General features: G+C 38.6%; 2 protein-coding genes across 4 annotated transcripts in view; one reads left to right on the top strand and one right to left on the bottom strand.

The window, feature by feature from the left end:
* si:ch211-186j3.6 (neural-cadherin) overlaps positions 1-10,339 on the top strand; it is a 266,160-nt gene extending 255,821 nt beyond the window's left edge. The window contains exons 32-33 of the mRNA XM_059534392.1: positions 6,509-6,663; positions 7,688-10,339. Coding sequence (XP_059390375.1) covers positions 6,509-6,663; positions 7,688-8,233 — 701 coding nt within the window. The 3' untranslated portion in view covers positions 8,234-10,339. The remainder of the gene's footprint in view (positions 1-6,508; positions 6,664-7,687) is intronic.
* A 7,581-nt stretch (positions 10,340-17,920) lies between these two features.
* On the bottom strand, positions 17,921-67,371 carry dpy19l3 (dpy-19 like C-mannosyltransferase 3). 3 transcript variants are annotated; one of them, XM_059534384.1, is made up of 19 exons: positions 67,160-67,371; positions 65,963-66,093; positions 65,046-65,173; positions 61,980-62,070; positions 56,317-56,438; positions 56,058-56,203; positions 52,098-52,221; positions 49,638-49,772; positions 49,423-49,554; positions 46,281-46,382; positions 46,000-46,073; positions 45,542-45,700; positions 44,807-44,929; positions 44,258-44,369; positions 42,965-43,021; positions 42,559-42,641; positions 27,689-27,821; positions 21,981-22,139; positions 17,921-18,276 (listed from the first exon to the last, which is right to left on the bottom strand). In XM_059534384.1, the coding sequence occupies exons 2-19, from the start codon at positions 66,069-66,071 to the stop codon at positions 18,088-18,090; spliced, it is 2,178 nt and encodes a 725-aa protein (XP_059390367.1). In that variant the 5' UTR covers positions 66,072-66,093; positions 67,160-67,371; the 3' UTR covers positions 17,921-18,087. The 3 variants fall into 3 exon arrangements, with proteins under 3 accessions (XP_059390367.1, XP_059390359.1, XP_059390349.1); XM_059534376.1 differs by lacking the exon at positions 67,160-67,371 and adding an exon at positions 66,607-67,141; XM_059534366.1 differs by lacking the exons at positions 65,046-65,173; positions 65,963-66,093; positions 67,160-67,371 and adding an exon at positions 62,640-63,251.
* Positions 67,372-72,089: the final 4,718 nt, after the last annotated feature.

Genomic DNA, 72,089 nt, shown 5'->3' with positions numbered 1-72,089 from the left:
AACGATTCCAAATGGAGACAAGCCGCAAGTCAGAGAAATATGGTTCTCTCTGCCATATGAAGGGCTTCGGCACAGCATAAAGAAGATTTTTTTTCTTCCTGTAAGGCGGTTAATAGGTTTAGCATACCGTGCTAACATTACGCCTCCACCTAACCAATCAGGCCCCACTCTTCCCCACTGAAAAACAGCCCCTTGCTGACTAACATATCATAAACAGCAAAGAGGGAAAAAGTACATCTGTTAAACTCCAGGAGCAGATAATAGGGAAATGTGGTGTAATGGCTTTGAACAGGAATTGGATTGTTCTTGTATTTGCGAATTTTGATGGGTATATTTTGCCATCGTGGTGTCTAAGGGTACGTTTACACAACAATGATTTACTAAAAATGGAACCATTTTACCTTTGTGTTTATCACATACAGACAACAGTGTTGTCAAGCGATCCCTGTTCACATGGATCCATGAAAACAACTTAAAACACTGTATTATGCATGCCAGACCAGTAGTTGATGTCACTTTGTATAGAAACTCTTCTCAAATGTGTAATGTGCACTCGCTTGACATCACTGTAATCACAAAAATACCCGTTTTGTTTACACTAAGGCAATAATGGAATCTTTTTCACAAACTCTGAACCTATTTTCAAAAGTTTATTTTCTGGCCTCCAAAACGCCATTGTCATGTAAATGAACAGTCAAAATACATAAAAAGCTTTCAGTTTTGTCGTGTAAATAGCCCCTAAGAGATTATATGACTTCTATGCTCTGTACCTGTTAATTTACAAATCACAAGAGAATTCAACACTGGATGGACTCCGCAATGATCATAATTCAGTGCGGCAGGCTGTCCAGAGAACCCACTGTGGAGAGGCATCACTTGTCCTCTATTACACCTGGATTTTCAAGTATCTTTCTACAGCAGAGCTGATATGCAGATTTGACATTCACACAGTGTAGATGCTCACCTGCGGGAATAACCACCCATCATAACTTCAAAAGATGGACTTGAATGATTATGGTTTATAGTGCTCTTTGACAATCTCTCTCTCTCTGTGACTCTCATGGGATCCTTTTTTAATGTCTGTGTGAAAAGTTTCTTTCAGTTAAGAGACTCTCAGCAAAGTGTCAGTACCCCATCTCCATTTTCCATGCAAAATGCGGTGATATCTGCTCAGAGATTAAAAAATATGCCCCATAAGTCTTTTTATACCTACATTTAGATATTAGGACTCTTGGATTTTTCTCATTCAACTAAGCCAAGTCTGTCAGATTTTGTCCTCTTATTTTCTACATCCTCATTTTCCTAATCATTAACCATTGAACATTTAATGTCACAATGTGTTCTAAAGCTGCCACAAAGTTTCTAGAATTTGTATTGTAGTTGTCATTTTGGGACAAAACCAGTTTAAGGAGTGCATGGTAATGGTACTTTTAATAGCATGTGATTTCTTTGAAATGTTGCATTATGTCAGTTTTGAATAAATGCTTTCTGAGAAAATGCATATACTAGACAGTGTGCTGAAGTATTACATGCATGTCACATGCATTCAGATCAAGCATCGGAACGCAATACAGATATACAGTTAGACTATAAAGGGATAGTTGTAGTATTTTTTCAAAGTAAATGAGAATTATATCTCATTAGTTTTTTTTTTTAACCACAGTTTGAAGAAAAGTCATAATGTGAGCCATTTTTTTATTAGTCACCTAATGTATACAGTTATCATGTTTTAATGTAAGAAAAGTGGAATGTCTTAAAATACTCAAAAGACTTAAAATATGAATTACATCAGTTACTCACAGTAAATTGATTGTTCTGACTTAGAATCTTTTTTTTATTATTATTACCGTCCAGTATCCAAGTTTAACTAACAAATTTATCTTTGACTTGCTGTGCAGAGACTTGTGGTTCTGAGTTATAAATTAAACAAACTACAATTTACAAAGATGAACCACTGCTGTTGTGCTTTTCCAACCTATGAGAATGAAGAAAACATTGTTTTCTGTCAAAACTTTTCATCAGCTTCTATTGTTTTATGTTGAGCAAATTATGCTAATTTTCTCTTTACTATCAGAAGATTTCTACTAGTGCTGTCAATCAATTAAAAAATTACGAATTAATCGCATAGGTTTCTGAAATTAATTGTGATTAATTGTAATTAAACCCACCTAATGTTAAACGTTTTAAATATACTTTTATATTGCAATCATTTCACATTAAATCTTCAGATTAATGCAGAAACAACAAAGACAGAATATTTTTTTTATTATTATTTGTTAAATGGCATATTTGTTATGGCTGGAAGTGAATATCACTGATTCCAATACTGCTCCTGGCTCTTGGAAATTGTTCTTCCACCCCCACCCAATATTTAACCACTGACTGAAATTTAATAAAGTTATCAAACACTAAGTATTCATCTATATTTAATTTAGAATTTAAAGCTACGAAAGTTATTGATTTCCCTTTTTTTTCTTCTTTGATTAACAGACATCACAGAAGCTGGGTTTTTGTGTTATTCAGTTGCTATTACATAAAGAGCTACTGCTTCCAAATGTGACATGGATCTGACACGCATGCTCGTTGTTTTATTTGTTGTGCTTTTAATATCAAATGATACAGGCTACAGCAAACCCCACCATATTTGTGTGTGCAATTAAAAAGCACACCCTTTGAGAACAGTATAACAGCTGACAGGACCAGAAAACTCATTTTTACTGACATTCTGTATGGCCTGAAATATCTAATCTGGCCGCAGTTCACTATTGTTCTATTGAAGCTCCCATGTCACCTGTACCATTTCTGTGCTTGTTTGACTAGCGCTTGGGCGAAGTAGTGACTGCATCTTCTCCTGCCCCATCCCTGTGTCAACTGTATTAAATATGTTTTTACCTTTACCTAAATATATTTATTCCTGCATTAACATGCTAATTTTGACAGCACTAATTTTCATATGTTCATAAAGATAGTATTTATTACTTTTATTAAGATTTTTATCTTGTGACTCTTGGCTTGTCAATATGTTTAGTTGAGTTCAGGTTTTGCTGTCATTGTGAGGACAGCTGGTCCATAATCTAGGCAAATCTAGACCGACTCAAAGTCAAGTCAGTGCAAACATGCTGGATATTTTTATTTGATCTTCTGTTGAGGCTTCAGGGCATTTAAACCAAGTAGTGGTGAGCTTCAAAACTCTGTGCATGAGTGTGAGTGTGTGTGGATGTGGAAGAGGGAAATTGAATAGTATATGATAGTATGTAACCTTTATTATTATTATTATTATTATTATTATTTTTATCATTATTATTATCTTTCTCTGGTGTACTTGTGTAGATTAGTTCATGTGATGATAGCAATAAATGTCAGTATCATATCCTTATACTGATGTTAAGCATTTAAATTTGGAGATTGTTTCCAGAGAAGTTGAATGGAAGTGTGAAAAAGTTGCCTAATGGTTAGAGAGTCAGACTCGTAACCGAAAGGTTGCAGGTTTGAGTCTCATACTGACAGGGATTATTGGTGGGAGTGGAGTGAATGTACAGAATGTACTGTCTCCCACCTTCAATACCAAGACTGAGGTGCCCTTGAGCAACGCACTGAACCCAAGCTTCTCCCCAGGTGCCGCAGCAAAAAATGGCTACCCACTGCTCCATGTGTGTGTTCACAGCTGTGTGTGTTCACTTTGGATGGGATAAATGAAGAGTATTAATTCCGAGTATGGGTCACCATACTTGGCCACATGTCACATCACTTTCACATGGTTTCATACATTTCAGATCCCATTCTGGATATTGTTTAGCTGAATTGCATTTCCAACTGCATTCAGTATTGTCTCAGGTGTGTCTCCCAAACATTGATGGGATATTGTTTATTAAATGAGGAAACCAGATATTGAGACTGTTACTTTGTGTTACACTGCTTTTCTATTTTTACGGATGTATAAAAATAGAGCATGACGAACATTACCAACCCACTTTGTCAAAGTTGCGGATAGTTATTATATGTAGCACCATCTTTGTATTACAAATTACCTGTATGCAGATTATCTAATGCGGTTAGAATTTGTAATCTGAGAGAACAGAAACATAAGAAAGAGAGTAGGAGTAAAGTTTTCATATGTGGTCTGAGCGACTGGATGCAATTACACCTGGGCAAGACTCTTGAGGTTTGAGTGACTGGATAGTTATCTGATTAGTTAACAAATTGTGGTAAATATAGTATGTGGAAAAAATTGTTAAAATATAGGGGAAACCATGCAAATGAGAACAGAGAGATGAACAATGCAAAATCTTGTCTGTAGAGCATTGGGTAACTCATTTTCAGTTTCCTGATTTATCTTTTCTTCTAATTGTCTTTACTGCCTTCTCATCCTTTGTGATTTTCTGTATTGTAAAGGAAATTCAGTGCTGCTTGTGGAGAGTGTCAATGCTATTAAATTAATAATCATATATATATAAATGGATGAACAATGTGTTTCATTTAATAAAACCGAATGCTTTGCCCAGGCATTGATTTACTGTGTTTTCCTTGAGAAACACAATAAATTTAATGACCATGAGGAATCATCATTTACATGTTCTGTTCCAGTGTTTATCAGAAACCTTGATATATATATTTAAACAGCTCTTTTCAGACTTTGCTATCTGTGAAGCGCTTGAAGAGAAAAACATTTCTCCTCTGGCTAAAGGTCTGTTATCTTTAGAATTTCAGAGTTTCACATTGAGGCACGAGTTCATTCCATAGCAGAAACAGAAGAGGCGCCTGAATGTATTTCTATATTGCAGTGTTTATCATCTCTGCTGTGGAGATTAGGATGCTGGGCTGGTCTCGGGCGTCCTGAGAGAGGTCTGAAGGGTCAGATTGGAGGGTCATGTGATCGATGAAACGGGCAGAGAGGAGACAGAAGGCTTGTCTGGAATCAGATGAAGAAGCCTCTCACTCAATAGCAACCACATAAGATGCATTCAAAAAAATTACTGTGAAAAGTTAGACTGTTGGAGAGACAGAAATCGCGTGAGAGGGAGCAAACCAGATTTTAGGTCATTTTTAAGGCATATTAATGAAGATGACCATTTTTAGACAGAAATGGCATTTAAATGAAGTCACATTTGGCAATGAATAAGGAATAAAATTATATAAATTTCAGCCTTTTTTCTCATACAGTGCCTGGACAGTCTGACAATTTAATAATGGTCTTGCAAGACTCTTTAAATTGTAAGTGTGTAACATTTTTCAGTGTCGTTTTTTTTTCTTCACATTTTTACACAAGTTTTGTATATCACACATATGCCACAGTTGTCTGAAGCCATTTTTTTCACAAATGATCTCAGTTGGATAGACACACTCCGTATGGCTTGCTGCACATCTTGTCATCATCTTCTACAAAGCTTGACAAAACTATGCTACAACACATGCCATATGTCAGAACAGAAATGGTCTTCCTTCATCAAGACTTTTTTTTCTGTTTGCAAATAAGACATTTCACCAACAGCATGCATTTGATTACGGAGACTCTCCAACCTCACAATTGAAATCTTGAGCTCAGTTCATTGCATTGATTGGAGGACAAAACTGAACTTAAAACGGCTTTTCACTTCAAGCATCTGCCTTTCTTTGGTGGTGACACGGTGTGACAAATCTTTAAAAAGAGCACATATTTGATGAGCAGTTGTGTGTGGCGTAGTTACTGGCAAGGATTGAGATTGTGTTTTTTAGTGTGTTAAGAGTTATCGGTGTGGAATTGTGCTGCGAGGCTTTCAGTTAAGTGCAAGCACCTTTAGATTAATCCAAAAGCAGTTATCAAGTTCTCTGACAAGGCCATTATGAGACCTTCTCACATAAATAGTGCTTTTCTCAGCCTCTTCATGGTCCCTTCACCACATGTCAGGTTCACACGTCTTGCTGACTTGAAAGTCTAAAACTGGAATTATTCACGAGGTCAACCTTAAAAAAAGGTTGCAATAGACACATATTACCCCTGCTGAGGTAATGAAGTGGAAGCAATAGAAGGAAGGGAAAGAGAAAATCTCAAAAGATCTGAAGATAGAAAGAGATGAAACCACAAAAGGCAAGCACACAAAAGAAGAAGGTAAATGGAGAAGAGATCTGAATCGAAAAGAGAGAGACAGAGAGAATAGAGTGTTGGCAGATTGAAGTGTACTGGGCATTCGATAGCAAGATAATATACTCTAAAGGTCAGAGTGGTGCCAAGCAGGATTGATTCAGCGAGCTATACTTGACACAAGCCTCAGCGCTCACTGAAATAATCTGTCTGTGGCAAATCAAGGCCATGTCTACAAAGTCATCATGCTGATATCAAGCCACCTTAGTGCCAGGAAAGCACAACCTGCGGGACACTCCAGGCAATGTGCTTTCACAGGCCGGCTCGCCTAAAAGTAGTTCAACCTGATCTTGGAAAAGGGTCAGCGTTTCCTGCAGATTATAATAGGCTAAAGTGATCCTTGATCAGAACAATCAAGGTAATTCTCCACCACTTTCTGTTTCTTCGCAGTGCTGCTGTTGGGGATTTTCCTGTACACACGCTGGAGGAGCTATAAGGGGCTGAAGGAGGGTGTATATAATGTGTCTGCGCACCATGACGGATGGGAGGACATTCGAGAGAACGTGCTCAACTACGACGAGGAGGGCGGTGGGGAGGAGGATCAGGTGAGTGCATGACTTCTGTTTCAAAATTGATTTCAGATCACAGGTCAGAGAATCCAACCTCTGCTTCGCACACACGAGGACAAGCAAGTGTTCAAAGTTACTGTGACAACTTGTACAGGCTGTCATGCATCCCCATCGAAGCGAGGCACCCTTGTCAGTTTGTCTCTATGACAACCTCTAAAATGTAAAAATACACTCTGATACCGATGGCAAGTGGATTCGATGAGCGCAGAGAGAGTGCGACAACTCGATTTTTCAGAATGTGGCTTTTATTTAAAGAAGCCCAGCGAACAAGAGGTTTGGGGTGTTTGATGTAACCGCCCGCTTCTCTGATCTTTCTGAAGTATGTGGGTGTAGATAAGTTGCAGGATCTTTTATTCTCATATCTGCCATGTATAAAATCCTGTTACATGATTATCAGATGCATAGTGGTGCTCTGACACTCTCCATCTGATGAGGTTTCACACATCTTCCTCATCATGTAATCAATTACGCCCACACCCGTGTCACCCATACCTCCCTCTCAGTCTCTCTTTCTCCTCTTCCTCTTCGTACATTTTTGTCCTCAAGGAAAAGAGCTGCACCGCTAAATAAAATGAGGAATCATCGTCGGTGGAATGGGATTAATGTTGACTCTCAATGGGAGAAGGGGACTGGTATCTTGTTTTGTTGCGTTGACTGAGTGTGTAATGCCGGGCTATGCTCTTCACTGCGTCTGTCAGGATTCTTCCTTTCAGGTGCAGGAAGATGCACAAAAAGGTGTTAATCAGAATGCAGCATTAGCAGCTTGAATCCGGATTAATGCCATTAACAGTTTGGGGGATAATAAATTATATGATGAAGAAGTACAGACAAGCAGCTTATTTCAGTCAGTGAGGTCTTATTAGATGTAGCAGTTTTTGTGGCAGACGTTGTTGTTATTACACCAGTTCCTAAACATAATGGCATGTTATATAATGCTCATGATCTTGTTATTTGTCAGCGCTTTATGCATTTCATTTACCCCTCTCTCACTCCCCTTCAGAATGCCTATGATATGGCAGAGCTCCAGAAGTCCCTGCAGCCCAGCCCGGCCCAGTCGGTGCAGTACAACCGGTCGCGAGCCATCCATCACCACCCTCCCTCCCAGCAGCAACAACAACATTTTTACCAGCCTGACCCCACCTCCAGAGCAGGCACGGCCACCACCACCTCCTCCATCTCCTCGGGAACAGCCACCATCCGTAGGGACGTACCCCCCTGCCACTCTCCGGCTCAAGGCCAGACTGCAAATCCCAGCCGAGCAGCCCAGCTGGCCCGCAAGAGCTTGTCATTCTCCAGCCAGGACCTGGCCCGCTACCTGTGTGAAATTATCCGTGATGCCGACCAGCACCAGGAGACAGCACCCTTCGACTCGCTTCAGGTCTTCTCCACTGAGGGGGGTGGGTCGCTGGCCGGGTCACTGAGTTCCTTCAGTTCCGCTGGGCTGGAAGAGGGAACGACGGCGGGTCACGAGTGTTTGAAAGAGTGGGGACCGCGCTTCGAGAAGCTGAAAGCACTCTATGAGCGGGCCGAGGGCAGCGACCTCTAAGGAACTGCCAGGAAGGGTTCCTGCAGCATGAGGAGAGGAGGGAGACCACTAAAGACTTGTCTAAAAACCAGAGGGATTTTTCTTACGCCGAAAATTCCTACGCTTTGGCTTTCTCTGGATGCATTACTTCATGCAAGACACTCCCTCTGCCTATGGAGGTGGGTGGCATTTGAGACTCTCAGTGAACAGCAAATGGGATGTGCTAATCCAGGGCACAGCAAGTTGTGGTCATGGAAGATTTTAAGCCCTGAATGGGTATCTTTATTTAAGTGACTTGCAGATGACAATGATTTTAGTGGAACCATTTGTTGTCTTTGTGACCATCATTGGCAGAGCGCTTTGGACGTGTTCTATATGTCTGTTTGGTCTATATGTTCTTAAATAAAAGAAACACGGTAAGAAAAATAAACTGCCGTGCTCAGATGTGACTAGGAAGGGGTTTGTCCTTCACGGGCCGCATTCTGAAATCAGTTCGCCACTTGTTCTGTCAGGGTGGCCACTTGTGTTCATCAATCATAACTTCATACTTGGATACTGTTGATTTTTTTTTTCTATTTGCTCAGCCCTCCGCTTAGATTCTGTTCACTCAGATGTGAGGATGAAAGAGGCAGTCTGTGGGAAAAAAGACCAATAAAAACTGAAGATGTTTGCAAAACCATGAGTAAAATGAAACAGAAAGCAGCCTTATTGTTTGGCATTTTAGGAGACATTCCTTGGGAATACAAATTGTGCCCCTTTTTTTCTAGCCAAAAAGGAGCGAAGGAACGGCTGGAATACAAATGTGGTTGAGGGACAAGGTTGAGTGGCTGGCATGAGATGGAAATTTTCTGTAGCTGAAAACTATCAAAAACTCTCTTGGCTCTCACGCTTTGCTGAGCGGTAGCAATCAGAGTCTGCCAAACTAAAGGATAGCCATTAAGACAAATGAACGAATGAGAGAGTTGTTCCATGCGATCAACACAAACGCGATATCAAGCTCTGCTGGAAAAGCTTTCAGCACTGGAGTGAGCTTACAGTCTAGTCTGCTTCCTACCGAAAGTATTGTATTATTAACCAAACCAGCTTACCCGTCTGTATCGTCATTTCCTGTTCTACTATAAATAACCCCTTGTATCCCATCACATTATTCGGCACTGCAGTGAAAGAAATGGGCCTCGGTACAAGGTGCATTCAGGTAATGGGGGGCCAGTGGTTTCAGACCCTGAGTAACTCCCATGTAACATGTTTAATGGGCTTGTGAACGCATGTGGTGAAGCTGCATGGGTTGAAGGAAAAGTGTGTGCAAAAGAAATAACTAAAAGTCTCCCCCCGTGAGCCCTCAAATGCCAACCTTGTATTTTATGCATTTTAAGGCAATGTTTTTTGCCCTCCTTTTATCATTTCTGTTATTTATTTATTTATATATTTTTCCGGAGAATGCAGTATGTGGAGCATGACAGGCTTGCTGAGGAGAGTGGAGCGAGTAGGAGTGTGTTAAAAGACATCAGAGTGCTAATCCTAATGTGAACTGATCGCTCACTGTCATGCTGTGAACCAAAGGATCATGGGAGTTGGAAAACTCGATGGAGAAGTTGTCACTCTTATTACGGATCTCAAAAAGTGCCAATATTTCCAAAGGCAGCAACAAGAGGTTTTCAAGTCGAAGCTAAGAAATATAGTTGGAAGTGCAATGCTTACTATTTCATAGAGTTAAAAAGAGGCCAACGGGATTGCCGTTTGGAGTCATCCTTGTAAGGGGATTGGGGAGAATCCAGTGCGAGGTGAGAGTATTCATGAATGAAGCATGGGCTCTGTCTTTGAATTACAGAAATCCTTATCTTACAAAACCAATTCCTCTGCAATTTTGAACCAAGGCCACCTGTTTATTTGTGTGGTAAATATATACAGTACTCTATTTTGTGAAACAATGTTTTTACCTCATTTGTGCATATCAAAACAAAGTAATTGCTTTTTAAAAATATATATAAAGGGATCTAATTCTGTTTAAAGCTTGTTTTTTCATGTATTATTTAATCCTTCTTTAAATTGGTAAAAGTATCTTGACATTTTGTATTTGCATCCTTTAAAATCGTTTTTTCTTTCTCAATAAATGGAGTTCTTCTGTTACGCCTTCAATTATACTTAAATACCACTGTTAAATACTGCAACATTCAATTGAAAAAGCAGGGCTTTAAGTCTCTTGATGAATAAGTGGCCTATTTTATGTGGAAACGGAGCTGTAATTAATTTGAGATAATGCAGAACATGAAATGAGAGTGGCCTAAAATCCCTGACCTGTATTTATCAAAATGCCTTTGTGATTTGACTTCAAATGACAGAAGTCCTTTTGTAGTAACAGCTCTGCAGCATCCACCATAGAAATCTGCTTTAATACAAAAATGGTAATGAACACTGAACATCCAAAAACAAATCAACACTTGACACAAATGGGAACAATCCATCTGCGTGAAATACCACAGTAACAATCTAGTGCAATGAACCATACCAAAGAACTCTTAAAGTTAAACAATGTCAGCATATGAAATCAAAACACACAGCTCTATAAAGATCATCGCCTGAGGAACACTGTGTTGTGACAGATGATATGTAAAGCAAAGGTTTACATGAAAGTTGTCTGACAGGTACATTTACATTTACATTTAATCATTTAGCAGACGCTTTTATCCAAAGCGACTTACAAATGAGAACAATAGAAGCAGTCAGGTCAACAAGAGAACAACAATAGCATAGGTAGGTATTTTTTTTTTTTTTAATAAAAAGACAAGAAAAAGAAAAGTGCTAGTGTTAGTTGGTTAAGTGCAGGCGAAAAAGATGAGTCTTTAGCTGTTTTTTGAAAATGAATAAAGACTCAGCTGTACGAATTGAGATTGGGAGGTCATTCCACCAGCTGGGCACAGTCCAGGAAAAGGTCCTTGAGAGTGATTTTGAACTTCTTTGGGATGGTACCACAAGGCGTCGATCACTTGCAGAGCGCAAACTTCTGGAGGGCACATAAGATTTAATCAATGAGTTTAGGTAAGTTGGTGCCGTGCCAGTGCTCGTCTTGTAGGCTAGCATCAGTACCTTGAATTTGATGCGAGCAGCTACTGGTAGCCAGTGTAACCTGATGAGGAGCGGAGTAACGTGAGCTTTTTTTGGCTCATTGAAGACAACCCTCGCTGCTGCATTCTGGATCAATTGCAGAGGCTTGACAGTACATGCAGGAAGGCCCGCCAGGAGAGCATTACAATAGTCCAGTCTGGAGAGAATAAGAGCTTGGACAAGAAGTTGGGTTGCTTGCTCTGACAGGAAGGGTCTAATCTTCCTAATGTTGTATAAGGCAAACCTGCAGGACCAGGTAGTTGTAGCAATGTGGTCTGTGAAGCTTAACTGATGATCCATCACAACTCCTAGGTTTCTAGCTGTCCTCGAAGGAGTAATGGTTGATTAGCCCAGCTGTATAGAGAAGTTGTGATGAAGCAATGGGTTAACTGGAATCACCAGGAGTTCTGTCTTCGTAAGGTTAAGCTGAAGGTGATGGTCATTCATCCAGCTAGAGATGTCACTCAGACAGGCTGAAATGCGAGCAGCTACCGTCGGGTCATCTGGTTGGAATGAGAGGTAGAGTTGGGTGTCATCAGCGTAGCAGTGATAAGAAAAGCCATGCTTCTGAATGACAGATCCTAATGATGTCATGTAGATTGAGAAGAGAAGTGGTCCAAGTACTGAGCCTTGAGGAACCCCAGTAGCAAGGTGGTGTGACTTTGAAACATCACCCCTCCAAGACACACTGAAGGATCTGTCAGAGAGGTAGGACTTAACCCACAGGAGTGCTGTTCCAGAGATGCCCATCTTTCTGAGGGTGGACAGGAGAATCTGGTGATTAACAGTGTCAAAAGCAGCAGAAAGGTCCAGTAAGATGAGTACCGAGGATTTTGAAGCTGCTCTTGCTAGTCGCAGGGCTTCAGTAACCGAGAGCAGAGCAGTCTCAGTTGAGTGGCCACTTTTGAAGCCAGATTGGTTGCTGTCCAGGAGGTTGTTCTGTACAAGGAACATAGAAAACTGGTTGAACACCGCTCGCTCAAGTGTCTTTGCAATGAATGGAAGAAGGGATACCGGTCTGTAGTTTTCAAGAAGCGCTGGATTTAGAGATGGTTTCTTGAGCAGTGGGCTTACCCGAGCCTGCTTGAATGCTGAGGGAAATGTTCCAGAGTGAAGAGAGGAGTTGATAACGTGAGTAAGCGAAGGTATGACTGAAGAAGAGATCACTTGAAGGAGGTGAGTGGGGATCGGATCAAGTGGACAAGTAGTAGGATGATTGGACAGGAGAAGTTCGGAGACATCATCTCTGAGAGTGGGGAGAAGGAGGAGAAAGAGTGTGCATCGGTCATTGTGAAGTTGTCCTCAGTCTGCGGTGTGTAGAATTGGCCGCTGATGGATCTCGTCTTATTTGTGAAGAAAACTGCAAAGTCATCCGCTGTAAGAGTCGATGGAGGAGGTGGTGGCGATGGATTATGAAGAGAAGAGAAAGTCTTGAAGAGTGTCAGAGCGTCACAACAGCTGTTAATTTTGTTGTGGTAGTAGGATGTTTTAGCCGTGAAGACATTTGAAGAGAAGGAAGAGAGGAGAGACTGATACATACTGAGGTCTGTAGAGTTTCTTGATTTCTGCCATTTCCTCTCTGCAGCCCTGAGTTTAGAGCGATGTTCACGGAGAACCTCAGACAGCCAGGGGGCAGATGGGGCAGTGCGTGCTGGTCTAGACAACAGTGGGCAAAAGTTGTCCAAGCAAGATGTTAAAGTGGAGCAAAGAGTGTCCGTAGCGCTGTTTGTGTTTAGAGCAGAGAACTGAGAGAGTGCAGGAAGCGAGGATGAAACCACAGAAGATAGGAGAGATGGAGAGAGTGAGCGTAGGTTCCGTCGAAAGGTGACCTGCGTTGGAGTGTGAGGCACTTCAGGAGTAAGTGCTAGGTTAGCAGTAATGAGGAAGTGGTCTGAGTTGTGCAGTGGAGCAACTGAAGAGTTGTCCACAGAGCAACAGCGCGTGTAGATGAGGTCCAGTTGGTTGCCTGATTTGTGAGTCGCTGTAGTAGACACTAGCTTGAGATCAAATGAGGCGAGCAGAGTTTTGAAGTCAGCAGCCTGGGGTTTATCTAGGTTCTGACAAGTGCTTTCTAAACAGCTAATTAAGTACTTTCACTGGCTTTGGCCACGCCTCACTATTTAGCAGATCGAAACCAGGCAGTCCCGCGATAGGCAAACGCAAAACCAAGCGCCACTTTCAGCACGTATTAACCAGGGTAAGACACACACAATTTAAACCAAAAACTTTCCTAGCAATGACGATCACACACTAGTCTGATGAGAAAACAAGGCAAAACACTCACAAGCTGCTGTCCTTCTCTGTAGCTCGACTGTTTCTTCTGACAAGTGCTTTCTAAACAGCTAATTAAGTACTTTCACTGGCTTTGGCCACGCCTTACTATTTAGCAGATCAAAACCAGGCAGGCCCGCGATAGGCAAACGCAAAACCAAGCGCCACTTTCAGCACGTATTAACCAGGGTAAGACACACAATTTAAACCAAAAACTTTCCTAGCAATGACGATCACACACTAGTCTGATGAGAAAACAAGGCAAAACACTCACAAGCTGCTGTCCTTCTCTGTAGCTCGACTGTTTCTTCTGACAAGTGCTTTCTAAACAGCTAATTAAGTACTTTCACTGGCTTTGGCCACGCCTCACTATTTAGCAGATCGAAACCAGGCAGTCCCGCGATAGGCAAACACAAAACCAAGCGCCACTTTCAGCACGTATTAACCAGGGTAAGACACACACAATTTAAACCAAAAACGTTCCTAGCAATGACGATCACACACTAGTCTGATGAGAAAACAAGGCAAAACACTCACAAGCTGCTGTCCTTCTCTGTAGCTCGACTGTTTCTTCTGACAAGTGCTTTCTAAACAGCTAATTAAGTACTTTCACTGGCTTTGGCCACGCCTCACTATTTAGCAGATCGAAACCAGGCAGTCCCGCGATAGGCAAACGCAAAACCAAGCGCCACTTTCAGCACGTATTAACCAGGGTAAGACACACACAATTTAAACCAAAAACTTTCCTAGCAATGATGATCACACACTAGTCTGATGAGAAAACAAGGCAAAACACTCACAAGCTGCTGTCCTTCTCTGTAGCTCGACTGTTTCTTCTGTGTAAGATAACAACAACTGATTCACCATATTCTAATACAATCACAGAATGTCACAGAGGAGCCCTCATGCAACAAACCAAATTTGCAGAAAAGAAACACCATTTTTATCTTTAAACACTTTAAAGTTATTCAAAACGGTTTTGTACCAATATCCTGGGGAGGAAAAAACAGCAGCAAAGATTGTAGGTAGGTAAATTTTGGTATCACTTGAGACCACTAATTTGAAGGTCTTTTGAATGCACGAGTCGTTATCTACAAGTTATCATTTAGCTTATCCCAAAATGGAAAGGCACTTTCATACACTAAGTTTCTTCCTTTAGAGCTTAAAGCGTTAGTTCACCCAAAAATGAAAATTATGTCATTAATAACTCACCCTCATGTCATTCCAAACCAGTAAGACCTCCATTTATCTTCGGAACACAGTGTAAGATATTTTAGATTTAGTCCAAGAGCTCTCAGTCCCTCCATTGAAACTGTGGGTACGGTATACTGTCCATGTCCAGAAAGGTAAGAAAAACATAATCAAAGTAGTCCATGTGACATCAGAGGGTCAGTTAGAATATTTTGAAGCATCGAAAATACATTTTGGTCTAAAAATAGCAAAAACTAAGATTTTATTCAGCATTGTCTTCTCTTCCGTGTCTGTTGTGAGAGAGTTCAAAACAAAGCAGTTTGTCATATACGGTTTGTGAACGAATCATACGATGTGACCGGATCTTTTTGAACCAGTTCACCAAATCGAACTGAATCGTTTTAAACGGTTCGCGTATCCAATACGCATTAATCTACAAATGACTTAAGCTGTTAACTTTTTTAATGTGGCTTACACTCCCTCTGAGTTCAAACAAACCAATATCCCGGAGTAATTCATGTACTCAAACAGTACACTGACTGAACTGCTGTGAAGAGAGAACTGGAGATGAACACCGAGCCGAGCCAGATAATGACTCTTTCACGAGTCAAGAACCGTTTCTGTCAGACGCGTCCGATTCGAGAACCATAGACAGTAAAAGAAATGGACACAGCGACCCCATTGGAATTCAATTGAGACAAGTGAAGCCCATTTTTAGCGATTTTTAGCACTTCGGTTTCTGACGCGCAGACTCAAACTAAGCTTGATGACGTCAGCAACCTGTCTGACAGATGTAAATCTTCTAGTAGCTGTGCGTGCAAACTGCCATCGTTAATCTTGCAGAGACGGCGAGCTTGAGCGGGGAGTTCTTTGGCGTGAGTGAGCAGAAGTAAGTATTCTGATTAATTCTTTTGTATAGTATTTTAAAATGTAACGCCAGGGCTTGTATCTATGGGCTTCTCTCTTGACGTCTCCCCGATTGCCTGCGAGATTCTCCTCCTGATACTCGACAATGTATAAAGGGCTCCATTACCTTCTATGTTACATTATGGCCCCGTAGAAACAGTTTTTGTAAAAATAGACTAACGATTGCGTCATAACCACTCGACTCTCTGTCGCACAGTAGAGAAATTACCGTGCGACAGAGAGTCGAGTGGTTATGACACAATCGTTAGTCTATTTTTACAAAAATTGTTTCTACGGGGCCATAATGTAACATAGAAGGTAATGGAGCCCTTTATACATTGTCGAGTATCTTTAGAAATAAATAATGGACAAATGGAGTCTTTAAACGCCTCAGATGTAAAGTTTTTCGCTGTCAAAGTGACACCAAAATGAATGGGAGTCAATGGGATGCTAACGCAAGTGAAGTTCTGCTACAAGATGGCGGTACGCGGCCGACTTCAACTTCCGGTCGACTTCCTTCCCGCCTGTCGAGAACCGAGGAGCTGATGATACTGCGCATGTGTGATTCAGCGTGAAGCAGACCGACACAGAGCGTCTGAACCGAACTGATTCTTTTGGTGATTGATTCTGAACTGATTCTGTGCTAATGTTATGAGCCCAGGTGAACCGAAGTCTTGCAATCATCGCCAATGACGCCATTACGTCGAGCGCAAAAGAACAGGTGAACCGTTTTCTTCAACCGATTTATTGAATCGAACTGTCCGTAAGAACTACTGGTTAACCAGAAAACTGATGCAACCAGTTCTTGACTCATGAACGAGTCATTATCTGGCTCGGCTCGGTGTTTATCTTCAGTTCTCTCTTCACATCAGTTCAGTCAGTGTACTGTTTGAGTACATGAATTACTCCGGGATATTGGTTTGTTTTAACTCAGAGGGACTGTCAGCCAAATTAAAAAGTTAACAGCTCAAATCATTTGTGGATGAATGCGTGTTGGAGATGCGAACCGTTTAAAACGATTCAGTTCGATTTGGTGAACTGGTTCAAAAAGATCCGGTTACATCGAATGATTTGTTTGCGAACCGGATATGACAAACTGCTTTGTTTTGAACTCTCTCACAACAGACACAGAAGCGAAGACAATGCTGAATAAAGTCGTAGTTTTTGCTATTTTTAGACCAAAATGTATTTTTTTTGATGCTTCAAAATATTCTGACCCTCTGATGTCACATGGACTACTTTGATGATGTTTTTCTTACCTTTCTGGACATGGACAGTATACCGTACACACAGTTTCAATGGAGGGACTGAGAGCTCTCGGACTAAATCTAAAATATCTTAAACTCTGTTCCGAAGATAAATGGAGGTCTAACTGGTTTGGAACGACATGAGGGTGAGTTATTAATGACAATTTTCATTTTTGGGTGAATTTACGCTTTAAGATGGAAAGTAAGCATCATAACATTGTTGACCATTAAATATTTTTTAACTATGTTTTAAAAAGACTCAAACTGAATATTTCAACCGAACTACAAATTCACAATTCAGGATTAAGGAAATGTGATGGGATATGTCTAACCTTTAAGAACACTTCAGCTTTTCATCCTAAAATATACTAAATGTAATGTCCTGTTTACAATGTCAAATGTCTAAAGCCTTTTAAACCATCTGTTGTGTCAGTGATGGCCTCCTACTTACACAACTAATGCACAAAACGTATAGAGTGGAGTCCAAAAGAACAACAAAAGTTTTATTTGAAACGTAATTCATTTCTAGATCAAAGTAATTTTGTGACATTTATTCTTAGGAGCATTTATGCCCAATTCCAGCAATTTCTTTATGCCCATGAGCAAGACTGTTCTTCAGAATATATATACATATATATTTATTTTTACACAGCCAAACAGCATGATGTAGTTCAAATTGACACAGTTTGGCAGATTAAAGACAACACTACCACAGTCACTAATTACCCCAAACTGCTCTTGTGAGATCCAATTTCAAAGCATTGATATCCATTGCTATTTCCTCACTTGATTTTGTTGGAAGTATGACAGTAATGTGGCTGTGAAAGCAATTGTTGCATCTTTAGTTCACATTGTGTGTGCAAGAGCCTAAATGTGTGTTTGGTGGAAGGGCACGTGTCAAAAGAGATGTGATGATCAGAGAGAGAGAGAGAGAGAGAGTGAGGGGATGCGACAGACTGAGAAAAAAGCTTTTCTTCCCGTCTCTCCAAATCATCTAGTGCGTGCTGGCTCAATCAGGCATCTCTCCAATCTCTCTCTTGCACACAGCCGAACACACACACACACACACACCTGCTACTATCACACACTCATTGAACATTCCAGATGGGGAGTTCATTCATCCAGTGAAGGTGGGCGACTGCTGTTGAGGAATAAGCATTATGGAACGTTCCCAGCTTTGTTTTTCTTCTTGAGTTTCTTGAGTTTGTACACGTGAAATGTCTTGTTTTTGAACACTCGTGTGAAGAGGGTTAAATACGGAGGCATGTCGCTCTTAATGGCCTCACAAAAACGTGGGTGAGTCGCAGGGATGAGGTCCAGCTCGTTTTCACCTGGGCCATCCATGATCTGTAATAAAAACACAAACAAATTATTATTGAAATGGTGCTACTTTTCTATAAGCTGATATTTCTTAACAGTGAAAAATAAAGGGCATATTCTCAGATGAAGAAGAGTCTCAGAAGCCTTCTTTTAAAGAGCATTCTTTATCTTTCAAATCTTAGAGAAAGTGTGCCCTGAGGTTTTTTAAACATTTACTTTGAGATATATTCCCAAATTAACAGAAAGGCCTTGAAATGCTGCTGTGAGATTAAGCACCCAGAGATAGAAAGAACTGCCACCCATGGGGGAGATCAGAGCGAAATTGAAAAAAAAAGAAAAAATAAATAAATAAATACAAATATCCCACACAACACATGGCTGTTTTGGGGGCCATTGATAATACATATACACTCCTTCATTGGTAGTTCTGTCTGCAATTAGCAAGCTTTAATTAAACCAGATATGTTTAATCAAGGTTCGAATAATGTATGCACACAGAACATGTTACAAGAGTGAATCTTATACAAGCTGCTGGAGGCAGACTGAGGAAAGAAATCAGGTTTCATCAAACGAGAAAGCGAGCGAGGCTCTTTTACTGGCAGCTCGAAGTCGGATAAGAGGAGCAAGTGAGGCAAACTTCTGTGAGATCTTTCAAAGGCATGGCATTCATCTCAGACACATGAATGACAACTGCTGACAAGCTATTTTCAGCTGGAGCTTTTTGCCAGGATGTGGGGGATATTTTTTTTATTTTCTTCTTTTTTTAAAAAAAGCTGACATGTGCACATACATTACACAAAGTGCTGCAACTTAGAAGTTGGAAATTTTGCTTTTGTCAGATATTATGCACAACTGTAATCAACTACAAAAGAACAATCAAGCTACCCAAGCAAAAAGACTAACTTAAGCTAAATTGCGCACAGGGTGAAACAGTATTTAATAACTATGAGCTGTGGGTGAGTGAGAATATCTCAGTTACGTATGGTAACCCTCGTTCCCTGAAGGAGGTAACTGAGACGTCAAGTCGGTGACTGACAATATGGGATATCGCTTCGATAGACCAATCTACTTCGAGTGTAAACTAAACGAGCCAATTCACATTGCCATGCAATTATTGCATCCAGTTGCTGCTGATCACAGCATGAGTATAATAAGGCAGCAGGTGCAATGCATACCAGGATTTCACTGAGGAGCCGAGCCGGTGACCCGGCGGCTCAGCGGTGGTACAACAACTGTTGCGACGGGACCTGACTTCTCAGTTCCCTCCTTCAGGGAATGAGTGTTACCATACATAACCAAGACATTCCCTTTCAGTCAGTCACTCTCGAAATGACCGTGACCGACGTATTGGGATCCCTACCAAAACACCATGGGTGCTGCCCCTTCCAGTGCCCTGTGCGAGCCGCCTGCACCCCTATTTGGTGTAGGCCAGGGCTCGGAAGTAGTTCCATTCACCTTTGTCAAAGCACTACCACACTGAGTGAGATTGGATAACACTGGGAAAATGTAACCGTTTTACTAGGAACAGGGACACTGCAGAAGCCCCATCCTTCCTGAAGGAGTTTTCGGAAGCAAATACACATATAGCATCCGTTTAGGTGTATATGGAGAAAATGGAGGTGATTGTAACCCTCTTGGAAGACAGAAGTCTGCCAGGGAAACACAGGCTCTAAGGCTATACCGTGGACTGTACACATATGAGTACCGCTTAGGTCTCAATATTGGACCCAGCCTTCAACAGTTCTCATGGATTCATCGTGAAGGCCTGGCACCGGATGTTCCACAACGTCTGGCTGCCGAAGGTGATGAGGATCTCAACAGGGTCTACAGTATGGAGACTCTGGATCAGTTTTAGCAAGATGACACTATCTGATGGCCTTTCGTTGCCACTACTGATTTGAGGTGAGAACACCATTCCCCTTCTGCCGGCCTCCGTAACAGACAAAGAGCTGATCTGAGGTCCTGAAGCTTTGTGTCTGGTCTACATAGCATCTTAATGCTTGGACGGGACAGAGCAAAGCCAGGGCTGGGTCTGCCTCCTCCGGGGGCAGTGCTTGCAGCTTCACCATATGGTCTTTGAAGGGAGTAGTGGGAACCTTGGGCACGCAGCCAGGCTGGGGCCTCAGGATTACCTGGGAGTCAGCCGTCCCAAACTCTAGGTACAAATCGTCGACCGAAAATGCGTGTAGTTCCCATACCCTCTTGATGGGGGCCAGTGCAAACAGGAGCAGTTTTTTCAATTAAAGAAACTTTAGGTCAGCTGAATGCAAGGGCTCGATTGGGCCCAAGATGGTACAGAGGGGGGCCGGGAAGGATTTAACCTCCCAGCCCCTCTAAGGAACCTGATGATGAGGTTATGCTTACCTAGACTTCCCATTCACAGGGTCATGATATGCAGCAATAGCAGCAACCTGGACTTTGAGGGTGAAGGGAGACAGCCTTCGCTCCAGCCTTTGCTGCAGAAAGGAAGCACAACCGTAATCGGGCATCTCCGGAGGTCTTCTCAGTGAGAAGAACACCACTCAATGAACAGGTTCCACTTCAAGGCGTAAGTGTGTCTCGTAGATGGTGCTCTCGACAAAGTGATGGTGATAGCTACCTCCTGGGGTAGGTCACCTAGAACCTCTGCGTGTGCCAAACGATGACCCGTCTCTGAGCCAGCAGATCCTTCCTCAGAGGAATCGGCCAAGGAGGGGCTGTCATGAGGAGCACTAGTTTGGGGAACCAGGTCAGAGTGGGCCAATATGGCACCACCAGCAAGACTTGCTACTCATCCTCCTGGACTTTGCACAGTGTCTGTGTGAGAAGACTCACTGGGGGAAACGCATATTAGCATAGGCTCTGCGGCCAGTTGAGTGACAATGCGTCCGAGCCGAGTGTTCCCTCGGTCAGGGAGTAGAACAAGTGACAGTGAGAGGTCTCTGGAGAAGCAAACAGGTCTACCTGAGCGGCTCCGAAACATCTCCAAATCAGCTGGACTGTCAGGGGATGGAGTCGCCAAGGCACCAAGATATGGCATTGAGAACCAGCGCGAGCCACCCCGAGATCATGGGTGATTTAGGGAAATTATCTTTTATGTGATGAGGTGCAGAGGAGAATTGGGGGTAATGCACAACAGGGGGTAATGCAACCTGAAGTGCGCAACCCACTTGACACAGGAATGACCACCGCTGAAGCGCCATACTGCCAACACCAAAAGCTTCCAAGAGTGCACTGAACTTGTAGCTCACTGAGAACACTTGGATTGGATGGCTCCGCATCGAAAAGCTGGTATGCATTGCACCTGCTGCCTTATTATACTCACACTGTGATCAGCGACAGCTGGGTGCAATAATTGCATGCCATTGTGCATTGGCTTGTTTAGTTTACACTTGTAGTAGAATTCGTCGGTCAACGACATGACGTAGAGAGAGACTGACTGAAAGGGAACAAGATGATGTGACAAAATTAAAAATGTAAGCATCAACTTTACAGTTAAAGAAATTTTACATGAGAAATGAAAACACCTCAGAGAGCTGAAAAGATTTCCAATATAAAAATAATCAACCAAGAGCTTAGCATCTAACCCAAATGATATTTGTTTATTGCCACTTGAGGATTCAGTAAAGAGCAAAGTTGTTAGTTTTAGCTGCTGAAAAAAAGTCTCTGGTTCTTGCAAAGAAACTTTAATTTAAATGGAACGAGTGTGGTGTGTGTGTGGGCATGAACTGGAGAAGATGTGTGTGACCTACATGTCCGTTTGCCAGGTCGAGCAGGTCCCTCAGCCTACAACCACGGCTGTGCCTGCGCTCATAGCAGATGCTGTCCTCCAGTACGATATAGTCCGCTCCAACCGAACAGAGAACTTTATGAACCTCCTCAGCAGACTGACGTGCATAGATCTGATATACCTGCAGGGAATGAAAAGGGCAAAGATGGGAGAAAGATATATATTAGGTGCTGTAGTTTAGAAGTTAAAGACTGCAGATTCATTGTTTGTGTGGTAAAAATGTACTGCAAGGTGCTCCAGGAAAAGGTCTCTAAATGAAGGACAACAGAAAATCAAAGTAGTTTGGAGTTTTGAATGACAAACTGTGATGAAAATCTATTGACCTTTTCTTCAATGGCTAAAAACAAGAGAAAAAAATGTTGTGGTTTGGGGGTGAAATGTTCGGCTTTATGAAGAGATTCAATCAAAACGAATACTTCTATATGGTAGGGATGTTCGAAGCTGCATATTGAACTGTAAAGTACTAATCTAATCGGCGGGAAAAAGTCAGCAGACAGTTGCAGATTGTCTCAAAATGAACAAAACTTTCAACATCTCAGAGAAAGAGCAGACATGGATAAATTAGAAAAAAGATTGTGTGACAACTCGAAAGAAAATTTAACTGTCTAAAATGAACAAACAGTTAGGAGAAAATCAGATGGGTATCAGTATATTGGACCTGTGCATTATGTCCTAAAGTGACAGCAGTCTAAAATACCTGCTACTGTCTGTGTCCTTAATTTTACAGAAAGAAGACCATGTTCCTCTTCTTGTTTTTTTTTTTTTTTTTGGAAAAGTAATTTTATTTAATTTAAGATGTCGTGGAAATAAAAACTGGATATGTATTGCATGTTCAACAGATTTATTCCTAGAACCTATAATGAGTTTATCTCTTTTAATTTTAGAGAAATGCTTAATGCATGAACTAAACTAACACATTTATTTAATTAATATAACTAAACCATTTGATCTTATGATATTTAGCTGGACTAAAACTAGATTAAAACTAAAACAAACCACTAAAAAGTGGTTTTAATCTAAAGACTATGACTAAAAATAAATTTACTGTCAGAATTAACACTAATTAGCATGTTTAGCAAATGCTAATTATGTCACTGTTGAAAAGGCCAAGCTGCCGAAAATCACTGATGCATTGTAAGGCACTTATTAATAGACATGTTATTAAACATTTGTGCATGAAAAGAAGGCAATTAAACATTTTAACGTCAGTCATTTTTTGCATTTGTCGTAATAGATCAAGCAGAAATACAGCATGCAGAAAAAATGCTAGAGTACTGCATACACAGTTTCACATACCATTAAATATATATTTACAGTATTTAAATTAATGGAGCAATATGGCAGCATAATTGAGGACGGTATGTTAAGATTTGACATTTCCGTATATCACAAGGAGATGCAGTTCAACGTGGCAGAAAGGCTGTGGTAAATTCAGTGGTACGGTTTTTATGCCCTTTTTATTAGCAGATGTCGACAGACTATCACAACTAAAACTCATTTTCTCATGAGCCACAGATGCATACTATACAGAAAAGAGAACAGAACACTCTGATGAAATCCATGGCAAACGACCAAACAACATTACTGTTGCAAGAATCGCCAACCTAATAAGCCTCACAATAACACTGGAAAATGAATTATGGATTCATAATATATTCGCTAATATGACGTATGGTTATTTATGGACAATTTTCCCTCACAAAATGTAAATAAATATAAAATATTATTTTGTATGGATGTAAAAAATAATGGCATTGCATTTATGTTGCATTTTCTCAAATGAGGCAATAAGCACCTCATCACCTCAGTCTGATGAAAAAATAATCAACATTGCAAACATCAAATATTATGCGATATGAACTACAATAATGTTCAAACAAATATGCACTTTGCCTCCTTGAGCTCACTGTTTCAGGAAAGCTGCCACCTCTTGCTGTGACTGGCTGATCACATTGTCTTTCTGTCGACACGTTCATGCCCACCACTCATGCTTGTGATAGGTCCACAAATCATCATAAATCGGTATAATTGGTACAAATCATTGAACTAATTACAAAGTACACATCTCACCAACTTGGATATTATCACTTTATCATCACACCATATGTGAATTGAAAACAATGAAACAAGTTTATGACAGAGGCAGCTACTAACTAGAATTCAGCTTAGTTCAATTAAAGCAGCATGCTACTCTCAACTATTTATTTTAAAACTCCACAGTAAGAAATAAAAAAATACACAGTATACTTATTGTGGTATTAGCAAAGCCAGTATTTCTTTATATGTTGCACAGGCAAAATTATTTGCATTTATTTTCAGAAAAAGCAAATGTGGGTGATTACATTGTAAGTTTGTCCAAACTATATGAAAACCAATTTGATGTAATCCCGTGCCTTTCAAATGTAAAATATACCAAATACGCCATCTTATGAATCATAAAATTATTTTTATTACAAAACAGCTGTAAAACAAATTACAAATAATAAAAACTAAATAAAAAACTAAATATTATTTATTTTATTTTTTATTTTTTGGTGAAGGACATTGATGTAATTTGTATGTGGGATGGGTACAACATTTTCCCACCATGTCACAAACATTATTTTTGAAAGCCATTAAAAAAAAAATAAGAAAAATAATAGAAAAAATAATAGAATAATAGAAAAAAATAGCTTATGGAGCCTATGCAGAACACACAGAAAAAGCATTTCGAGTTAAGTGGTGGGAAGACACATAGTTTTTAGTCTTTTTTTCCCATAAGTATTTTTTCTTCATTCATTTTACCCATTAGGATTTTATTCCTAATGGGTTCATTCATTAAAGAGTTATAAGCCATGAACCAAACAAACCAGCTATGAGGAGAATCACATTACAAACTTCAATCTGAAGTAAAAAGTCTCTGAAAATCAGACAAAAAGACAAAGGAACAACAACTACAATCCCATGAAGCAATGAGAATGCCAATTTGAATCAAATTATACAATGGAGAAATATAAAACTCTATTTAAAATACTTATTTAAAGAGACTTTACACACTCATCATTGTTGTTTTCAATATTGTCATTTTAGTTATCTAAAATCCCTACCGTTATCCAAGAAGAATACAGAATAACTGCATCCAATAAGTTCAATAAATTGTTGAACTCCTATAGTTGTTATTTTTTAAGCAATATAACAGTTTAAAAATGCATAAAAATTAATTCAAGTATTTACTTGACTTGAATATAAACATGCACATGTATAATAGTTTTGGTTACTTTATAGTTCTTTATAGTTTAAAGTGTAAGGTACATTTTTGAAGGAGCATCTAATTGGGAACCTGCATAAACATCAAACTGAACTGGTACATGAATTAATATTTTGCTATGATAAAACTCAAATGCAGAAGGGACTTCTTCAAGCCTCCTCATTTTAAAGTCCTCACACACCCTTGCAACCTCTTGGCATGTCTCCATATGGAGAAACTCTGCTTTAATGTACTGATTTGATGGGTAATTTGGGTCTTTCTGGTTAGATCAATTCTCATCAATTCTGAATGAAGGAGGAACAGTACAGCAGAAGTCTGGTCTTCCACCAACTGTTCAGATCCATATTTTCTTCATCTGATTATCAGAAACCCTCTGACTTTGACCACCTCAACATTCTGCCTAGCAAACTCAAGCACTGAACCTCTGCTACAGACAAATGTCCCATAGTGAAGTCAAAAGGAAACATGACATTTTTTTTTTCAGACAGAAATAGAAAAGAAAGACAGCCAACACAATCAGAATTACAGCTCAGACAAGTCAGTGTACATTACACATTTTAATGAGGATGTTTTTATAGACAAGTGCCATATATCAGAGCAGTGCTGTGGAGTTTATTTCACTTCATAAAGACACCCACTGATGCGTCAACTTCCAACCACCTCAGTGAAAATCATAATTAAATTAATTATGCTAAAAGTCACACTTCTGCTGATGAGGCCACATATATAACACTGCATATGCCATTAAGAAAACCTTTATCATGATCTTCTTGATACGGCCCATTTGTAAGCTCATCAAGATTATCAGCTGATTTAAGGTACACACTTTTAGACTCCAATGCATTTATTTCTTCCAACAGTATCTAAAGAGTTTTTAGTGTTGTCTTCTGATTGATTGATTTATTGCTGCTTCATTTATTTCAATTAACATAATAGGGCATGATTGCAAAAGAGAAGATTTCATTCTTTCTTCATACGCTTCTGGGATGTTTTGCATTTTATATAATGCAGAGCTGGGTCTAATTGACCATATGTTCAGCTCTGAAACAAAATATTATTGTGTATATTTTAGGGCTGTAGCTATCGAATATTTTAGTAATCGAGTATTCTACCAAAAAATTCCATCGATAAATCGAGTAATCGGATAAAATGTGTTTTTGCTTAATTAAAGTGCAATATTATTTATGCAAGAGAAAATAAGACTCCTGGGTTTCTTAAAATGAACAACTAAGTTTCCTTTTTTAGAAAAAAAATATTTTTATTTTTTAAATGCATAGAATTGCAATGCATACATCAAAAATAAACATTTAATTATTACCCATTGTTTCTCTGTCTATACTTGTACTGTGAACAATGACAATAAAGTTGAAAGATGAACGAAGTGCATTTAAGTGCCATTCAGTTGGGGTTTTAAATAAAGCATTTTCTGAGATGCACATTAAACACATAAAACATTAATTTAATTTATCTTTTAATTATTGAAAATTAAGCAAACTTAACTTTTTGGTAAACAAAGGGGATTTACTATTAAAAATAAAACATGGAAGAAATGTTGTGATTAAACCTTAATTTGACTGATTTTTTTTAGTAGTAGGCTATGTAGATTCTGCTGAATAATAGTAATACATCTCTGGCAAATACTTGTCTAAAACAGGACTTTTATTTTGACGGGTTGACGTAGCTTTACAGTTCTGTGTATGTGATGTGACGCTAGTTTTACTCAAATCAAACGGTCAAATGCTCATGAAGTGACTGACAGAACAGTTCTGGAGATGTTGTTCATGTGTTCATGTGTTTTTATGACTGGATTTCACGATTCCCTCCGCGTTTTCTCCATCGCTGAAATCATAGGGCCCTAGTTGTGGTATGCCAGCTCTATCTTGCACTGGACACACGCCACGATATTCTCTTTACGTTTTGCCCGCGCCCTCAAATCAAAACACTGCTGACTCCTTGCAGTATGCGATTTCGGAAGCAGCACTTGTGTCTCCTTCCGCTTTGTGGGTGACGTAAACGCGTTGTGTCACATAAAAAAAAATCATTGCGAAAGAACCTGACGTGAGATTTTAAATAAATTAAAAGAGGCTTCGAGGCAGAGGAATTATCCTCGATCATTTTTTGTAATCGAGTTACTCGAGGAATCGTTTCAGCCCTAGTATATTTTATGTAAATTATATTCATTAAATAAAATGTGTATACTTTTTTTACTACTGCACAATTGTAATCCAGTACACAATGATTGCTGATTGTGTCTTTAAAAAAAATTGTCCAGAATGGTGTTGTTTGCTGCATTTTAGTATTGACACCAAATAAACAAAAACACATCCCGGAAGTTGAGTCAATTTTTGTCCCAGGAGAAATGGAGTTCCTAGATATAATAGAACTTGGATTGGATTCATGTAAATCAATCCTGAGACTCTTACCTGTCTGGTCCTCTCTCTCAGTGCCTGGTCCTCATAGTGCGGATGGTTTGTCAATACTCTCCCCGTACACAGCTTAATTCCTGCCAACAGCTGCATGCTGCCTGCAAACACCGCCCGTTTGGGTGTCTTCAATCTGTCAAGAAAAACAAAAAAAGGAAAAAAACATGAGAAAGCTCCGTTACATACACTTCTCAAGTTTCACTAATATTTCAGGACAGGCACAAGGGGACTGGGTGTGTAGTGGTGGCATTTATGAGAAAAGCTAAACCTGCAGACATTTATTTCAGGTGAAGGTAGAAATGTGAAATGGTTCAGTGAGGAGGGACACAGTCGTTTGTACACTCCCATCACCCATGGCTGAAATGCAGAAGGTTTGAAGTCTACTGCAGGCTTAAAAAGCACTCTGTCTGTCTGGATGAGATCTGTGTCCTGTTATTTTATATATGTGCCTGGCATGGAAGAAAGTGCTGAAGCTGTATGGTATTTGAATAGCCTGACGGATGTTTCAGAGACCATCTGTTTATCAAAACATAAAGTTTCAAAATCAGCTTCAACATTTTACACAACATCCTATTCCTCAGTATTAGTATCTACACCAGACAGAAGCCTCTGGGAGAAGAAAAGATGTTTCATAACTTTTGTTGTTAATGGTATTTTGGGGCAAATTTTGTATTTTTGAATGCAGCCAAATTTGCCAGATTTCAGCATGAGCAGATAGTGTAACATCCCCTTATCCTCAAAAACCATCAAAAAAAAAAAAAAAAAAACTGCACAAGCTAAAAGAAAAAATATATATATCCAAAATACTAAAATAGATTTGCAACTAGAATGATCATTTGTGCTCCCCACAATGTCTATTATGGAAATAAAGAGACATTTAGAAACCAAACAAACATTATGACTGTTATGGATCTGTACACTTTACATCATAATTAGAATGAATTAGTGTCATTTCACAAATAAATATTTAGTAATAATTACCAAGAAAAAAAAAATCGAATTAATCCTAAATCAAAACATAGTTCACATTATCATTAATACGTTTACATTTTTTATTGTAGGGGCTTTTTTCCCCACAAAAAGCAATTTTGGAACAGTGTTGGGTCGTCACTTGATGTCTGACCCAATGTAATCTGGGTCCCGAAGCAAAACAATTTAAAACAACCACTGATTAAAAAAGCAGCCTCAGGCACTCAAAACTCCCACCTCATGTCGGTTCAATTTGTTTAGGCAATAAAACGATATATTGTCACAGACGTCTTTCTTCAAGGTCGGCTTTAGCTCAAGTCGGTAAAGACAAAGTGTCTGTGCTTGTGAAGGTTACAGAGGATATGATGGTTTCATCTCGGTCCAGTCTGGAATGAGTTGGATTAAATATTGGATGCATTGAAGAAATGTTTCATTACAGAGGTCAGGATCAAGTGTGGTCAGTATGGGTCAACTATGAACGTGGACCTTCACAGGACAACCTTGCTCCAAGTTCAATAACTGCTATAAACCCAGACAAAATGCAAAATTAACTCCACAAAGCCCCACATTGGATACACACCCTGGGTGACAGGCTCACAAACACACACTCACATAGGGTGACTAACAGCTATTTTCAATCTAAAGTTTACTAAAGCAATAAAGCTGCAAAAACAGGAAGAAAAATGGCTCCAATTTCAGTGGGTCAAAGAATTCGGCATGACCTTCACCTCAAAGACAAACTTAATGTCTGGTCACATACAGTACGTATGAATGCATCTATGCAAAAGATTGCAAGAGACAGAGGTTCTTCCAATAACAGGGTTCAGGAGCAGCCCTTCTGATGCTACAATGAAAAGTGGACTGAAAAATAAGGAAATATCAGACTACTGTGTAAAAACTTTGAAGAGAGGGCAGCCCTAAGAGTATAGTACACACTATACTGCTAGATAGACAGACAGATACCAACAAAAATCCAATTGAATTAATTGAAAACATTCTAGTTTTTATCAGCATTTTGTCTTGTCTTCCAGCATAAATGTCTACAGAGATATTCCCAGATCTTGTTTTGTTCTAATGTGCTGTTGTGTTGTCTAAACCTGTGGTTTTGCTTCAAACAAGTTAACTACACTAAAGGCATAGCACTGAAACTGGATACATACTGTACATAACAAAATTTGTATGCACTCATTTTAGGTTGAGGTCTGGATCTGAGAAAATGTCCCCTTGTGCGGGCTGAATTACCTTTTGTTAAACCCTAGTTTGCTCACAATTACATTAATATTAACCATACAAATGACAATAATTTAAAAAACAAACCTAGAAAAACTTTTTTTTTTTTCAAAGATGATGCTAGTTTATTTTAGGGGTGTGCAAAATTGACACAAAATGTTTTGGGTTTTTTTGGCGGCAAGTCCCCATCTTAATGAGTGATCCATTGACTCATGTTTGGATTTTTGGCAATAACCGATTGTTCCAGTAATCTGCTATTGGTGTCAGGGCTCTGAACCTGTTCAAGGAACGAAAACGAAAACCGGAAACAAACGATATTTTGACAGGAACAGAACCAGAAACAAAATAAATGTTTATAGTTCCAAACAGAACCAAAAATTTGAAATGGCCTTTAACAGGTTATTAACGTTATTTTATCGTTCCATTTAATATTTGAAATTTGCTGTCAACCAATCACGAATTCCAGCAGTACGGCATATGCAAATGTGACGCTGAAGCCAGCAAGTGAAATGTCCGCTCAGCTGTGAACTCATCATAGGAGAGTCTCGTATGGCGTCATAGTCTCAATGGCAATGCATCGTCTTCAGGGTCGGATTAAGACCAAATTAGGCCTGATGCTGCAGTGCAAAAATTGCCTTTTTTCTCGCTGTTGGTGCATGTGCATTTGACACTCAAGCGCCAGCATGCTTAGCCTTTCCTGCCCAACTGAGGACCGCAGCTCTCCTTTGATTATTCCCAACTTTGAGAGGCTCGGCTCGCTGGGGGCACTGGACATCATCAAGCACAGATAGATGCGCTAACCAATTTCGACATTTGGAAACGTCTGCGAAAGATTTAACAATGACAAAAGCTCGTACAAGCTCTGCTGATTTGTTCACAGTCACCAGTTTCTGAGTGCATGAATGCAGCAAACTGTATCAGCAAATTTTGACCGATTAATAATCAGTTAAACGGTTTAAAAAGTCATTTATTTATTTTCAGTAAATTATACAAATATTTATAAAGGTTTGCTGCATGGTTAAAATACGCTATGCGTGTATATATACAGGTCCTTCTCAAAAAATGTGCATATTGTGATAAAGTTCATTATTTTCCATAATGTAATGATAAAAATTAAACTTTCATACATTTTAGATTCATTGCACACCAACTGAAATATTTCAGGTCTTTTATTGTTTTAATACTGATGATTTTGGCATACAGCTCATGAAAACCCCAAATTCCTATCTAAAAAAATTAGCATATCATGAAAAGAGTTTTTTTAAAACTCCCAGCCTGGTTCATTACTCAAAACCGCAATCATGGGTAAGACTGCTGACCTGAAGGCCATCATTGACACCCTCAAGCAAGAGGGTAAGACACAGAAAGAAATTTCTGAAAGAATAGGCTGTTCCCAGAGTGCTGTATTAAGGCACCTCAGTGGGAAGTCTGTGGGAAGGAAAAAGTGTGGCAAAAAACGCTGCACAACGAGAAGAGGTGACCGGACCCTGAGGAAGATTGTGGAGAAGGACCGATTCCAGACCTTGGGGGACCTGCGGAAGCAGTGGACTGAGTCTGGAGTAGAAACATCCAGAGCCACCGTGCACAGGCGTGTGCAGGAAATGGCCTACAGGTGCCGCATTCCCCAGGTCAAGCCACTTTTGAACCAGAAACAGCGGCAGAAGCGCCTGACCTGAGCTACAGAAAAGCAGCACTGGACCTTTGGACAAATTTTGCATGTCATTCGGAAATCAAGGTGCCAGAGTCTGGAGGAAGACTGGGGAGAAGGAAATGCCAAAATGCCTGAAGTCCAGTGTCAAGTACCCACAGTCAGTGATGGTCTGGGGTGCCATGTCAGCTGCTGGTGTTGGTCCACTGTGTTTTATCAAGGGCAGGGTCAATGCAGCTAGTTATCAGGAGATTTTGGAGCACTTCATGCTTCCATCTGCTGAAAAGCTTTATGGAGATGAAGATTTCATTTTTCAGCACGACCTGGCACCTGCTCACAGTGCCAAAACCACTGGTAAATGGTTTACTGACCATGGTATTACTGTGCTCAATTGGCCTGCCAACTCTCCTGACCTGAACCCCATAGAGAATCTGTGGGATATTGTGAAGAGAAAGTTGAGAGACGCAAGACCCAACACTTTGGATGAGCTTAAGGCCGCTATCGAAGCATCCTGGGCCTCCATAACACCTCAGCAGTGCCACAGGCTGATTGCCTCCATGCCACGCCGCATTGAAGCAGTCATTTCTGCAAAAGGATTCCCGACCAAGTATTGAGTGCATAACTGAACATAATTATTTGAAGGTTGACTTTTGTATTAAAAACACTTTTCTTTTATTGGTCGGATGAAAAATGCAAATTTTTTGAGACAGGCATTTTGGGTTTTCATGAGCTGTATGCCAAAATCATCAGTATTAAAACAATAAAAGACCTGAAATATTTCAGTTGGTGTGCAATGAATCTAAAATATATGAAAGTTTAATTTGTATCATTACATTATGGAAAATAATTAACTTTATCACAATATGCTAATTTTTTGAGAAGGACCTGTATATATATATATATATATAGAGAGAGAGAGAGAGAGAGAGAGTGAGAGAGAAAATTGTATATAAGTTTTTTTTAGAGAAAAAAATTAAATAATAAAAATAAAATATTTAATTCAGAAATACACAATGCTGACACAAAATGTTTACAAACATTAGGCTATAATAAACACTAGGCTATTTTTATAATCATTTGTCATTCAAATACATCGCGAATACGGAAACTTTGATTTTGTGTCGAATGAGACCAAACGTTGGTTTCAGTTATGTTTTAGCCTAAATTAATTAGTTTTAGTTTGTCATTAATATTGCTATAGCTTCTTATATTTTAAATTCTTGTTCTTTTCTAAATACTGTTATTGAAATGATTTTGTTGTGGAGTGAGGGGAACTAAAATAGCCCAGCGGAGCTTCTCAAATTGTTTTCATTTGCTATTAACCTCAAAATAATTATTAGAATGAAATTTGGAGTCCGACTTTCGTAATGCATATACAGCGCTACTTATTATACATTTACTGTTATTCTATATTCTTTATATTAAATAACATTTAGCATCCAGATACGTCAGGGACATGGAAACATTTGGATTCGTGCAGAATGAGAGAGGTACATCAGCTTCACCTTTGATTAATTTGTTTTTGGATTGATGTTTTTATAGCCTAAACTTTTGGATTTGTTTTGGAGAGAAACTAATAACTGTTTTTATAATGTTTTTAAACATTTTGCTTTAGACTACAGGCATTTTAGCTTTCATTATTTCTGAAGTAATAGGGCTAATAAAATGCGACATGAGCCGCAACCTTTTTTTTTTGCTCTCAAAACGCAGTCAATTTTTTAACAACGCAAATTTTTTTTTTTTAAATATCTATTTTAAATACTTTGTCTTTAAACTGTTTATACATTTTTTTTAGTTTTTAAGCAGCTTACATTTGGCAAAAATCTACAGCTGTTTGGCTGTGACTAAGCGTTAGATCTCTATTTTTTTCCTTTTCTTTTTGAGTAAAGAAAACACTATACTTTATTATTATTATATTATTATTATTAGGCAAATTATAGGCAAATAATATTGTTTTTTAAAAATAACATTATTAACCGGTATTTACCCAAACTGGTTTCGGAACGGTAATAAAATCAGAGGAACGCAGAACGGAAACGTTAAAATACAGATTCTGCTCGGAAATGAACCGATTGAATTTTGTTTTGTTTTCAAGCCCTGATTGGTGCTGATTAACTGGCAAAACCGAAGAATCAGTCAAACTCTATATGGTACAATATTGCCCTCATTTTGAGGCAGTCTTTTGACAATACTGATAGGAAAAATCTTAAAATAGCATAAACGTATGACTTTACAATTCCCCAGTAGACAAGACATGTGTCATCAAATAAAGCTCAATGTTCACCAACTATAAAAAATAATGGATATTCAGAAACTGTTCAAAATGTGAGAGTACATTTTTACCTAAATAAGTTCATGTTAAATGTAGTTAATGTAATGTGGATGCAATTGAATCTTAATTCTGTAATAAATAAATGCATACATTTCATTGTATAAGAGAAAAAAAAAGTTTATAAGAATGTGCCTAATAAACTTCTGGCAAGACTCGGAAGTAATGCTCTCACAAGCCACTTCTATTACCAGATGACAGATTTTCCACCCAGTTTAACTTCTATCAAATAACATCCACAGAGAAGCACATGGTCAACTACAGTAGCACAGATCTCATCAGAGACAAATCATCTCCTTCACCTACCTCACCCTAATAGATCCTTTTCACACTTCCGTGTTCACACAGCAAAAATCTTCAATAATGAAGTAAATTTATGTATTATCCTTCGTCGATAACAGCAACAGTGGAGCAGAATTATTATTGATTTCAAATGCATTCATTACCAGTAATGCTTTCAAACAGCCTTAACCTACTTCTATATTATTTCCCATGAATGGCAATAAAAAGACAAATAGCTTCCTGCTATTCGACAGCATGTATTTCATGGTTTTGAATGGTGAGTTCACAAAGTCTGATTACGTAAAGAAGGTAAAGAGTGCATGAAGTTTGCATTGCTTCCTTGTTCTTCCTAGTGAATAGAATATCCATTTAGGATTTAAGAATGGTTTTACATATAATCTTGATAGCCCATAGTCTGTCTACCCTACTGAACACTGATTTAAAAATAATTGTCAACTTCTTACTGTTTCAATGGTATACTTGCTCTTGACATCATTAAATCCTTTAAGTGTGAACTGAACGTTGTGCAACAGTGACTAGTAATTTTGCATATGCACATTAGGTTGGTGTTCGTTAATTTTGTGTAACTATTTTTGCATTTAAAAGTTTAGTAATAAAAGGTTTATCAGATTTCCAATACTCTTAGTTCAAGGATATTTATTTATTTAATTTTTTTCATTGATATAACAAAGGGATTTTCTGAGTTATTATCTTATTTGGTCATACATCTACAATACACTGGCATATTGTCTATTAACCGAGGGATTTCTGAATAGCCTGACCTTTGACCTTGCCAACAGTGCATCATTTTCTATTTTTGTGGGTCTCTATTTAATTACTCCATATTGACATGGGACTGCACTGGCCTTTCCCAGATTTACATTTAATTTCAGATTTATATTCTCTTATGTAAATGTCAGCTTATGTTAGCCTGCACCCTGCTGACATTATAAAAATTGATTAACATCATTAATATTCCAAAGAGAGGGACACAGAGGGTGGCCTGAGCAACCATATCTTCATTGACATATGCCTATATGCAGTACATCTCCTTAGACAGAAATGCGTTTTGAATTTAGCAAGCAAAATGAATGACCTCACATTAGATTGATGTTGATCAACTTTTATAAATACAAATAAATCAGTGAGTGTTGGGCCGTCGTTGTTTGTTAAGCACTTAATCATTTCAAAGGCTGATATTGATAACATGGCTGGACATGTCAGTCATGTGCCTTAAGATATCTCAATGTCATTGGCTTGAATCACTGCCTGTGTACCAGTACTACTGAACAAACTCTCAAGGCCACATAATGATATACTTAAACATAGCTGTCTAAAGTATCACTCATTAAAAATGTCTGGTATCTGCTGTTGCTCGGGTCAGACTGAGGAGTCCTCTGGATGATACGTTCTTCACAGTGATCATTTGCCAAATGGTCTGATAGTCTAAAAAAAATCAATTAGGTGCTGAATGACATAAAAACAGTCTGTCAACACTTCAAGAGTGAACAGAGAGGCAGGCGATGGATAAAAAGGCAGATGAAAGGGTCAACGATGACAAATAAAAGTGTGAGAACTAAAAGCAAGGGGGTAAAAAAATTTAATTACTTATCATTACTGATTAATTACTTATCATTGGAAAATAACCAGAAGAATATCACAGTGCAGTAAACAGTAAAACTATTTGTGCTTCAAACCAGTGTGTTCATAATTACGACAATACATTAAAATAATATGATAAGATATTCCGGTTTGCAATATCCAACAGCATAACAAGATATTATGTACAGCTAAAAATAACTGAAAGCAGATGACTCCGGAAGCCTCGCACATTCAAGTTACAAATGGCCACACCTGCTCTTACGTTAAAAATAAGGTGGATAGCCTTACATAAATGTGCTTCAGATGGAAGAGGAGCAGACAATGAGATGCAATGCATCACACACACAAACTGACTGGCCAGTGTGGAGATAAAACTAAATCAGGATGGGATCTGTGAGTGCTCTCAAGTTGTGTGGACCTTAATCCTGTGTATCAAAGGGAGAGAGAGAGAGAGAGAGAGAGAGAGAGAGAGAGAGAGAGAGAGAGAGAGGAGAGAGAGAGAGAGAGGAAGGCAGGCCTCAGGGAGTGTCTGACTTAGGTTGGGTTCACAGAGTGATGATAGGCTGACTTAAAATGTCAATGCTTGATCTGTACGCTAAGGGAATGAACTCAAGTAAAATTAAATTCCACTCTGTAGGTTTCAGAAGTCTCTTATAGAAGTAATTTGGGTCTAGTAAACCCATTTGTAACTAAGTCACAGAAACGTTTGTAAAAGAACAGTATTTCAAATGATTATGTGTCCGAGACTTTTCGTTAGATTCCACAACAACAGGCAAAAGCGGCAATTTATGCGAATTACAAAATGTAATTTTCTGTGGTAAAACAAGAAAAACGAAAAGTGTGAAATGGTGTCAGCTAACCATTCATTTGTGTACGCGTGTGTATAGAGGGGTGTTTTTTGAATTAGTGAAATTCTGCTGGAGTTCGAACAAGGCTAGCATCTGTGAGCTCGGCTATTAGCCATGCGTTAGTGAAATATCTCCACTGAGACATCTCCAACAACATCTCCATTGAGACGTCTACAGCAGCAGCAGAAAAAGCCACTAATTTGATCAAATTAAACTGGAAAGAAGAGGAAAGAGGCTAGAGTGACAATTAGAGTGGAAGTGAGAGTGAAGATGTCGAAAACATGAAGGAAAGAAAGAAATAAAAACAGAGAAAACAGCAGGAGGAAAATGCGTCTTTGTTCAGATGGGGAACACAAATTACTTGTGCTCAGAGGGGCTGAGAAAGTTTTTCCTTCAGAGAAAACAAAAGTCTAATTTATCTTCATTATTTCAAAACAAGGCAACATTCCGAAATAACTCCTTTATGGGGGCTATAACAAAAGAGTGCACAGTAGAAAACTACTAAACAAAAGATGGAAAATTAATTACATGGCAGGGAGACGTTCACAATGATAAGGCTGACTGTGATGACAGAGTCTCAGAATGGTGACAAAGGATTCGCTTCCATCTATGGGACAGATGCGGTTCTACTGAAAGGCCACTGATCCGTCATGAAGAAAAGACACAAACACATGACACCCTCCCCAAAGGCCTTCTCAGCGGATTTCCAGAGATTGTAGGTTCTAATCTGTTAGTTAGAGATTATGATGGCATTCACATGGGTGGTTTATGAACTAGCCCAGAGATTCCCAACCCCTTTCTCATGGGACCGGTTTTGTGAAGTCACATTCTCGCACAATGCTTTACAACAGAATGTACTGTGTTGGACTATTTTTCATTTGACAAATCATCTGAAAAACAGCATGACAAGACATAACCAGACAACAGTCAGCAAAGTTTGTGCATTTTGTTAGGTACGTGTTTTGTACGTTCAGTTCACACAGGACCTTGCATTTTTTCACTAATTAGTTGGCCCACTAGACAGCAACTCGGACCATGGACGTTGATTCACAGTAGAAAAATAAATAAAAAGATGCAACAACAAAATACTGGAGATGGCCACAATAATAGAACCCCTTGAGTGAGGTGATTTATCAATTATAAATTCTGTAAAAAAAAAGAGCCAGACACTGATCAAAATCCTCAGTTTGTCAATGTTGATGTATATTACAATGAATTGGTAAAAGGGCAACATGCAATATGGCAGAATAAATCATGCCTACCACGTAAAAAACCCAGTCATCGATTGCTAAAGTCATCGCTTCACTGCAGCTGCCAACAGAAGTTCAGGTTCCGGAAAGAACACTTACAAGATGGTTGTTCATGTCAGATTTTGTTACGGTTTAAATTGTATTTGGCAAATAGTTTTTGTGAATTCAGTATTTCCCCATTCAAGTAGATGCAAGCTGGTCTTGATGTATGTCCAAAACAGCTGCCAGGTGAACTGATTTTCCTTGAACATCGATTCATGCATGCTATCACATAGAACATATTTTGAAAGGTTATACATTCAGTACGCATAAACTAGCATTCACATCAAAACTGAAGTATACTTTGGGCTACAGTATGTACAGTACAAAGATGGTACAGCCCCCATTTTTGGTTAATGGAAGTTATTTTTTTTCCAGATTTGTCTGTATTCGGTGGCAATTATTTGATTCAAACTGTGAGTGAAATCATAATTACATCCCTGGGCCATAAAGCCTCCCCGCCAGCAATGTCACTCACATGAGATCACAGCAATTAGCAGAACACAATGATCCAATCAATTCCAGAAGGACAAATTAAGTCCCACCCTACAATTTTTTTCAAGAAGCCATTTCACTCATATATAAACAGTATATATATACAGTACCACAATAGAGAAGAAAATAAGATCACAAATTTCATTTCATAGAGCCTGAAAGGGGTAAAATCCATCTAAGATGTACAAAAAATTCAGCTTCAAACAAGAATAAAAAAAATATTAAATTAATTAAAATGGACTATTTAAATGAGTGTTATGAATTGTATATAATTTTATATGTCAAAATTTTGCAACATGCTAAAGCCAGGGTAGAGCACAAAAGTTGGTTCTAGATTGGGTAATTATGTCCCATTCGTTTTCTCCATAGTGAAATAGATTTTCCTCAACTCACATGAGCTCTGAGGCTGTTAAGTGATGTTATACAGGGTCGTCCTTAGGGGATGCAGCTGGTGCAGTCGCACCAGGCCCCGCGGTGAACGGATCCCCCACAACACCAGAACGGGACCGCAAACGGTACCTCGCACCAGGCCCCGCGTCAGCTAAGGACGGCCCGATGTTATATATATGCTTCTTCATTTTGCATACAATACTCATAATCCTTAAGACTATGCCAAGAGCAAAAATAGCAGATTTTAAATTGCATACTTACGGCCATTGAGATGAATGAGAATGCTAACGAATCACTTTCTTCAGCTATTACAGACCTCCTTGGAGTCAAGTCTTCTGTGTGCTTCATGTAAGGAGCATTATAATAAGAGTCGCTGCCTGTGTACAACATTCCAAATCAAATCACTCATGAGGATGCTGCCTATATGGGTAGTAAACAGCAAGGCAGCTCACTAGGTTTCGAAGCAGTACCTTGTCACTCTACACCATACAGCTGTCTAACAAAACCAGTGGAAAGATTTACTTTCACGCATTCACTAAAAAATCATACACACTGTGTTGCTTTTAGCTCAAGATAAATCAAAAGATTGCTTGACGGGGATACTTTCACAGTTGTAGTTGTTCACCCTCCCGTTTCACATTGTGCCACAGTATGTGGTTTATTATGCAGTAAGTTCCAATCTTAGTTAGTGGAGGCTGATACCGACACTCTCCTCAATACGCTTTTCATGCTCACCCTCCCTTCTAGGCTGGTAATCTTCATATAAAACAGTGCAGGCTTTGGCAAGCCAAGCACAGGAAGAAGTGTGAAGTTATCCCAGCTTAACTCTTTCATCTCATGGTTAATTAGCGTGTGGAAGCGGCTTAATGCCGCAGCGTCAGCCAAGGGAACTCACCCACTAATCCCTGACACAAATCACATTTTCTTCAGGGAGAGATCACCTGTGTCACTGTGCAGCCCCAACATCTCACTCTTTCTCACACAATCACAAGTATAAACATGACTATGAGCAAGCCTTTTTTTCCCCCGCGTGCAGTGAGAATGGTGTCATTGATGAAACCCTCTGTTGCCAACCGCTGGAGTCTCTCCAGCACCTAATATCTAATTCATGACGTCCACCTTAAACCGGCCCAGTTCCAAACACAAGTACCTTCTGCTTTAACGGCTGCAAATCTCCTCCAATGAATAGAGTATTCACTACAGCTTTTATTTATATCTTTCACAGTATGTAATGGAGTAAAAGAAAGAGCAAGAGGAAAGACATTTCATATTAGCTTGATCAAGAATTTGGCAATTTTATGGACGTTAAGTGCAGGTTTTACTCCCACGGAATGAAGTATATTGTGATTTCTATGGTGCCGAATGCTAGATTTTGTTTCCCAGCATGCACGGCATCATGAATAAATCATGCAAAACAACGCCTCAGTGTTTTTGTTTTTACAGTTTTCCACATTATGTGCATGATGTTGTTGTGTTTGTACTTTTCTTTGAGTGGTGTTTTAAGGTGTTAAAGACATCATTTCTTTAAGTCATGTTTTGTGTGAGAAATGTTAAAGGAATAGTTAAAAATGAGTCTAAAAGAAAATGTGCTTAAAATGTACTCACTCTCAGACCATCCAAGATGTAGATGAGCTTGTTTCTTCATCAGAACAGATTTGTAAGAATTTAGCATTACATCACTTGCACACCAGTGGATCCTTTTACTGAATGGGTGCCATCAGAATGAGTGTTCAAACAGCTGCTAAAAACATCATAAAACTCCATAAACTCCACGTCACCAATTAATTACTTTGAAGGGAAAATCTGTGTGTTTGTAAATAATAAAACCATTAATGAAGGTCAATTCATTTTAACTATAAACCGCCACATCTGGACAAAATACGAGTCTGTAATCAATAATAACATTTACTCCAACGAAAAAGTCCATTCCCTGTTCTACTCTCATATCAAAAATCACGATATGTGTCTAGAACTCTTTTCACTTTTAAACAGTCCTTAATCTGTGTGTGTGCGTGTGTGCGTGTGTGTGTACAGATTTTCACTTGTAAAGCTTTGCAAGTCCTGAAAGTAGACAAAGATAACCCAATCAAACAAATGAGAGAAAAAATATATTCTTTGCCCTTTATTATTCTGGAAAATGATTAAATATTACATGTGAGTGGCTAAATATTGTGAATATCTTGGATTAGCAGTCAATTTGAAGGTGAAACTGGAGTCCATCTGTTCAGAGGTGTTTTCAATCAATGGGTGTCAGTGCGTTCCCTGTTTTATTTAAAGAACAGGGATCTATCAAAGTTTGATGATGTTTGTGGAAGAGTATCATGGCACAAACAATGGGGATCTCTGAGAACCTCAGAAAAAGAGTTGCTGTTGCTCATCAGGCTAGAAAAGTTTACAAAACCACCTCTAAAGTGTTTGGACCTCACCTATCCACACTCAGACACACTGTGTACAAAAAGGGGAAATTCAGGACCAATGTTACACTCCCCAGGAGTTTGTTGACCAATAAATATCACTCTAAAAGCAAGGTGTGCAATAGTCCGCAAGGTAGCAAAGCAACTTAGGGTAACCCAGTGTAGTCCATCATCATGAGAACACCATGATGTACATAGCAGAATTGCAAGGAGAAAGCCACTGCTCTCCAAAAAGACAATTTCTGCCCATTTGAAGTTTACTAAAGATCATTTGGACAAACCAGAGGACTGTTCAAGAAATGTGTTGTGGATGGATGAGACCGAAATAGAACTTTTTGGTTTAAATGAGAAGCTTTATGCTAGGAGGAAGGAAAAGACTGAGATGTGTGGTGGTAGTATCATGGTTTGGGCCTGTTTTGAAAAATGTCAGGACATCCATCTATGAGTCTCAAAAGAAATTGGGTCATGCAGCAAGACAACAACCCCAAGCACATAAGTTGTTTTTATCAAAGAACAGCTACAGAAGAACAAAGTTAATGTTTTGGAAAAGACCTGAAGAAAGCAGTTTATAGAAGGAAACCCACCAACATCACAGAGTTGAATTAATTCATCTGTAATGAGAAATGGGCTAAAATTCCTACAAGATGTTGTGCAGGACGAATCAGCAGTTACAATAAATGTTACCTGCAGTTATTGCTGCAAAATGGGTCACACCAGATACTGAAAGCAAAGACTCACATACTTTTTTTATGTTTTGATAAATGATTAGGTTTTGAGTCATATTTACGCAGAAATATAGAACATCCTTTAATGGCACCCATTCACTGAAGAGGATCAATTGGTGAGTGATGTAATGCAAAATTTCTCTAAATCTGTTCTGATAAAGAAACAAACTCATCTTCATCTTGGATGGCCTGAGGGTGAGTACATTTTTAGCTATTTTTCATTTTTGGGTGAACTATCCCGTTAAAGACCATGTATGCCAGACTGATTCATTATTATGTGTTTGTAGCACTTATTATAAAATGCTGCTAGCGGGAGCATCTTCTCAGTTCTACTAATTATTCTATGAGCGGCAAAAAAACAACAAAAAAAGACTCAACCCAACTCCACCACAGATTGTGTGATGATAAGGATGGATTACTGCAAAATAAGTTTGGCATGAATATGTGAGGGACTTCAACACTTCTAAAATAAACAACTAAGTAAATAAAAAAATCATATAATATTAATCTCAAGCTCTTATCAATGCCAATGAGTACCCTTCATTGTGCAATCGGTGGCTTGTGTGCCTAAGGTTGCAGACCTCTGGTCTGATTGTTGTCTGCGAGAGTTTGCTTGTAGCATGTAAAAGGAAGAATACAGCTTCTTTACCTGATCCACTCCATTAGCTCCACAGTGTCTGGATCATAAAACTCTCTCAGCTCAGAAATCTCCTCCATCAGTCTGGGCCAGAACTGTCAACAGAAAGACAGCGATTGAGATGGAGGGAGAGCGTGAGACTGCTGTAATGGGAGTGACTGACAATAATCAATGACCAACAAAGCAGCCCAACAAACATCCAAATACACAAACATACACTATTCATATCTGATTGCTCATTCCCACTGCTGTGTTAACAGACAGAAAAAAATAAATAAATAAAAATTGCATTGTGGAATCAGAACTAACACACACAGTGTGATACAAATTCCATTTGCGTGCACTAGGATTCCTGCGCCACCCAGGCAGCTTAGCAATATATGCAAATAGATACATGACAGCATTGAAAATGTCTTACCTTGTAATAAAGGAACACCAGTACTACAATAGGAACAGAGTACCTGATCAGTCTCATCTGTGGAAACAGATTAATAACATAAATGAATAAATAAATGTATAAATGGGAAGAAACAGGACGTGATGGTTTAGGATCGAGGGCTGTAACTACATTGCCACCTAGTGGGGAAATTAAATGTTCAGCTGTGTGCACACTTACACATTTATTCCTTACTGAAACTCAATATTAGCTGATAACATTGAGCATTATAGCTTCAAAATTACACTTGTATATAGATATATTTGATAACCATCTGTTGTGGGCTTCTATACATGCTGAATTTTATTATTAGTCCCTGTTTTTTGCTATTGCTTGATTGAGTTTAGAGGAGAGCAAGGCAAACTTATGTTGGTGAATCGGCAACATAGTCATGTAATAGGAAGCAAAATGTGTCAGATGCGTTGGGGTAAGATACTGTGAGAAAGTTGTCAGCTTTGCAGCCAATGCAAGAAATATTATTAGAAAATGTTGAAAATTGCTGTACTAACTACATAAACTTACAAAAAGTGAAAAGTTTGAAAACATGTTTTGATTCATGTGAAAATGTGAATAATATGCAAGGAAATAAGACTTGGATTTGGACTGTGCATTATTAAGCGACTTTTTTATGTAAATTATTCATGTGTTCCTCTCACATTACACAACATACCCCAAACATGAGAAAAGTTTCACTGGAAAACATCGTTTTTTCATTAGAGAGTCATATTTATACAGAATACTGTATATATCCCGAAATATGTTACTTCGTATTACCTCGGTCTCATTTCTCATTTTTTACAGCTCTCTACAGTGTGTTTATGTGTGCATTCAAAAGTTTGGGGTATTTATTATTATTTTTAGTTTGAAAAAAAAAAAAACTTTTATTCAGCAAGAACACATTAAAGTGACCAAAAGTGACAGTACAGATATTTCTATTACACAATATGTATAATTTAAATAAATGATTTAGAACGTTCTACTCAAATAAGTATTATTGATAATAATGAGAAATGTTACTTGAGCATCAAATAAGCATTTTAGAACGAATTCTGAAGTATCGTGTGACACTGTTGTAATGGCTGCTATCACTGAACACATTTTGTAAGATATATTGAAATAGAAAATTTATTATGATATGTAATAACATTTCGTTGTTTTCACTGAAATTCCCAAAACTTTTGAATGCTATTGCCGATATCTCAAATTTACAACGTATGTGTCTGTTAAATGACTAAATGTAAATGTGCGTTTGTGTGACAGATCTCAGTGGCTCACCATGGTTTTGGTGTTGCAGTGAAGGACCCTCAGATACAATGACCACACCTCCTTACCACACACCCCAAAGGCAGCGAAAGGACACATGTGGCCAGTCCACAAATATTTCATCCTGCCAGCGGCAAAGATAGAAATCTATTGATGCTTTCTATTTTATCATAAAGCTCAGACAACACACTGCAACCATGAAAGACTCACACAGCATTCATTTTCAACTCTATTACTACTCTAACACCAAACTAAACTTTATGAAGCGATATCGCAATGTTCTACCATAATTCATTCATCATTAAAATCTAGAATGAACTGTCAACTTGGGATACAGACTAATAAGATGAAGAAGATCACAAATCAGAAGCGGTGTGGAGGACAGGAAATGAAAGTGGAAGCAGTAAAGAGGTTGAAATTGAGATGCACCATAGCAGCAGCAGCAGGGAATGAAATTACAGATGATAGAGTGAGGAAAATACAGAAGGAAAATATTTGCATGGAGGGAAAGAGATATGTGATATGAAAGCAACAAAACTTTCTAATTTACAACTTGCTTACCTCATAGTGGAAAAGGCAAGTAGGCCGAAGAAGACAGTGTGCAAGAGATTATAAGCGACGTCCGGACGCATCATAAAGGTCCTCTCCTCTTCCTCCCTGCTAGCTTGGCCCGACCCATTCGTGCTTGAATGAAGAATAAGGAATCAAACAAGAACACTACCACACATTAAAACATAATACCAGCTGTATTATTCAGTGTTCAAGTGTATGTGTCTGTTTGTTTGTTTTTTCTTAAAGTATGGAAGGGTTAACAACCTATCTGATTAGTTTATGTGTGTGTGTGTGTGTGTGTGTGTGTGTGTGTGTGTGTGTGTGTGTGTGGTGCAAAGCCTCTGGGTGTTTATGAGCTCCTGTGATTCTGATAAGGAAAGAGAACAAAAAGAGGGTCACAGCAGCCCTTAAAGCAACAGCAAATCTGCTTTGAGTTTGAACTGAACATAATAACACATTTAAAAGCCCTAATGGAAAAAAATACATCTAGTGTCCAGTTATTGTGTAGCACATCTAATAAAGACTCATAACTCTAATTGTAAATTTGCATTATAACCTGTGGTAGACAAGGTGGTTATGAAGCTATAATCACTGCTCTGTTGGTCATTTTTTAGCCATTTTTTGTGCCCTAATTAGAAAAACGAACATTATGAGGTTATTTAAATTCCCAGATACGTGTCTTGTTAATGTGTAGCATACGGCTTGAGCATTTCCCACAGAGAGGAAGTGATGCGGTAGTTTTACCTGAGATTAGAGAGCGCCACCAGCACCAGCAAGATGAAGAGCACACTGAGGGTGCACAGATACGGATAGAGCAGCACTGTGCCAGCCAACCGCTCAAATGTATCCAATGGCAACAAGCCAAAAGCCTCTTCACACAGATAGAGACTGGCATCAAAGTCTCTGAAAGAAAGAGGAAGGGAGGGAGTGCGGGTGTCAGGATATATATTATACAGATTATTGGGAGCAGCATTTCATCTGATCAACTGAAATGGCTTCATAAATATCTAGTGGATGAGCAGATTATATTGTGTGCCAGACGTTATTTTTCCACCAGAGCTGGACGCATTTAATCACAGCGGATTAATGGCTCGCTCTAGTCTCTGAGTAGATCTCACTTCTGAATAAGACACCACGACATGGCATTTGATTGATGATAAAAGGCTTAGATGTAGCACCACGAGAGCTGACCAAAGACTTACCTCGTTGCCCCGAAGCCAAACTTGGCCTTTATGAACTTAAAGATGTGCTCGTCTGATTTCAGCTGGAGTATTTTCTGTCAATTAAAATGGAGAGAGTGAAGGATGAAATCATTCATGGAAGTGTCTCATGAGATCGGGGATGTGGGTTTTCATGAGAGTGAGATATGAAGAAAGACAATGAGAGTGAAAGCAAAGCTAGTGTCTCAGGAGGAGACGGTAGAGAAGTTCTATTTTATCATTAATGACAGGGCGGATGATGTAGAACACGATTCATAGCTCACCTTGGCTGAATAATTGATGGTGAAAGTTAATGTGAGGACTAGGAGCGTGTGAAGAGCCAGTTTTCCTACTCGTATGACAAAGCCGCCTGTCTTTAGTCCCGTCTGAAACCACACACGCACACAGCAGATATTAATAAATAAACTACAACCATATTCTTAGCCTCAGTTTTCAATCAAAATAGAACTGGGTGTTAGGGAACACAGATAAAGCTTGGGCAAGAAAACAAAAGAGATGAAGTGCCTCATGTAAACATTTTTTTTTTTGTCTAAAATGGATGGGATGCGTTTTTAGGAAATGTCTTTAAAGTAATTGCTTTCGGTGCAGAGTGATGAGTGTGCCTACTGTATTTAGACATCGCCATCACATGGAACTGACCTAATACATTATTTATTTAGTTGCACTAGGCCTAATTCATTATACAGGAAATATCAACGAGCACATGGGACTATTAGGAGAAATAACATTAGTGAGCCTATAAAAAAAAAATGATGTTTTACATCTAACTGCTTCACATGTCGTTTTTCCATCCCACCACTTATACAAATAAAGTAAACAAATTTGAAAACAGTTCTGAATTTCTTTCTTTTCTTTTACATGGGTAACATGTCATTTAAAGGAGACCTATTAATGCCCCTTTTTACAGTGTGCAATATAAGTCTCTAGTGTCCCCAAAATGTGTCTGATTTCAGCTCAAAATACTCCACAGATAGATTTTGAAAATGCCTACTATTTTGAGTGGAAGCAGACACACGCTGTTTTTTCAGGCCTGTTTCTTTAAATGCAAATGAGCTGCTGCTCAACACACTATGGAAGTTCAATTCTGGAATCAATGGGATTCGATTCCTTACTGTTATTTTTGATTCCTAATTTTTTTATTGAAGGAACCTAACCTCACCATGACTGCAGGATAAAAGTCGTAGAAAGTATCCTTATCAGAATATGAAGCTTTAAAAAATTGTTATTTTGTCTATTTTGCCCGTGAAATTATAGTCATAGCCCACAGCTTAGCAGGGACTTGCGTTTATAGTATGAATTGAACAGGATATGAAGTGTCTAAAATAAATGTCCAAAGTTCAGCTGAATGATGAAGTTCTCTTTGACTGTATGCTTTCCAAAAAAATGAACAAACTGTAAACTGAAACAACCAGAACATTAACAATAACTGATAGATTTCATTGTTGACATGTCAAACAGATGTGCTCTTGGCCACTGATCTATGTTTGTGACGTTTTCTTTTAGAATTATCATCGGCTGATAGAAATGTTTAAAAAAACATAGTATTTTAAAATAGTATTTTAGATGGAAATAAGATCAAGACCCTCGAACAAGTCATAATTTATTCTGTCATGCAGTGCTCAAAATTGCAGACAACATAAACCAGTTCCACCAGAAAATAACTTCGAATCGTGCTTTTTTTGTTGTTTTTTACTGGTTAAATTAAATCTTTAAATCATTAAATCTATCCAAATCAGGAAACTAATCAGATTTCTAATCACTTTTAGCGAGCAGGGAGGCGGATGGTAATAAAAATATAAAAATGTAAATAATATTTTATCTCAAAACTCTCATAATTACAGCTTTAAAAGATCATGAGGGAAGTGAATGGTACTTCTCAAATTGAAGGCTGCACATCCTAAAATTCACATGATCTCAGTACTGACTTGTTTTCTTTTAGTTTATTTTCGTGAATGTAAATGTGTGCAGCCTTCCCTTTGAAAGGCACCCATAGATAAGCTTTGTTGAACTGAAAAATCCCATTGCCTTAGGAGCGAGGTATCCGTTCTTTTTGGAATCGATTACCAGCCCTACCCCGCCCCCTTTTCCAAAAAAAGAGCTGTGCCATTAAAGTTCAAACCTGCTAAAAACATCTGTTTTGGTTCTGATTATCATGGTTATCCAGCTGAAATCATGCATTTTAAACCATATGATTTAAACTGATATAGGGTTTGTCTGTGTGCACACATCTGAAGCACGTGGACAGTTCTCATTCACATACAACTTTACGTTAAAACACACACGAGTTACAAAAAAAGTCCATTATGTCTGTGAAGGTTGTTTATTTTTGGTTGTGCATGTTTATCTTAGATCTGTGTGGCAGCAGCAATATACAGTAAATAAATAAAAAAATCCATTGCTCTCTTGCCTCCTCTGAGGCTGGGACTCTAAATAGTGTTCTGTGCTAGTTTGTGCAGCCAAAGACATAACAGTTAGTATGTTTTGCTCAAACTTTTGCCATGACATTAGAGCTGGTACACCGTTGTCGCTTGCAAAATCAAAATGACAGCGCCAAGGATGTAAACTTACAGATTAAGGGGCGATAATATTATAATGAGATCGCTTTGCCACATCACCTGGGGAGTGAAATCTGACACGCTCGTTTTCTCAGACGCTTTCAGACAAAGGTTTAGCAAAACAAAGTTACTGGGTTCACCTTTTTCACATTTGCTTGGTTGGTAGATGGACTGGGGACCTGATTATAGCACTTAAAACCTTGAAAAGTCAGATTTTCATGATATGTCATCTTTAATAAAAAAACAACAAGAAATAATTAAATATATTTTACTTACAGGTAGTTCAATAAAACAAAAACTAAGCAAGGCTGTAACTCCTACATGCTGCATCTTTTCAGCAAATAATGCTTGAATGAAATTAAATGAGGAACTGCATAAACATATTAAAGTTGATGAAACTAAACTGCCTAAATAGGGCTTTAGATTTATTTATTTTATTTTTTTTTATTCTGTTTGGCAATTCAGAATACAATACTAGAGCTCACATCCCAGCAAGCACATATAAAGCTCATCCCTGAGATCATCTGGAAAGCATTGTGTTTCCTTTAATAAAATTTGTGTACAAACATTTGATCATAATCTTTAGGGAGCATATTTACATATGCAGTACAGTCTAAACCATTAACCTTACAAGGAGATCTGCTTAATGTCATTCTAAGATCTGACGAAATGCTTTAGAGTCTACAGTATTGCAGATGAGCACATGCTAAAAATGGCACAACCTCGATGAAAACAAACATATTGAATAGATAAATACATATGGTATCTAGGATTTCATGTAACATACTTGTTCTTAGAATCACAAAAAAAAAAAGGTTTTACGCTTACTTTCCCAATTTAAATCACTGACCTGGAAGTGTTTGATGAGGAGGGCAGACACAATGAAGCTGAGCACCAGGGAGCCCAGAATCATAGAATTGCAGAACTGCAGTAACCACACCAATAACAGACTCAACACCTGCATCAGGTACAGAGAAACCACCTACAGGCAGAAATAAATTAATATCCAACCTCACTTGAATTCCATAAGGTGGAAAGCCTCTAAAACGTGTCTTTGAGTGTTACCTGTTCCGCTGTGAGAAAGTCCAGGCAATCCAGAGTAAAGATTATAAGGGCCTGCACCAGCAGGACAAACTGATTGAATTGCCATGTCAAACAGAAGCAGAAGGTGGAGATGAACACCAGCCACAATACTACCCTCTGTGGTAGACAAAACAATGTTCAATTCTACTCACCAAACATACACAAACCTTGTTCTTTCTTCAGAGTTCATACAATGAGAATATGTCCAGTGATATACCATATGTCAGGAAAGCAATTAAGAGTCTGTGCTGAGAGAACATACTGAGAGAGAACAAATATGTGCTCGGCAGAGTAAATATTTCACTTACACTTGCAATCGCTAACCTCCATTTCATATTTAATAAAACTATTTCACAACAGCGGCAAGCAGTCAGACATATTTATCACAACTTACTTTCTCGTATTTTCATTATTAGCCATTTTTGTATTAATTTGCCTAATGAGTAAACAAAACTGACTGACTTATTTGACTGGATTACATTTATTTAAAGCTGAAGTTTGTAATTTTGCTGATTCTTTCTCCTGTCTCATTCTAATAAATTTTAAACACTGTGGCTCTGTGGTGCTATCACAATGGTCCTGTCCCAAATGGCACCCTAAGCCCATACAGTCTTCCTCAGAGCCCATACTTCTGTGACTGTTGGGTTGAAGTCTGCTGTGTTACTCGCAGAGTCTGACAAATGGGATACCCATTACAGTTTAGATGTACATGGATAAACGGCGGCCACTGTGAGACTGCAAGAATACGAGTGCACATAAAGTGTGTAAATTGGGCCAACATTTCACTGTTTTTACCAAAAGTTTGAATTTGGAGCAGGGTTATCCATTTATCCAAATAACTGAAGGCAGAGGGAGTGTTCAGAAACATATTTTTTAATTTCACATTTTTTGATCTAGCTCATGTCATCTGGTGACAGTAGTTCTCAAGTCACCAGTTCTTGAAATTCAAATTTAACAAATGGTTGCAACCTTTCCCAAGTCACCATTACACTAGCTGAACTAAGAGCAGTCTTGGACTTTGAAATGTCCACATTGCAGATACTTAATGAGTGAGCTGCTGATATTAGAGACCTTAGTCAGGGTAGTTTGATTTTTGATAGAAATTTAAACAAGGCCGTGATGGCTAGAAGTATAATGTGTTCATGTTGAGTAAGAACATGTGAATTGTTCAGCTTTTGAAAAAAAAAAGTAGACAAAACTTCATAAAACAGTTTTAAGAGTTGTGAAAAGTATGGGATGTAGGACATTTGTAGAAGATATATCATTGTAAAGACTAGTGTCAGGTCTTACTAAAGATGCACAGTGATGAATTAGCACTGAACAGGCCTGGACACAGTTACTGAATATGCATTTGTAGGAATTTCCCTTTCAGATGCAAAATTTATGGGATGATAGTATTCAAATGCGTCTGCTAAGATGCTATGAGGAAAACTTTTATTTTTTCTCAGAACACTGAAGCCTTTTCATAACCCAGTGTAACTGCACGGCCATTGGTGTAACTGCACGGACATTATTATACTCCTATGGGAGTATAATAAAAAAAAAACATATGAATAATTTTTTTTTCATGATTTTTAATTATTATTTATTGTGCCATCCCAAAAAGGCACAAAATCACTTCTTTGTTGTTTTTTGTTGTCGTTGTTTTTTACAGATTTTTTTAATGAAATGTTCCCTCCTGGTGGAATGACCTTCCCAACTCGATCTGAGCAGTCCATCTTCAAGAATCGGCTAAAAACACATCTCTTATTTGACCCTCCACTATAGTTAACATGTCATTTAGAATTGCACTGTATTCATTTGCTAAGTGCTTGATTAAAAAAAATGAATAAATACTAACACTAGCTTCTCTAATATTTTTTTAATTCAGTTTCGTTTTATTTATCATACAATTAACAAAAGCAAAAACTTACTCTAACACTAGCTAGCTCTATTCTATTTATATAATATTATATAATAATAATACAAAAATAATTTTAAAAACTTGCTACGTGCACTGTATTATGCTAACTGACACGTGCATATCATTGCTCTTTTGTTGATTGTGATTGCTTCCATTGTCCTCATTTGTAAGTAACTTTGGATAAAAGCATCTGCTAAATGTCTAAATGTTAATGTAAATATGCATGTTATATTAAACAACATCTTATTATAATATGTAAAAACTGTTCAATCAAGACATGAAAATAATTTTACTGCAGAGTATTATGTTTGCAGTGTTAAAGCATGTATTTTAACCTGGCAGGATGACAGCATTACATATTAGTGATAATTAATTTAGTGAAGATGCCAAAGAAATTTTGAATATTTATTTGAACTGGTTCACTGACACAAATCGTCTGAAAGAATTGGTTTGTCGAAAAGTATCAGACTTTTCATCACTAATCTGAATCTGAAGTAGTAATGGAATTGACATCTATATTGATCAGGATATAATATTACCTGGTGAATAGGTTTTAGCTGTGGCCTTAAGTAGCATGTTATGGCAGCCACCTGAAGAGCAAAGAAAGGTATTGACCAGTTCTCCCTTAGCGAGATGGTAAACTCCACACGTGTGGTATCCACTCTGCACACAAATCAAGAATGCAATCAAACACAGAAAACACAAGCTTAAGCTGTCAGAAAAAGAAAACATAAGAAAAAAGTTCAAAGAGTTGTAAAAGTTTTTTTTTCAATCCTACAGTACTTTTTTTTTTACAATGCAGGAACAACTATAAACAAGCCATTCACAAGCTGATTTCCTACAATGTGTAAACTTTGTGGTGCAATCAAAACATTGTGCTGCTTGATTGAGCTTCCCAATCAGCTCAACAGATAGTCTGGTGTGGGAATCAATTGTTCCCTTTCAAGGAAACTTCAAACTGTATCCTCTAGGAGTCGCTATGAGGGAACGCCTCGTCGTGACCCGTGTCTAAAGCCGGAGATAGCCCATGACGTCAATACCGGTGTGACTATAATATAAATAGGCACCGGAGAACACGTCATTCGCTTCTTCGTCTTCATTGACTGTTTTGCTTGAAGTGTACAGCATTTAGGAGTGCATGTTTCTCGCCAGAGGCTTTCTCCCTATCAGTAATTACCTTTTGTTAACATAGGAAATGTATAGTGTGGGTCTGTCTGCAGTTGTTGGACAGATGGTTTATATCAAGTCCTTCTCAGATAACCAAATTATGCTGCACTACGGCTTGAAAAAAATGTTTAAAATAAAACGATTCTCATCCACATCCACAAATTTCAGCATACTAGTTATGCGTAAGAATGGTTATGAGAAGATGCCACCTGTTAAAGAGAACTGCCATGCTATCTCTCCATGGGGGAAGCATCTTCTCTTAAGATGTAAGTCTTTTAGGATACATTTCGCCGTTTAAACTTTGATACATCTGTCGAGACAGTGGTTGAGAAGTTCAGGGAGGGGAAGGCGTGCTCAGCAGCCTTCAAATCCTTCATTCCACGAAGGTCCAGGTCTGAGCCTGTACAACCCAGGAGTCCTGGCCCTTCTTGATCTGAGGATCAGAAATGGGCACAGAAGGATAGTCACAGCTCGTGCCACTATCCCACCTGCAGGTAGGAGGAATCGCGGGTCAAAGGGAGGTCGGCAAGATAAGAGATGTGATCCAGACGAGGTGTCAGCACTTTCATCCAGATTAGAGTGATACTTGAATATCTACTCATTTCCTTGGGGGGGTTTAACATCTGCCTTTTCTTCCCCTTCCTAATTCCCCATAACTACCATCACTCCACCTGACCGAGGTTATGTAGGAACTTCCTGCATTAGTTTCCTATGCTGGACCCATGATGTTTGGTTGATTCTATGGCTTCATAGTATCCACCTTACTGATGGTCCGGCCTGGAGGGAACCATTCTATATATATGTACTAATGTGCAAAATGGTTATATGTATAATCCTTCTGTGAAATTTCTTTGCAGTATTTTTCCAGGACCTGTGACTTTCTGTCCTTTCTAAGGTAGGTCCTCTGTGAGCACCACCTTGGCTGGATTCAGAAACCAGGAGCTCGACTTGCAGTGTTACTTCACTTGTTGATACTTCACCAGCCAGTATGATAGCCCTGGTTCCGGCTTCATGCATCCTGGATCATGCAGCCAGGTCATAGACTTCTGCGGGAGCCTTCTTGATCATCAGGCCCCCGGAACGGCACTGCAAAATTTCCTGAATGTCCGGCTAGGTTGGCCTGAGGACTTCCTGGTCACCTGGATATCCCCTCTTGCTGACACATTGAGCGGGAAATATAGGTGGCAATTGCAAGAACCTTCCTGTGTAATGCTATCTCAGGCAGTACTCCCCTTGCCTTAGAGGGCTGTATTTGAGCTTGCCTCTCTCATTCGGTTCTGCACCTCTGTGAGGCTTGAGTAGCTTGAAGTTCACACACTAAGCTCTGTGTACTTTCTGAAATCCACATGGTGGTAAGTGTGCACGCAAGACTCTGCGCACATTCTGAAATCCTACACGTTAAGGGTTAGGTGCTCAGCTTCATTCCCTTTCTCTAAGTTGGTTAGACCTTGGTACCTTGTGCTCCACTCAACCAGTGTGTCTCTAGTAACACACATTCGAGCATCACTCCCCTCTTTATTGTAAAACTAAGGAGGTCTGGCCGGGTCTCCCTGAGGAGCTTCCTGGTCACCTGGATATTCCTTCTTGTTGACGCATCGAGTGGGAAGTATAGGTGGCATTTGCGAGAATCTTCTTGTATAATGCTGTCTTAGGCTGTGCTCACCTCGCCTCTGAGCTTGCCATTTGGTTCGGCACCTAATGCAATGCTTAGGAAGCTTCACGTACACATGCTGAGCTCTGTGTACTTTCTGAAATCCATATGGTGGTAAATGTGCATGTTGAACACTTTGCACACTTTCTAAAATCCTTGTAAGTGGTAAGTGTGCACGCTAGCACTTTGCACACTTTCTAAAATACACATAAGTGGTAAGTGTGCACTCAAGACTGTTTTCTCAAGACACTTTCTGAAATCCTGTACGGTAAGGGTTACACGCTCAGCTTCGTTCCCTTTCTTCAAGTTGGTTAGACCTTGGTTTCTTGGGCTCCACTCAACCAGTGTGTATTTTATTAATACACTTCAAGCATCGCTTCCCTCAACATGCAGGGCTATTGTAAACATGGTGCTTTCCCTAACGCGCCCGAGTTCTCTCCCCTTCTAAGGAGTTGAATTACTCACTCCGTGGGCTGTTCTCGTGGTAGTTTAGCAGCACTCCCCTTTATCAAAAAGGGTTGCCTATGAGCGCATTACTCTCTTCCTGAATTCTGAGTTCTCCTCTGACGTGTGAATTGAGTTCTCTGTTTTTCCCCAGAGCACCTGGCAACAAGCAGCATCAGGTGAATTAGGCCCTTCCTTCGCCTCTCGGATGCGCTGAGCTTTGGCTAGCTTGCTGTACACTTAACCTTCTGATTCTCACAATCATTCTGTAGGTTGAGGGTGTTGCTACTAGGGATCCATTGACACCGTTCCATCAGCAACCTTATGCAAGAGCAAGTGGTAGCCCCTGTGTGACAGGCCAAAACTTAGTATATTGCTAGGCTCTTCGTCGTATCCCTTTAAAGGAATCTATCTTGATTTCAAGCCTTGAGCTCTACCCCGGGCCCAGGAGTCTGGCCCTAACAGGTAAGTTTGGGTATGTAGCCTAGGCCTTTGGCTGTAAGGGATAATGTCATGGACAATCGTCTAATTCCCAGGGGCAACTCCCATGGAAATGGTAGAGTTGGTACTTATTGCTCACCATGGTTCTGGCCTGCACTCCCCTCAGCATGGTGGTGTGGGTATACTGTTCCCCATAGCCACCCCTAGAGGACGCAGTTTGAAATTCCCTTGAAAGGGAAAGTCTCAGGTTACTTATGAAACCATGGTTCCCTGAGTAGGTAACAAGACACTGCATCTTCTAGGTTTCTTGCCATGCTTCGGACACAAGATTTAGACAAAGAAGTGAATGACGTGTTCTCCCAGTGCCTATTTATACTATAGTCGCAACGGTAGTGACGTCATGGGCTGTCGCCGACCAACTTGTTGTTGGTGTTTTTTCAATGTATACTTCAGACATGGGTCACGATGAGGTTTTCCCCATAGCGATCCCTAGAGGACACATTGTCTCGTTCCCTACTCAGGGAACCATGGTTACATAAGTAACCTGAGATGTTTCTTAAATATTAATACTGCTCCAGGGGGAACGTCCTATGAGATGGCCTCTGCCAGAGATTTTGAATAGAATTTCATTTCTGTTCTGTCATTGAGAGTTTCAATTCACATTTTATAGAAACATATTGGCTTTGACACTTATCTGAATTGGGATGCACACTGCATCATAATAAGAATTTATTCACACCAGATGGTCTGCAAAGTTGAGTTTTGTGTGTATGAGAGACTGATTGTGCAAACACACCTGTTGAGAATGTACCAGACTCCAGTGAGGGCTCCAGCCAGCCAGGAGTCACTGAGTAACCAACTAGTGATAAAGAGGGCAATGACATACACTGCCTGCAAAGCAAACACGGTGTAGATGTAGAAATAAATTGGCTCCAAGTAGGTCTGCAAAACAAACACACACATACATACATAAAGGGATGGCAAAAATAATCTGATTCTGCAAAAGCCCAAGAGAATCCATGCATCTTACAAAGAAAACAGAAGTGATTGAACACCTGGATGGGAAGTATTCTGTACAAAATGCTAAGGAACACTTCTTGGTAGATATTCATACGCTGTAGGATGTTTATTGTTCTCTTTGATTCAGTAGTGTTGTCATGAATAAGCTCATAAAGACCTGTGAACACAAGAACACACACAAAACCGGTAAACTTATAAAAAGAAAATACAAAAAATACGAAAAAAAAAATCTAAATATACACAAATAGACTTTGGGCCAGATTTACTAAACAGGGCAAATTAGCAAGAGAGTGCAATTCCAAAACAGCGCAGATGGATAGACGTTGAAATTTCTGCGGGTGATTTATTGACAACACGCAAATTAAAGAACGCAGATGCAACATCTTATTTACATATTTACCAACACAATATACCAAGCGCAGCGCAAATTAGCATAGTCACAAATAAGCAGAGCCGATGCTTATCAGGTGCGGGTGGTCCACTTACGACACAGGTGCAAAATAGTTTAAGACATACTTTTTTGGGGCGTTAAATAATGGCACAAATACCAGTAATTTGGTGAGTGCAAACAATAATAAATCGTGTTGTGCAATTCAGTTTAATACTTCCATCAATTTTGCGCCTGAAAGGAAAACTCCTACAAATGCATATTCAATAGAGTCAGGTGCAGAAATAACTGTCCACACCTTTTCAGCTCTAATTCTTCACTAAGCATCTTTGGTAAATCCTGACAGTACTATTTTAAAACCAAAAGACAGTTTGCACTGATGCAAGCTGTTAGTAAATCTGGCCTGTTGACTCTTATCACACTTAGTATCAACATTAACTGGTTAATTTGATGAATTACTTTATTTTGTAGTACTTTAGCTATACAAGCTTCGCTAAAATATAGCAAGTTGTCTAATTATTTAGGAGGTTGCTAAGTATACTGGGAAGCACAGCTAAAAACTTTAGTATTATTAGTTTTTTGTATTTTTTCACCTGTATTTAGGTACTGATATCTACAAAGACAGTACATAAGGTTAAATAAAAATAAGCGTACAATCCATTTCAAAGGTTTTGGGTCACCAATTCAGCATTTAGCCAGCATTTTTTTGATCAAAACTCCAGTGAATTCAATATTGTGAACTATAATTGCAATTTAAAACAACCATATTATAATTCTGTTTTTTTTTTTTTTTAGCAGTTGTTACTCCAGTCTTCTGTCACATGATCCTTAAGAAATCATTCTTATATGCAGGGTTGCATTTCCCAATAACGGTGTCTTTTAGGTGTCTCTAGGGGTATACCTTTCCTAGATGTGTTCCCCGAACTACAGGTGAATCTCAATAAATTAGAATCGTGAAATAAATTAGTCATGGAAAAGTTCATTTATTTCAGTAATTCAACTCAAATTGTAAGACTCATATTAAATAAATTCTGTGCACACAGACTGAAATAGTTTAAGACTTTGGTTATTTTAATTGTGATGATTTTGGCTCACATTTAACAAAAAAACACCAATTCAACAAATTAGAATATGGTGAAATGCCAATCAGCTAATCAACTCAAAACACCTACAAAGGTTTCCTGAGCCTTCAAAATGGTCTTTCAGTTTGGTTAACCAGGCTACACAATCATGGGGAAAACTGCTGATCTGACAGTTGTCCAGAAGACAATTACTGACACCTTTCACAGGGAGGGTTAGCCACAAACATTCATTGTCAAAGAAGCTGGCTGTTCACAGAATGCTGTATCCAAGCATGGTAACATAAAATTGAGTGGAAGGAAAAAGTTTGGAAGAAAAATATGCACAACCAACCGAGAGAAACGCAGCCTTATGAGGATTGTTAGGCAAAATCGATTCAAGAACTGGAGTGAGCTTCACAAGGAATGGACTGAGGCTGGGGTCAAGGCATACAGATGTGTCAGGGAATTTGGCTACAGTTGTTTGGCTACAGTTGTTTGGCTACAGTTGTATTTGAATGAGCTCCTTTTACATTATAATCCTCTACGTCCGCTACGTTCTCAAAACTCAGGCAATTTGATAATACCTAGAATATCAAAATCAACTGCAGGCGACAGATCCTTTTCCTATTTGGCGCCCAAACTCTGGAATAACCTACCTAACATTGTTCGGGAGGCAGACACACTCTTGCAGTTTAAATCTAGATTAAAGACCCATCTCTTTAACCTGGCATACACATAACATACTAATATGCTTTTATTATCCAAATCCGTTAAAGGATTTTTAGGCTGCATTAATTAGGTAAACCGGAACCGGAAACACTTCCCATAACAACCTATGTACTTGCTACATCATTAGAAGAATGGCATCTACGCTAATATTTGTCTGTTTCTCTCTTGTTCCGAGGTCACCATGGCCACCAGATCCAGTCTGTGTCCAGATCAGAGGGTCACTGCAGTCACCCGGATCCAGTACGTATCCAGACCAGATGCTGGATCAGCACCTAGAAAGGACCTCTACATCCCTGAAAGACAGCGGAGACCAGGACAACTAGAGCCCCAGATACAGATCCCCTGTAAAGACCTTGTCTCAGAGGAGCACCAGGACAAGACCACAGGAAACAGATGATTCTTCTGCACAATCTGACTTTGCTGCAGCCTGGAATTGAACTACTGGTTTCGTATGGTCAGAGGAGAACTGGCCCCCCAACTGAGCCTGGTTTCTCCCAAGGTTTTTTTCTCCATTCTGTCACCGATGGAGTTTCGGTTCCTTGCCGCTGTCGCCTCTGGCTTGCTTAGTTGGGGACACTTCATCTACAGCGATATCGTTGACTTGATTGCAAATAAATGGACAGACACTATTTAACTGAACAGAGATGACATAACTGAATCCAATGATGAACTGCCTTTAACTATCATCTTTGCATTATTGACACTGTTTTCCTAATGAATGTTGTTCAGTTGCTTTGACGCAATGTATTTTGTTTAAAGCGCTATATAAATAAAGGTGACATTGACATTGACATTGACATTGTTGTTTTCCTCTTGTTAAGTCACTCCTAAACCACAGATAACATCAGATGGGTCTTACCTGGGCTAAGGAGAAGAAGAACTGGACTGTTGCCCAGTGGTCCAAAGTCCTTTTTTCAGATGAGGGCAAGTTTTGTATTTCAGTTGCAAACCAAGGTCCTAGAGTCAGGAGGAAGGGTGGAGAAGCTCAAAGCCCAAGTTGCCTAAAGTCCAGTATTAAGTTTCCACAGTCTGTGATGATTTAGGGTGCAATGTCATCTGCTGGTGTTGGTAATCCAGAATCGATTGCTTACTACAGGAGCTCATTCACTGCATTATAGAGCAGGTAAAGTATTGAGTAATTGATGTTCATTATAAAGAAGTACTTTAGAAATTGCATTTCTCATCAATGTTACGAACAAATAACTTATAGAAGGTATACTTAAAAAGCACAATATGTAAGATTTTTTATTAAAATATCCAAAGACCACTAGAACAGTTTTAGGGTTAGGGTTTTAATAGGCTGGTGATGACCGCACAGAGTATCATTACAACAGAACTTTCAAATGTACCTAGGATGATAAAACAGTGCTGCTTTACACATTCTCATGACTGGAAGGAGCGGAAGCGGTCGACTGGCATTATAAAAGATCTGCTGCTTTCGAGCCGTGTGTCCCACTCGTTCAGCAGCCGTGTTTCACCTCATCCTGCTTCATTCTACTATTTTAATATGTCATTAGCTCATCCATAAACATGATTTCTGCCTGAATCCCATTTGATTGCATCGGCTGTGGGGATGAAGATGTCAACTCCCATGATTCCACACTCAGTCACGGCACCATAAAACCTACACTACCTGGTCTTTGTTTATTTTAAATACATGCCCTATAGTGGAAAAAAAAAAATACATATTGTGCCTTTAACTAAAAACATTTCGGGAAACACGTATTAACGTAAAGGTACAACTTAAGGTATAAATTACAAACGATATAGCCATAAGAAGGTTTTGGGAAACGCAGCCCAGATTCAATGCTCAAGAAACATTTCTTATAATTATCAAATTTGAAAACTTTTTTTTTTGTGATACATATTTTTTCAGGATTCTTTGATCAATAGAAAATCTAAAAAAATAATAATAATAATAATAATTAGAAACAAATCTTTTCATATTATAAGTCTTATTTGTCACTTTTGATTAATTTAATTTGTCCATGCTATATAATAAAAACATAATAAAATATTTTTTTCTTAAAACAAACTGTTGAACAGTGGTGTACACTGAACTTTATTTAATTTATTAAATAATATTTGACTACTTTTAGTATCAGTTTCACAAACAGTTTTCTTTTAAACATAGTTGAGCCAACTCATAGTTGAGTTGATAACAATTGATAATAACTGTGGAACACACTACACTTTATATTTATATACACATACACTTATTTATCTAACACACATACTTAGTATACACTTAAATTTTGCACATAATATACCTGTACATACATAACTGCATTTTTGTAATATACCTGCCTACAATTGTCAATTTGTATATTGTCATTCCTTATCTACTTATTTGTGTTTTTTGTATTTTTTATTCTTTTATTATGTGTTTTATGTTCTGTCACTGTCATTCTGTGGAACTTCTATCACGAAAACAAATTCCTCATATGTGTAAACATACCTGGCAATAAAGCTCATTCTGATTCTGATTCTGATAACCTATTTGTCATAGTCAGATCATAGTCTTTGACTAGACTAGTATTTTGACACAATGAGCTCATATGTGGGCAATAACACTTTGATTTGAAAGGGTTCCATTATTGTAAATGCAAGCCAAAATTGCCACTAAACGGTATAATGGAAGTGGATTCCAAAATTAAACAACCTCAACCTACTTTATACTATCGCAGATAGTACTACAGTTGTGATGTTTTACAATAATCAATTTCTAAAATTGCTTAATAGAAAAGCAATACTCTGAACATGCTTTTACTCTACTATAAGTACAAAGGCCCAATTGTGGTGTCTAGAGAACAGCTTTTGGCACCGCTGCAGTTCTTACCATCTCGGTTTCAATGGGTAATGACCTAATTGTGATGTTTTTCAGTGTAGAAGCACAAAGAAAATCCATTCCAAATGGGGCTGTTAGGCCAATTAGATTGAGCAAAGACCACTTAGAGCAAAGTTGTACATTTCCTCTATTTTCTGAGACCAGTCACACTTATATGACTGTGTAATGAAGCATTCCTTTGATAGCTCTCAGATTACATAAGTGATAACAGAAAGCAGACAAGAAACTTGGCTTTTTTGGACTGAGCTAAATAAACTAAAAAGGAAGAAGACAAGTGGAATCAAATATGTAAATATAAAAAAATACTTATATGTAAAGAAGGTGATGAAATAATACTTTCCCATTTATAGCACTGGTTCCCAATCCTGGTCATGGAGAACCCCCAAAACGGCATGTTTTTGATGTCTTTATTATCTGACAAACACCTTTGATGTCTTGGAGTCTTTACTAATGAGCTGTTAAGTTGAATCAGGTGTGTTTGATTAGGGAAACATCTGTGCAGTGTTTGGGTTTTCCAGGACCAGGATTGGGAGCCACTGTCCTATAGGAGCAATATTTCTACATAAAAAGAAAACCCAAAGACTTGAACATCAGTGTTCCATCAGAAATATGACATGACGCAAGAGTGATCGTATAACCAGTAAACCTGTCTTGTGAATTAGATCTCAGTACCTTGCTGTATAGAAGGCGCCTTCAACATCTGTTTGTAGTAGGAGTAATAAAGGCCACATTCTGTCCGGAAGGAGATTTCACGCTCGACTTCCTACAAATGCAAGAAGAGAGGATAAGATTCAGTAAAAATGAACTATGACAAGAACCAAAGCAGGAGTAAACTGGTGTTAAAATGAAATACATTTCCCATCTGAGAAAGAAATCAGAGCAGAGCATCTGACCAGAATAAACAGAGATTTCATTCGCAATAAAAGCCTTGAGGGAAAAAAAAATAAATAAATAAATACAGGTGCTGTAAATATGGTGGAGTTTTATAGTGGAAGTGGTTTTCAGACAAAAAGATCCTTATGCTCCACAAAGATTAGAGTCATATTAAATTTGGTTTGGGAAGATGACACTTATTTTCTTCATAAAACAGCTTTAAGGCTCTTTTTCTTCCCTGAAAAACTCAAATATCAAGAGCCAATTTTAAGCTATAAAAGTATAGAAAACAGAAAACAACAATAACAATGGAAGTTAACACTACGAGAACTGGTTGAAAAGAAAATCCCCTAATGATCAAGACTACTACTCCTGATACAAAGAGCGCACATTTACATTCACTTCATTTAACAATGTTTCATTCAAACAAAAATGGAGACAGATTCTTCTTTGGCTTACCTTTAACTGTGAAAACCACAGCAGGTTTTCGTGTATAGAATAAACACACCATGCATGAAACAGCCCAATAACCCCTGCCAACAGTAATCCTGTTGCTATTATAGCAGCCCGCCAACAGTTTTGTCCTGGTATGTGAATCCATGAAAGCTTTACACTCTCTTCCGTGCCCCTCTGCCCACTCTTGTACCCCCTCGGATTGTTTTTTCCCCCAAAGTTTAGCAAAGGTGGTCTATCCTGGGCGGCCCCTGAGTTTTCATCCAAATTGCTATTCATCCTGCGACGAACCTTCATTCTCAAGGATTATTATCCCCAGTCTTCCCTATCTTTCCTGAAGGATTCCTCTGTCTTTCCCTGTTTGAGACCGCAAGTTCTTTTGTTTATCGGTGTTTCCAGAGTTCCTTGCCCAAAAACTTCATAGCACACGTATTAAAACAATAAAACAAAACCTCATGAGATCATTCTAAGCTCCAGTCTGCACCAAACAGCAATCTGCAGGAGGAACATTTTGCATGTGATCAGAGAGAGGGGCTGAGACAGGAAGGAAGGCATGTTGGCCACACAACTAGTGACCTCTTACAAGTCAGGAGGAAAAAAAACATAAAAAGCTTGGAACATCATCGCTTGGAATATCATTTAGAAAAAAAATTAAGAGCATTCGTAAAAAACAGTTATTTGAACTAACAATAGAACGACATCCAGTTTGAAATAAAGAGTGTGTGGCGCTACAACAGACATGGACATGACTTCACGCACAATGAATTTAAAAGCGTCCCAAATGCAGCTGTCTGCAGCTTTAGGGTGGTGTCCCAGAGGAGGAACATACTGGACTTCAAATGCCTTTGTTCAAAAATAATGGCAATATCGTCATTTACGAAGCTTAGTATACTGGACAACCAACTCCAGCTGAGAACATTCACACAGCCTCTGTGAAATTTACTGCTGTTTCCCATTGAAAGAGTGGAAACGAATAGAAAAACAATGTGGAATCCGTCTACGCTTCTAATGGAGCTTTCTGCAATCTAACATTTGATTAGCTATTAACCAGTGGACATTCCTACAGCTCTCCCTCTGAATCAGAACAGATGATTAATTTGCCTGCAAATAAAGCACAATCAAATGCTCACTCAGTCATGGAGGCGTTTTTTGAACGGAGAATGAGGACAGAAGCTGTGGTCATCCATACACAGCCATCATTCCAGTCAGGTTCAGAAAAGCAAAGGCTACAGATAAAAGTAAGATGACTCATAAGCAAGCAGTAAAATACCAGCCAGCATGCATGAGCTTCCTTTTTCCACTGCTGTCACACTCTGACTTGATTTTAAACTTGAGATGACCTTTTAGTGCTCTCCATTCTACACGTTAAAACATTTTTACACTTTTAAAGCAATGTCCCCTTATCTGCTACTCATTTTGTCTTAGAACCTCTACTAAAAATCTGAACCTGGTGCATTTATTTAGAGATAAAGTCCTTTACAAATTTGGTATGGAACCATTAGTTTACACTGTCCAATCAGAGGGCTAGTCCAGGATACAGTAATTATTCAACATGTTCTTTAGACTATCAAGTATGCCTGAAAGCATAAAAAAGAAAGAAACTGCAAGGATAAAAATACCCTGCCAACACATTCAGAAAAAAAGCACTCTTATCTGGTGTTATGAAGTGTGGTGCATATTCAATCAGAGTATTTATGAGATACATTATGTTCTGAGAAACTAAATAATCTGAGGACAAAATGTTCAAAGCTCACATGAAAGCAGCACAGGCTTGGCTCTTGTTAGATTCACTAAATGAAAACTAGGCCTTGGTTCCAACAAAAGACACAATATTCACACTCATACACAAATACACAGACACGCTCTCAAACTGCATTGCACAATAAATAAATACAGAAACTAAACTAACCCTATTGCAAAACCACCAGCCATAAACCGTGCACTGATTGGGATTAAACTACTCCTGATCTGTATTATTTTAATGAGCAGGGGACATGCTGATTTATCCAACTGAACATGACATAACTTTTTTGGCATGGTGGTTTCATCTGTTTCTTGTCTGGAAGTCATAACATGATCTGCAGCCCAAACTCTGGCTAACTGTTTATGTGACTGTTACGCCACAGAGGGAAAGAAAAATAATCTGTCAGCACATATGGGGGGAAAAAATCAATTTCAAAAGGAAATGCATGAAAAATGAGACAGATGAGAACACCATTACTGACCAAATGCAAGCACGCATTGTGAATCTAGATCTCTTGAGCTGTTGTTTACATTAGGAGCATAGCCTAAGAACACTTGAAATCCTTCAAAGCCTGAAAAGAAAATGAATCACAATGGAAGGCTGTCTCCCTGAGTCTCTGGGTATTCACTGTTTCAGGACACTGAACATAAAAAAGCTCTGGACTTTACCTTCATATTGGAGAACCAGAGGTCATTTTCATGAAGTGTAGCCACATAGATGCAGCACAGCAAGCCCAGACTAATTCCCACTACTGAGCCTGCCATTACACACAAGATTGTCCACCATGAGAAACCACCTGGAAACAATGACAACAATATTACCCAGACCATAATATTAAGCAATAAACATGGTAAACAGGAGAAGATGCATGCACAAAGATCTATGATTAATATTATATGACAATTTATGTATAGAAATCAGTGTTTTGAATCTGACAAATGATCAAACTTCAAATACTTAGCATGTTGATATTCATGTCTCAAAGTTCTGGACGATTTTAAATTGATACTCCACCAAAAATGTTGTCCCAGGTTTATGTGATTTTTTTTATTTTTTTTTTGATGATAACAAATTACGTTTTTTAGAACAACAATCTGAGTCCATATCGCTAAAGCTTCAAAAAAATTTTTAAAGTGAATATGACAGTAACCCATATGAAATTTCTACTAAAGATAAGTGTGTGTGAGAAAAATAACTTTATCTTACCCATGTTCATGAATTCATGCTTGATGTAAACATCAGCCATTTGTGAAAAGTCACATATGCTTGTACAACAAAGGACACTGTGATAATGCATTTCTATGGTCATCATCATCGTGGTTTTTTTCCATATTTTCTTGGAAGCGACAGTATTTTACATTGTTCTCTTTTCTGACTGCCATATTCAGTTTCTCTCTATTCCTTCCCTCTACAGTCATGAAAACCTTATTGTGGATTGTTTTTTTTTCTTTTACTATTGGAGTAAATAGTAACGCAAAAAATATATATATGATTTCGTGTTTAAATTCACCACCATGGATTTTTTTTTGAGTGAACTATGCCTTTAAATTCAGTGGTATCTACTTTTGCAACAAACAGCACTGACCTGTTGTAAACCTCTCTCTAGGTTCAGCTGTACAATCAGGCTTCAGGTTCTGAACACTGGGCCCCGGGTCCTTCCCTTTACTGCCCTTCCTCTGCCTGAGGGCAGTCATGCTGGAAAACAGGCCTCCAGTCCTGGCAAAATATATGTTCAATAATAATGCCAAAACCCAAGTATATATATGCATGCATGCGTGACCCTGTCTGTGAAATCCAGGCTAAAGACTCAAAATCCAATTAAGAGATAATAAGCATCAAAGTTTGATTTCCAACCATTAATTTCACACTTATTTCAGTCTTCGACATGGCCTTACTTCGATATTAAAGTTTAAAATATATATATATATATAGAGAGAGAGAGAGAGAGAGAGAGAGAGAGAGAGAATGCTTTTACCTTATGAAGGATGAGTTTATGTAGAGAAAAAAAAATTATACTATATCCTTAAATTAAATATCTGTAAATAAAATGATAAATAGTGACGATTTGAAGATTTATAGAAGATGTAACGCACTATAGCTACCACACAAGTTTTGTTCACTAATGACAGAAAAGTATTGTGGTAACTGTTACTGTTCTTTGAAAATAATGTACGAAGAACACACACTTTTGAGACACCCTAAGTTATTACAGCTATGATGAGATAATACCGAAGCCCGCATGAAAACATGATACAGCTGTTTCTTCCTGCATGTTTGCAGTGTGATGAACGTGTAGCCTACTCCATCAGCAATTAGCAAAGATCATTAAATCCCGCCTCTTTCGCGCTGTTGTCAAACACTTCAATAGGATTCAGCCATGCGTTCCCGTTATACCGGAAACACTAGAGCTATCGTTGTCAAAATGTCTCCATTTACGTTGTTTCATGACACTTTCGCGAACTACGGGCAAGTGCGGAGAGCGTCCGCGACAAACAAAAGAGCACACTCTTTGCTATGATAGCAAGGACCGCGGAACAAAACAATAAAGCATCGCGACGCGCTTATTTCATTCGTTCATTCATTCATTGGCAGGCCTGTGTTTCGTAGCGGCGTTTCCTGCGCACAGCTCAGCAACAGTGTCAGCAGATCTCAGATCGCATCAGCCGCTGATCTCGGTCTCCGGTTAGGGAACAGGACAGACAGACAGCTACCTGCCCCGTCCCTTTCACTCACTGTAAAATAATGCACATTAATACGCACTAACACATTCTCTCACTCTCACCCTGTTCAGTGAAGCTCGTAGTTCCTTATCGGATGTGTCCGGTAGCTCCTCCTTCCTCACGGACACTCGCGTGCAGCCTGCGAGCGGAGCGGCGCATCAAAACAAACCTCTTCTCTATACAATGAACATAAATAAATATCAAGACAGGACATTAAACCCGCCAGAAGTTCGCTAAATCAGAGCCGTGTTGTTGTTCTTCTGCGGACTGACAGCAGCAGAAAGAGAAAGAGAAATGAAGAAGCATCCACTATCACATCCAGCGCCTCTCCCTCCTGAGAAACCCACACCTCTGTGTGTCAGTGCGCTACCTGTTGAACACCGGCCCGGGGACGCATGGTCACGACACCCATAACGGCCAACAGCTCTAGATCATTTATATGGTTACTGTGCTAAAGAACAGCACTGAATTATTTGCTCATGGTGATGAAAACAATTTAAAGTTATGATTAGGCTATATTTTCTGTCGCAGTATATGGACACATCAGCCTAGCCTATTTCACGCATGTTTTGATACATTTTAATTTATTTCTAGTTGAAGTCGGTCCTATATTAGTTATCTCCAATTAGCAGTGCAAGAGAAACGAAATAGCCTGATACACTGATTGTGTGACATGCACAAAATTGTTATTTAATCAAACATTCCAACAGATTAAGCTGATAATCAGCTGACTCAAAAACATCCTTTATTAATTTAATTTAATGTAGTGAGTATTGAATTTGTCAATATTTGTAGCCTAATAGACAATTTCACAGTTCAGTGACAGGTAAAGAAAAGCACACTCCTTTACAGTTACTGGGGGAAAAATGTGTAATTAAATTACAATTACTTATGAAACTGTTAACAATTACAGAGGTGAGTTTCATCTCAATATTTTCAAACACACACAAACATACAGATTTTATTGATTTTTCCCCCCACATTGCATTGACTGCTTCAAAATATGAAACAATATTGTATTAGGAGTTTATAATAGGAGCTTGTTTGATAACTGCTTTATGTCGGTTTACATGCTTTTAATAATTTTTTTTTTCAAGGTGTTGTTATGTCAGTGTTTCCTGTCATAGCTAGGCAAAACAGTTTTTGCTGGCTGTGTTTTAAAATTACATTTTTATAATCTTAATTCAGGTGATGAAGGACTTTGAATGTCTGACAGTAATCAGTGTTGTACTTAACAACAGTTAACCCTGCCTAACAACAAAAAACATTAATTTAGAAAAGTAATCAAAAAGGAACCAAATGGAATTAGTTACATTAGTAAAGTAATTGAAATAGTTTCACTACTTATTACATTATAAACTTTTTATATTTCCAAAGTAACCTTTCCAGTACTGAAGTAATTTTCCTTAAAATCAATATATGTATTAAACCAAAGTTTATATATATATATATATAAATTAATATGGTAATATATATATATATATATATATATATATATTACCATATTAATTTGTTTGAGAATAGAACTGTGAGAATAATGCACTGCAACCATGCACAACAACAATAGAAACCATGGTTTGCTTCCCATTTGTGAGGGTATGCCTCAGATATGCAGACTCTAAGCACTTTAGCTCTGCCAGCAGCAAACACTGTTTGACTACACCTTGACTACTGTTGCTATGGCTGCCACAGCCTTCAACATCAGTAAGACTGAAAACTCATGTCTGTGGTGAAAGAAAACATATTACTTTGGCATACAGACTTTAATTAAATGTCTCCTTTGAAAGTATGTCTTCCTCTTCGTCAGCGTCCAGTGAAAGCAACAGCATAGCAACACCGAGAGACGATTTAAAAGGCAATTGGCTCATTATACACAGTTTAGAAATGGCTTCATGCAATTGTGTGCTTTCATTTCACTATTATATTTAGTTAAACAAACTCTCAGTGCAGCCTTTGAGATTTGGTCCTGCTTTCAGAGGGTCATTGGTTACAGTATAGAGTATCTTCTGTTTAGAAACAAATCAGACTCAGCAGTTTATCTGCTTAATGCCACATCTTTTATTATTGTAAATGGGACTGATAACTCTTCTCGCCTGCCTTTTCATTTGCCTTAATTAGATCTTTCAGCATCTACTCCAGCCAATGAGGACGGAACAACCTTGCCAGCAAAATGTGGTACAGGAGGTACAGCCACTTTAGGTAATATGAGTGGTTACTTTACTCTAGTAACGATTTGAAAATAAAACCTTATAATATTCAGCAACAGCTTTTTATTCATGCCTCTCTATGCCACTGTCAAAAGCTCAAAATATGTTGAGTTATTGGCTTAACAGGCTGTTGGGCCCATGTATACTATTCACGTTGTCTGTTTGGCCAGTGGAATTTGTTGAAATGTGGTCAGTGAAACTCAAACACTATCCAGTGGGATTATTGTCTTCTGCCTGGGAGAAGCTTCTGCTTGAGCTCAAAGGCTTTGTTTTTATACAAACTAATATTATTATCTCAGAGTGGCTATTTACACTGAGTGCAAATAGCCAATTTTGTTGGCAAAGGTTATTTAAACTAACTCTTCCCTCCAATATCTGATTGTGACTAACGCCACTTCAAAAGAATTCCCCCTGGTAACAGGAACAGTGCTATGGAGAATAAAGATAATGGATTTAGCTTTTATTACGACTGACGTGAGTTCCAATCAGCCTTTTTCCTAACCCCGTTCTTCTCCCTTTTCCACGGCATATCAGCTCAGATTTTTCATTTCTTTTAATAAATTGAGAAAATCAAGAGCCTAAAGATTTACTGTAATATGACTATTATTGAAATTGTTTTAATCTCACAAGCTGGCACACATACTGTAAAGTGTGTAGTTCATGTTGTTGCCACACTCAAAACTATGAAGGGATGGGCTTTAGGGACAAGTAAGATCCAAATAAGGTAGCATCCATTTGTGATTTTAATAAATATAAGATTTGATATATTTGCATATACAATGTTCTACAATACACTTAGCTGCAAATAGTATTTGTCAGTATTTCCACTAACCGCACTAGCACTATGTAGGTGAAAATAACACCTAACAACTATTTACACCTAGTTAAAAGAAAACACTGCTATTTTCATTTGCCTATTATTAAGCATCATAATCTTCTTAAATGTAGTTATTGTTCCTCAAAATGTCGAGGGATTGAATTAAATGAGGTGAACATGACCCCACATAATGTTTGCCATACATTCCTGTCCCAAGTTATGTGTGGGCAATATAAGTAATAAAAGTTGTTTAAAAATAAAATAAAAGAATATCTCAAAAGATCCCAGTGTAAGGCATGCAATTTGTAATGCAATCCTTTGGCTGAGTCTTTTGAGGACCTTGACAGTCTGAGGCCCTGGTGCACTGACCCTATGGCCTGGTCCCCACCCTGTGTTCACCAAATGAACAATCATGCACATTTATAAATCTTCATTTATTATGTAATTAGAATCAAACCACCATATGTGACTCTCTGTTATTTATTGCAAACAGGTCATGTTTCCTCAGATATGAGTCCCAGTGAGAACCAAATAGAGAAACAACACTGTTCAAAACTCAGCAGTACAACATCAGTGAGACACAGATCCAAGACTCACACTCAGTTGAAAACAGAGAAGTTGGACCAGATCACAGCTGAGATTCAGAAGATCTCTAAAGTCCACCTGCATCAGTGCCCTGAGAGGTGAGTGCCTGTTAAATCTCTTTTCAAGACTTGGTTTAGAAGAGTTAGAGTACCAGAGGAAAATTCTTGGACTATGATTTTGACAACCTCTATTACTGTAAAAATGTCATTTGCAATTCATGGACAGAAAAAAATATCCCTGTGGTTGGGTTTTACAGACAAAGGTGATGAAACCAATTGTTAAACACACATATAACTGGAAGGGTTAGTTCGCCCCAAAATTAAAATCCTGCCCTCAATTACTCACATATAAAACTGTATAACGTTCCTTCTTCTTCTTCTTCTTCTTCTTCTTCTTCTTCTTCTTCCTCTCTCTCTCTCTCTCTCTTTCGCTCTCTCTCTATATATGATTTATTTACTTTTATCATCCTGAAGCAAAAGACATTGAACTAGAAACTTACTATAACTCATTCAGTTTGAGTTTATCCCCCCACCACCTCCACACACACACACACACACACACACACTCACTCTCATGCTAGGCTTCAAGAGCTCTTACTTAATAAAAAATCTTCACAGTAGTGGTAGTGCATTTCACATGATGGCTTATATGATGTGCAAAAACAGATAAGAACACACACAGAAACCAATATATGTTCTGCTTGAGGTTCCTGCCAAATATAGTCAGCGGTATTTCTTTAGATCTTTATCTTGCAGTGCTGTGTACACTCCGGGCACCTTCACCTGACACCATACACAATCTCTAAACATCTTTTATGCAGGAAAGCCTATCATCCTTTTGTGTGGAATGCTCACACAGAGACACCACCGAGATTGACCGTCTCCTCACAATGGTAAGTCTGCTTCTCTTTTGTGAATACAGAGTGATCGTGATCAAATGGACCCTGTGGAACATGGGTCAGATTAAACAGATTTCATCTTTCCACAGGCAAATTATATAAAGAGCTCGAAAAATGACAAATAATTTCAACTTTGTACATTTTAATCATAACATAATAAAACGAAACTGCTGTTGTTGTATATTTAATATTTGTTTTTAGAGGTTAAATTAGCTTAACATGAACATAAAAACTGACTTTGTTTTTGTTTTACATGAACGAATCACATGGACCATGTGAATGCATTAAGAACAGCACTGAAACCAATCAATAACCCCCCAATAATATACAGTAAATATGACTTGAATGAGCTAAGATTTGAATTTTTCCTGAATATAATCTATTTTTATCATATTCTTCAGTGAAGACAGAAAGCTTTTGGTTGTCTAAATGACACTTTACTTTAAACTGCTGAATATGCCTAAATATGCCTAAACCCCATTTTC

This window comes from Carassius carassius, chromosome 3, assembly GCF_963082965.1.
Source record: "Carassius carassius chromosome 3, fCarCar2.1, whole genome shotgun sequence".
Classification (NCBI taxonomy): Eukaryota; Metazoa; Chordata; class Actinopteri; order Cypriniformes; family Cyprinidae; genus Carassius; species Carassius carassius.
This window is presented reverse-complemented; position numbering and strand designations above follow the sequence as displayed.

Excerpts from the sequence above, each read along its gene's own strand:
- dpy19l3 (XM_059534366.1), bottom strand. The coding sequence starts at position 62,930 with ATGAAGGTTCGTCGCAGGATGAATAGCAATTTGGATGAAAACTCAGGG. Across the intron at positions 46,383-49,422 it reads TCCTCATCAAACACTTCCAG|ACGGGACTAAAGACAGGCGG; the intron begins GTCAGTGATTTA and ends GTGTGGTTTCAG. Across the intron at positions 45,701-45,999 it reads TTTGGCTTCGGGGCAACGAG|AGACTTTGATGCCAGTCTCT; the intron begins GTAAGTCTTTGG and ends TCTTTCTTTCAG.